This window comes from Adiantum capillus-veneris, chromosome 5 (genome assembly GCF_014529385.1).
Source record: "Adiantum capillus-veneris isolate H3 chromosome 5, ASM1452938v2, whole genome shotgun sequence".
NCBI classification, from domain to species: domain Eukaryota; kingdom Viridiplantae; phylum Streptophyta; class Polypodiopsida; order Polypodiales; family Pteridaceae; genus Adiantum; species Adiantum capillus-veneris.
In genome coordinates, this window is record NC_140935.1 from 165,735,002 (window position 1) to 165,807,090 (window position 72,089).

At 41.6% G+C, this 72,089-nt stretch overlaps 1 pseudogene; it reads right to left on the reverse strand.

The window, feature by feature from the left end:
* Positions 1 to 32,180: 32,180 nt before the first annotated feature.
* On the reverse strand, positions 32,181 to 33,974 carry LOC147458500 (shikimate O-hydroxycinnamoyltransferase-like; annotated as a pseudogene).
* Between the last annotated feature and the right edge of the window lie 38,115 nt (positions 33,975 to 72,089).

Below are 72,089 nucleotides of genomic sequence, written 5' to 3' on the forward strand. Positions count from 1 at the left end.
TAAATCCAACAGAGACTAAAATTAATAGTTTTATATTTAGGTCATCATAAAAAGCACATTGCTTTTCAAAAATTCCGTAAAGCTTAAAATAGCATAAAAAACAAAGTTTTCTAAAATTGAACCACGGTTTCCCTCGTCCATTGGAATAAGAAAGCAAGCTCGCTTTTCACTAAAAAGCACTAAAATTCATAAAAAGCTAAAAATAGTGTGAAAAGCACTCCAAAAGCATATTTTACAAAATTGCACCGAGGCTTCCTTTGAACACGGAGATCAAGGATCCGACCTTGCTTTTTGCAAAAAAGCACCTAAAAGCATAAAAAGCATGAAAAAGATAAAAATAGCGAATTTTTCCAAAACTGAACCAGACCTCCATCTAACCTACCGGAACATGGAAACGACCTTGCTTTTTTACTTTAGAACCTTCCAATACTGTCAATCAAGCATCTTAAATAAAAAATTTGGCATAATAGATATTGAAAACTATTTTTCTTATTTTTAGAAGAGACCCAAAAATTGGGGATCTTACAACTTTGGTGGAAGCAACACTGCAGAGATAATCCCACGAGTAGTCCATCTTGGGAGAAAATGAAGCAAGCAATCAAAGAACGCTATCTCCCTCCTACACATGTGGCTATCAAGATGAACCAATTCTTTGGTCTATGCCAGCTAGGACTATCTCTGGAGGAGCACCACACAAAATTTTGTCTCCTTACAACGCTATGCTCCCCAGATGACACTGGAGCATCAGATCACTCGCTTGTGTCAAGGCCTCAATAAACCCTTGAGTACACGTCTTGAAGCCATGAGGCCTACATTAATTTAGGATGCCCTTCTCAGGGCCAAGCCTCTTCAGCTGAAAGAACCAACTCTACAAGGAGCTATAATGGATTTAATAATGTTAGGGAAGAGCCAGGGAAACTTTCAACCAAGGATATCAACAACGTGGAGTAACTGCAATAGCGAACTTGGAGCAGACCTTCCCAAACATTAGGTGCTATGGATGCAATCAAATAGGGCATTATAGAAATAACTATCCAGAAGAGCAAAACCCTCGAACTACTGCTAGAGCCATTTCCCAAAATCAAGGAGACAATCTAAGAGGAGGTAGAAATGGAGGACGAGGTAGAGGAAGAGCAAGAGGAGCCAAAGTTTATGCAATCATGGGAGAACCAACCTTAATGAACAAGGAAGATGAAAGAGCCACTCATTTGGCTACAGTTAGCAATTCTTAGAGCTCAGCAACATTAATAAATTTTGTAAACCACTATAAATCGATAATGAAAAATTTTTAGTTACTTATATATTATAACAGCATACATTTTTGTTTTTCCACATCACTTAAAGAATCTAAAGTTAAGTTAGCATTCAATCAAGAAATTCAGGGTAGATCTAGTAAATGAGAAAGAGGTTCTCGATAGGAAGGCAGAATTTGAATCTTAGGAATGAGATAGTTATCTAAAAACCAACTCACATTCCTTGTGCACAAGATAGCCTTCCTTAAAAATCCACCTAGATATTGAAGTATTAATGTACGAGACTTATAGGAAGCCAAAAGAGCTCTTGGTATGATACCTCTTAAAACCCTTTACATGATGTTGGTCAACCAGGTTAAAGTACAGAGGGGATACGTCTGGTGCAATAGTGGAAGCTTGTGCCGAACACAGATTGCTTAGAATGGCAAGAACATGCCGAGCGCGTTCAAATTGGCAAGGCTGGAATACACAATACTTGTTGAATGATGATTGCTATGGATGGTCAGTTAGATCGAGTGTGTTCATGTTGACAAGGTGGATATATGGATCTTTTATAAAATGGATTTAACCTGGTTTTTGAGATGATACAATTGGTTTGTGAAGGTTTTTAAGATGGATTCAAAAGGTTTGTGAAGGTTTTTAAGATGGATTCAAAGTTGAGAGTTTCTTGGGAAAATTGGTTTGTGAAGGTTTTTAAGATGGATTCAAAGCTGAGAGTTTCTTGGGAAAATTTGAGTAGCAAGTAATTTTGAAAACTCTAACCAAATTGTATCCTTGAAACTAGAAAGACTCTTAGAGTAATAAGGAACACTTGGTAAAGTGGAAAGATTATCCATCGGAGATGCCACTTGGAAAAACAAAACCTTTTTTCTCAAAGACTTTCCCAATTTTGATTGAGATGAGCGCATCCCAAATTCTTAAGTTGGGGTGATTGTAAGATCTCCACCTTTTTAGTTGTAGAGGAATGAACTCAAAGCTTTAGGAGAAAGCATTGGACAGACAAACAGGTAAACACTATCTCAAAAGAAATTAAAAATTCTATTTTTGGAATCTTAAGCACAACAAACCCAGGGCTAGAATTTTTTTAAATTAAGTTCAGACAAAAACTCACCCCGCTAGTCCCTCTGGAAGATTCAATGTCAATTAATTTGCTAAGAAAAATTGGATGGTTGCAGTAATCATTTAAGTATAGACTTTTACTACGATCTCCCATATATTTTACATATATTTATCAATTAAGCAAAAAATAGGTCAAAATTTAGCAGATTTGATTTTTAAAGTTGGCAGGTGATGGGAGGGATCATCATTGACATGTCAGGGATAGGAATAGCAATAGGGGGTGCTAGGAGAGTTGTAGGGCTGCCTTGGGATGCAAGCTACTGCCATTTCCAACTTATGAGTGCTAGAAACCTATAAATAGCACCCCTTTGCTTCACAATTTCTCTCTGACTCGGAATCCTGGCCATTTCTCTCTCACATAGAAAGAAACTCTACTAAAAAATCACTAGAGAGTAAAAACTCTAGCTGATTACCAACAATAATTAACTTTATCCCTTTTCAATTATCTCTATTTTTCTTAATTAATCTAATTAAGTAAGAAAATTAAACCTCTTTACATTATAAATTAGTCTCTTAACTCTTTATATTCTGTTGATTACTTAGATTAAGCTTAGAGATATTAATTAAATTAATTATTAAGCCACATTAAGATTGAAATTAATCTTTTTAGTCTTAAATAAAGAGAAAATATACTAATTAAGCTTAGATTAGTATAAGATAATTATTAGAGCTTGATTATATTGTTACAAAGCTAGAAAAAGTATATCATATTTTTTTATTAGTCTTTGTAACTAATTAGGTAGAAATTATCTATTTTTAACTAAAAACAAATGGAAAACCTACTTAATAAACTCAAATAGTCCTAATTAAATTATCAGAGTTAGGAACACGGGGTCATTGCCTCATAAACATAAAATTAGTCTATGTATTTAATTAAGCTAAAATAGATTGATTTTAGCTAAAAAATAATAAGGTAATTTAGCTAATCAAGTTATCTAGTTATTTTCTATTTATCAAAGTTAGTATACATCCTAATTAAGCCATGATAATTAGCTTAAGGTCATAAAGTCAATCTAGATATTTATCCAAGTCAAAATAGACTACTTTTAGCTAAAATTAAAGAGGAAAATTAGCTAATCAAGGTAGATAATTATGTGCTATTTACCAGAGTTAGTATAAATTTAAATAAGCCATGATAGTTATCTTAAGCTCATGAAGTTAATCTAGATATTTAATTGAGCCAAAATAGATTGATTTTAGCTAAAAATAAAAGGGAGAAATTAGCTAATCAAGTTAAATATTTATGTGCTATTTATGAGAGTTAGTATACATCCTAAGCAAGTCTTGATAATTAGCTTAAGGTCAGAAAGTTAATCTAAATCTTTGATTAAGCAAAAAAAATTAATTTCAGCTAAAAATAAAAGAGGGAAATTAGCTAATCAAGTTAGATATTTATGAGAGTTATTATACATCATAAGTAAGCCGTGATTATTAGCTTATGGTCAGAAATTTAATCTAGATGTGTAATTAAGCCAAAATAGACCAATTTTAGATAAAAATAAAAGAGGAAAAATAGATAACTAATTTGGATATATAAAAGGTAATTACCGAAGTTAGAAAATATTATTATCTACTTTTCATAATTATAATATAATTAGTTAATTAGTTTAAGTAATCACATTAGATCAAAAACCCTATTTTAAGGTAAAACTTAATTAGACTAAATAGAAATTACTGTTAAAAGTCTCTAAGAAAATTACTAGAAGTATAAACCATTGATATGAAGCTGAGGTAATTCAATATTTAAAAGATAATGAATATCATAAGTATGAAGTAAAAAAAAAGCATTTTTCAAGCTTAATAAAGATAAGGAAATTAGAAAAAAGATGTAGAAATTTATAAGAAAATTAAGAGAGCTTAGAGAACCCTTAAAGAAGCTATGATAAAGTTATCTTGTCCATATAAGAAATTAAGAAATTACAAGGTCAAGAAATTACCCTCTAGGACTACAAATTTAACCTTAATTGAGTTAAAAAGAGAAATTAGATTGAATACAAAGGTTAAATCAAGTTTTTGGATGCTTTACCTAAAAAACAAACGTCCTTTTTTATAGAGATAAGAAGTCATGGCACTAAAAAGGACCCGAGACAATCCTCAATCTGATGATGAGGGTAGTATTCTCAAGAGAGAGCTAGAGTGTCGCACGATGACAAGGCCGTCGGGCCTAGTAGTAGGCCTGCAAATGAGAGCATTCAAGTCCCACCACTACAACAAATGCACAATCAATCCCAGGTGGATCTTTGTTATAATTAAGTTTAAATAATTCATATTTTTCTTTAAATATTAACATTGCATACGTAAAGAGGGAGTAAGGCATTAGGAAAAGTAAAAATGGTTAAAAATGGAAGACATCTTTCAAGAAACTAGCATATACATTTTTTTGTAAAGTAGGAAATATTTTTTTGCGTTAAGGATGGTTGAACTAGGAAAGATATGATTGATCATCCTTAAGACAACTTGTCTCAAGACACCTCCGACTCCTTGGTATAGTTTGATGAATAATGATGGTTTTTCATCCACGGATAAGTCGGTTATCTACATCCTTGTCATGTCTTGATGTTTCTACATAAGTTAGGATATCATTTTTATCCTAGGGGAGCCGTGCGATTGTATGGGGGCAACTGGTTTAGTGTATGGGCACCATGAACCTTGGGTGGGGTTTTATCCACCCTGGATTGTGAATAAAGAATGTGTGCCGTTTTTCACCCTTAGGTGGTCTTGAGATAAGAAGAGTACTGGTCATGGTTATTATGGTCAATATTTTTGATTGACAGTACCCTCTCTTAAGTTTAAAGATGTCTGTTTTCTAAAAGAATTCTTTCCAATGTTGTCTTTAATACTTGATTGAAGGAATCACTGTGACAAAAGGTTAAAAGAAACCATTATTTTAAATGTTAAAAAAATGTGATAATAATTAGAAAACAAAAGAATCATGTGTGAATGTGAGGTGGTAAGTGGAGATTGACTAATGTTGCCAATCATGGGCAGGTGGACCTGATTAGTCAGGTAACTATCCATCCTTGCGCACTAAAAACGTTTAGAAAACTTCTTCACTTGGAAGAGGAGTCCATTAGAGTGTCTATGCCCTCACATCTATTAGGGGGAAAAAAGCGTTGGTTGAGGATACCTTAGCCAAATTTTTGGAAGTTATAGGGCCGAAAGAGGTTTGGATTTTTAAGATGTTGTCCCATTTTCGCTGTGAGACAAGACTAGGTCTTCTTCTAGGGCTATAGACCCAAGCCATTGTCAATCGTAAAGGTCTATTCCTTGGATTTTTCTTGTTTAGAGACTTTGATTTTTATTAGGCCTAGAGACCTGTCAAGGATCCCATCCGGATCTTGGTATTGGTGGGTTGGGGGATCTTACACAGTTTCAGTAAGTTGTGGATCCCTAAAGGCCTTGAGTGCCCGGACATTGCATATTTTTACCCTAGGTATATAAGGCAGTCAGGGATTTCATTAATGTGATCACAAATATGTGAGCACCTTAATAACATTGAGTGATCATATTTCAAAATATGTGATCACGTTATATATTCATGTGACCTAACTTTAACCTATAGAAATCATCCAATTTGGTAAGCCCGCTCAGAATTTTTCATTTCCTGGTAGGCTCGGTCTAGGATTCACATACCTTCCTGGTAAGCCTATAAAGAAAAACGCATATTCCAGTGGGATTTTGGTAGGTTGCCACATCACCACTTACCGGATTTTTTGTTATCACATTAAATGTGATTATATGAATGTGATAATAAACATTATGATCACAAGAAACTTCACGTGATCACGTAAATATTAAATCCCGGAAGGCAGTGTGTAAATGAAATTAGGGTTCTCGGCCTCATTTGTTGAGACCACTCTTTAGGGAGAGCTCATGAGGTGTGTGGCTATGGAGTCCTTGAGCATATCACATGAATATTAAATCCCCGAAGGTAGTGTGTAAATAAAATAAGGGTTCTTAGCCTCATTTGTTGAGACCACTCTTTAGGGAGAGCTCATGAGGTGTGTGGCTATGGAGTCCTTGAGCTTCTCCTTGCTCATGTGACTTGACTAACACTAATCAAGTCTCAATTATCTTTCACTATGTCTCTCTCATAATTCTTGTGATTGTTAATGATGCTTTGATTAGCTAAATTGTAGCTAATTAATAGTTAATCCCACTCTTATCTTGTGTAATTGTCGTTATTCTTTGTGTGTGCATGTAGGTTTGATTGGAGTGTGGATGCTCAATAGATCTATGTGTCTGCACTTGTAACATTTAATGCACTAGTAACTTGTGTGTAGTGGAAATTGATAACATAGTGAGCATTTCATTAAGAACAAGTTCCTAATGAGCATAGAGAGAGTACTTAATTTGAGAAATGAACATAGAAATTTACACCTAGCTAGTTTGGCATAAACAATACTTGAAAAGAGAGAGAAATAAACAATTAACAACAATTGAGGACCAGATTTATATGGAGCCGGTCCCCCCTCCATAAAGGCTTTGTATTTCATTGATCTTTTGTAGATTGTTCCCCTTTGGATCCCTATTGAGACCGGTCTAGCAGCTTTACCAATATTCTAGCTTTTACTTCCCCTCGTACCTCCCCATATTAAAGGATCAGTTTAACATGAGAAAATCATTTGGGAGAATTATATATTAGTTTTTATGACATTACCTCTCTCTTGAAATCATAGTTGTCCTCGAATATGAGATAGAGAAGATAAAGCCTAATCCTCAGTCTGTTTGCTAGCAGGTAGAGGATTCCTATTTTACCCTACGATGCCATTCTAGAATGAATGACTAGTCCATTTGGTGCTTGAGAGCCTTAGCTTCTGCAAGCATGTCTGCACATTAGTTCATATCAATCTTCCATAGTAGATTGACAAACTCTACTTGGTGTTTGGAAGACATCCTCTCCACAAACATGATCCTAAGCATGCATTTCCTTTTGATTATTTATATCTTCTTTTGCTAAAACATTAGATTCATTTTGAGATCTTTAACAAAATTCATGTACACGGAAATAGAGCTCTTTATTGACTTATTGAAAGCTTTCTTATGTACAATGGGTATGGTTCTACCCCCCTCCTTAGCATCTATGTACATATCTTTTTCCCTGAACCAAAAGTAGATTTTCCTTTCAGGGAATTTAACATTTGCAGCCATGCGATCAAACCATGATGCCCCTAGGATTACATCCTCATGCTTGAAGGGAGAGATGAAGAAATCCTCCTTGTCCACATAGCTTTGGACATTGAGCCTCAATTTCCCAATTAAAGGAGTGACTGAGGCTTCTTTTCCCTTGAAAGCACCATCGGCAGATAGGACATCTCCCATCTCATAGGCTTGGATGCCTAGCTTGGTGGCCAACTCTGTGGATATGAGATTGTGAGTAGAACCAGGGTCAAAGAGAATGAAAGCATCATGTTCTCTTACCTTTCCCCAAGCATGACATAGAGGATATCCTTTGTGATGAGCATCCTCTTCTTGAATTTCAACCAAGGTAGGTTCAAGACTCAGAAGAGAGTTTATTTTTGACTTTATAAACTCCCTTCTCCTTAGCTTTGTTGTAGTTGGCGTTGCATTTGGGAGACTTTTGTACATTGTCCTTCCCCTTAGGCTCATTATGGTCCTTGTTTTCCATGGGCTTAAGATTTCTCTTAGCCCCTTGTTGGAAGTTGATTCTTGGCACCATGGTATGGTGTATGACCACAGATACGGTGTGTGGCCTTTCGGAGTTAACATACTCTGCCATAAACCAGCACAAAATTGTTGTTTTTGCTCTCAAAAATCCATCCTTTTGTAGACAGTGGCTTTGAGATGTAAATCCCAAAACTTGTCTACATATTTGTGGATAGATTCATAGGGAGAGAGCTTCAAGCTTCACCATTCGATGAGTACTTTGTCTTTGGCATCGGTAGCCAAAAACTGCTTCATAATGGAAGCTCTTAAAGCTTTCCATGTTTGTGGAGCTTCACCATTTTCTCGTAGGCTTGACCACCATTTCTTGACGGACTTTTAAAAATGCATAGCTACATGACGCAGCTTAGAGGACTCCGTGAAGCCCTCATCTCCAAACGCCGCATTGAATTGTTGGATAAAGGCCAAGACTTTGTCCCCTAGCAACAAAGGTGCCATCGTAGGTAAGGAAAGAGATATCATTTCTTCCCTCTTTAAACTTTTTGAGCTTGGACAACCTCTTCCAGGAAACATAGATGTCTCAACGGCATTTCTGGGCACAGATCTCAACATTTCTCATCACACACATTTTTTGAATGACCTTTACATGCTAGCCACCAAGTTTCATCACATTTGGACCAAAATTGACCTCATATGCATGAAAAACCGCAAAGTTAGGGCATAGAGTCAATAATGGGCCATAGACCTACCAAAACTTGTCCAAATCACATGAAACTTGCACAACACATTCACAAGCACATAGCCAACCAATCTGTGTGGTCACCTGCAAAAATTGATGAAGTAGACATCCTACGCGTAGGATGTCTATTTGACATTTTTGGCCTACAGAGGGTGTTTGTCCATTCCAGATCTAATCACATCATCTTCAAGAGCTCATATACCAAGTTTGAAGCCATTCTAATCATTTTTGACCCCCAACACCTTCAAGATACACTTTGTGAGCCCAAAAACACTACACAGGCTCTTACCAGCATCAATTCTTGTCCAAATCAAAATCCAAGAGCATGGCCATGTTCCACATGCCAAGGACTACCCACAAAACAAATCCCAAGCCATTTTGATGAAATAGACATCCTACGCGTAGGATGTCTCCAGCATATTTTTGACCCTCTGTGCAAAGAATGACATCATGGGAGCCAATACCATGGTGCAATGAGCCCATATGTCAATTTTCAACTCATTTGGACATAACTTGCTACCTATGGTGGACTTTCTACCCAATTTGTGACCTAAAGCCTGAATCAGCCCAAAAATCCACTTTTTGATGCCCAAATCCAAATCCAAGCACATAGCCATGTTGTATAGGCCAAGGACCACCAGCATGTCAAGTATCACGCAAATCTGATGAAAAAGACATCCTACGTGTAGGATGTCTAAATGAAATTTTTTGGCCAGAATTGCACTGAGAGCACATGCACAGTTTCACAAGTTCCTTTTAAGCTTTATTTTCAAATTTTCAAGTCATTTGGATGGTTAAGACTCGGTTTCTCAGGTGATATGGAAAAAATACTAACTTCGGACTACTAAGTGCAACAGGATCTATGGCAGCCGCAAAGTCACCGGCAAAGAAGAAAAGGATGACCATAAAAGATTACCTAGAAGAGGTGGAGCCCTTCGTCATACCAGAAGGAACTCTCAAGCCAACAAGCACATGGATCCAAGAAGATCTTCTAGAGTCCAATGATCTAAAGATTTACCAAGGCGTGTTCAAAGACACCCAAGGAAATGCGATAGAGCTACCAATGCCACCGCGGGAACTCAATGAGTTCCCGCTTCTGATGAACTCAATGAGTTCATCAGAAGCAAGATGGCAAAGTATCTGGAGAAGATTGATCTCCACAATTACTTTGAAGCAGTGCCGACAGGTATTGACATAAAAAGAGTCTGGGAATTTGTGGCAACAATAAAAGAAGATGGATTGGCCAGAGTAACAGATCTGCAGGGCAAGCCAGGCACACTGAAATTCTAATCACAAAAAGAGTGGTGGCAGCTGCACTAGACCTCTCCAACAAGGGGGATAGTGTAACCAAAAGAAGAGACGAAGTAAAGGTGTACACTGAAAAGAAATCCAACTATACCTTTGAAGATATTGCCAACCCTAAAGTGGCAATCATGAGTGAGCTATACAATCAATATTTCCATATGTGTACAAAGCGGCCACAAAAGTACAGGATGCTGCTTGTAGCAATTGCCACAACATTCACCTGGGCAATGCAGAAAAGCAAGACGAAGATCATCAATTATGTAGCTTATGTACATGATAATCTGGTGAAGATGGGCAACAAGAACACCACATACATTGTGCCGGGTGAGCTAATCACAAAGGTGATTTATGGAGCATTGCACGCCAAGGGGAGATGGCCTGACCCTCCATCACAGAACGACAGGCTGAGGCTCAAGGAAGACGGGCAGCCAAAAGCACCAAGGGTGGCAACCCGTTTGAAACGCCAGTTACAAACCGTGCAAGAAGAGCAGCCAGAGCTGAAGAAAGGAAAGAAAGAATCTGCCCAAGTGCCAGAAAAAGAGACGAAATCACAGAAAGCAGCACGTCTAGAGCGACTGATGGAAAGCTTCAGGGCAGAAAGAGCCCTCAAAGGAGATTTAGACGAGCTATGGAAGCCATATCTAGAAGCAATGTCGGGATCATCCCGAGGGGTGCACAGAGACAGATTCGATGATTACATTAAGAATTTTGAGATTCTTGATGCCACAACAGAGAATATCCCACATGTGCCCTTTACAGAAGAGGAAGTGGAGCAAGTCTGACAGAAACTGCTAAAAGAACAGGAGGGCCAAGAGAGAGAAAGGAAGACCAAGGCGGATAGAGATTTCAAGAAAAAGCCGACAACTCCACCGGCCAGCCCTGAGTCCAGCCCACCACCTTCACCACCTCGTCGTAGCCCTCCACAAGAAGACAAAGAGAAGCAAGACAAACCAGAAGAGTCCAAGCAAGGGCAAAGCCAGGAGCAGGAACCAAAGGAAAAGGCTAAGCCTAAAAGTGGGCAACCAAAGCCAAATGAATCATACAACACATTTCTAGACCTGCTAGCTGTCGGATACACAAAAGAAGAGGCTGCCACAGTCGCATTCGACTTGGCAAGCACGGGGCCCAAAGAGCAAATGCAAAGCATACGGTTAGTAGAGCTAAAGGAGATGGCCATTGATACAGTGGACCTGCACCCGTCCACCAATGATTGGGATGTGGTGATGACAAAGCTAACCGAGATAAGAGCACAGTCAATGGCCTGAGAAAGTGAAATGGCAACTCTAAAATCCACTGAAGTGCAGATAAATCTGGAAGTTGACACTTTACAAAAGCAAAGCCAAAGGCAAATAGAGAGAGAAGCAGAGCTGCAAGCCAGTCTGGCAAAGGCATTGCAAAGATGCCAGGAAATGGAAAGAGAAAATCAGGCAGCAACCCAAAGACTGCAAGGAGCTGAAGAGGAGTATAGACAACTCAGCAAGTCATTGACAGATGCAGAGAGGAAAAGGGATAACCTAACCCTACAACTTGTTGAGGAGTCCAAGGAATTTGAGGCCATGAGAAATGCCAAAGAAAAGGCAGAAATAGACTAGGAGGCTAGCCAGGATGAGGTCCTTGAGCTCAAGGACCAGCTTAAGGTTAAAGATCAAAGCATCCAGCGGCTACGAGCATCTCCTACCAGAGTCAAAGCTACTAGCTCGACTCACACCACTACAGAAAGCTAGATCTATGAAGAACAGATGAAAGAGCTTCAGAAAGAGTTGACTTTAGAGAAAAAGCAAAGGTTGATGATGGCGGAAGGGTCGATGGTTATGCAAACACGCATGGAAGAAGAGCAGAAAGCAATGCAAGATGAGCTAGAAATTATCAAGAGAAAGCTCGAGGAGGCGGAGAAGATAAACGCCGAGTTGAAAGACCTCCTCGTGAACATGGGAGAAGAAGCTGAAGCAGGGAAATAGACACTCCTAAAGCAGATAGAAGAGCTGAGAGGACAGCAGGCAGAAGAGCAGGTAGACACAGGGCGGACAGCCATGGAAGGTATAGACCTAGAGAATGTGGCAGATCCTATGGACACACCCATGCAAGAGGAAATCCTAGTAGGACCCTCTCAAGAGCCACAAGATCTGACACAAGAAGAGGAAGAGAAGTTGCGCAAGGCCATAGAGGCAGAAATCAGAGAAACGGCCAAGGAAGCCTTGGAATGGGAGCAGAGGGTTTTTAAATCCATGACCATTCAGAAGATCGACGCCAGCAACCTCCAGCGTGAATGGATGCAGCCCTCTCTCCCATATCCTTTGCTAAAATATGAAGCCGCCACCATCAACAAGAGGATTAGAGAAGAGCCAACAGTGCCACTCTACACAGCAGATATCTCCCAGCCTCAAGGGGCCAAGTTAATAGTCGACTCCCAGCCCAGGTGGAGAAAAGCATGGCACCCAAACACATCAGAGATAATCTAAGCTTCTGTCCTCTACCAAGGATACGGACGTGGAAGGCCCAAGAGATACTACAAAGAAGCCAACCCACTTGGCTGAACTATCCGAAGATGCCAGGCTTGAAGGTAGGTGAGAGAATAAGTGTTCAATACATGGTGAAAACCCTAACGTGCGCCATCAAATTGTTCACTGGCTCGCCTGACCTTTCTTGCATAATGATGAGGAAGATCTGCAAAACCCTTTTGGCAGTCTTTGAGACGTTCAAACCGGGCCAAGTGACAGACAGTATCTTCTTCTTTCAAGATACTTATAGATGTGCATATGATCTATCTGGTCAGCCTTCCAAGGAGGTGATACATGCATTGTATCAAAGGATAATGTTTTTGCCATCTTATCACCTCCAAGCCTTTGAAGAAGCGTTCTACACCGGCTTCTTCACCATCAACACTGATATATTCGGCCCACCACTTCTGGATTTACATGCAAGATATGAGTCGCTGCTCAAGATGCGCAAAACCATAAGATGAAGAAGCAGCTCAACAGCCATGTCGGGGACGACATGAGCAAGGAGGGGGGGAGTGTTAGAAGCTGGACACACCCTACGGAAATTGACTACTCGGAAGATTATCATTTTTTGTAATTATTCATTTATTGAGAAAACTCGACATTTCACCTTGTAAATATTGGGGCTTACAGAAGTTTCCAGATTGTATCCCAGTTTTGACATGTAGATTGAGTAGATGGTTGATTTGGAACTTTAGGGTTTGAGAATTGTAAGGTATTTATACCACTTTTTGACCTTAATGAAAAACCTTTTGTGATTTTTAAAAAGTTTTGAAGTCTGTGAGTGAGCGTACTGTGTACGAGAGAGAGTGTGAGCTTCATCTTGACGCTACATGTGCACCGGTAGTCAGAATCGAGTGCGGAGAATTGTAGTGTGTTGCCCCCAATGAGAGCTACGCGCCGATACCTACATTGCACGCGTACGATTCGGTTTTGCGAGCTCCATCTACGAGCTTCATCTGGTGATTCGGTGAGCATACGTTGTCCGATTTTGCATTGCAGCATATCCACGCGTTCACATTGAGTAGAGCTACACATTAGGCACTTTAGATTTTGGAAATGAAGACCTGCAAATTTTGGCTAGACATCCTACGTGATTTTGCACTGGGTGTTTTGGGTTGGGGTTTTGGTTCATAGACCTTAGGGAGAGCAACCTATTGGTGTTAGTAGAGTCTCCTTCAAGTTCGTGGTGTTTCGAGATTGTTTGATGGGTGTTCGACTCTAGAAAGCGTTGTAGGAAGTTTCCTCTTATGCACTCTTGAAGGCTGTGACTTAGACATTGGGTAGATACCTCTATAGGAATTAGTTAGGAGTCGGTCGAGTGTAAGTTGACACCTTATGCTTGCTTCCACGCGCCTGCGAGTTGAGCTTCGTCCTTAACTGACAAATCTTGTTAGGTGAGTTCTCGCTGTTCTGACGTCCGTCGCGGCGTATCCGTCCAACAAAGACTTTCCTCCAAAATTGGCTCCAAGTCTGACAACGTTCCTTGATTGACACTCCCTTCTATCAAAATTTGACTTGATTGGTCAACAGAATTCTATTTTAATATGACTTGCCAAATCGCAAATATATCAAGAAAATTACGCTTGGAAAACCTTGGCTTGTTACCTTTTATGGTGCATCCAATCTTCCAATCAATAGCAGTATGCTAGCATTTACTTATGGATCTTACTTTTCAAGTCACTTTTTTTAAAAATCCATGGAAGTAGCTAAGTTCGCAGAGATAGTCCAAAAAAGTAGGATAAGGATCATCACCATTGGAAAACAAAGGAACTTTGAGGAGTGGAACGGGATCAGGGGCAATGGTGGACTTACATAAGTGAAAGTGTGGGCTCTTCCTTGACATATGGTGGCTCCCCCTTCAGCTGATGCATCTATGAAGTGGTTATGGCTCATCACGAGCGTGGCAAGAGTCTGCAATTTTTTGGATTTATCAATATAATCTACTCACCATTGTGAATTACGCAAAAAAAAGCGTCTACTTATATGAGTATTTATCATCATGATAAATAGTGTTTTTTTTTTGCCAAACTCACAACTGTGAGTGGTGTATATTATATGAGAATAATAACAAAAAAATTACATCAAGTCCATGCTCAACTCGAACCATGGATCCCATAAAACACAAATATTGCCTCAACAATCCATGGGTTTTCTTCAAGGAAGCCTCTAACAACAAAACTAATTGAAGGGTCCTAAAGCTCATGAACTACATTCATACAAAGCCGACCATGGCTGCCACCATGTCAAAAACCCCTGCCACAAGCTTCAGATGTGTCCATGGAGGACACACAAAATTAAAAAAAACACCAACCTTTGAACCATAACAACATATGCAGCACCATCCCTCAATATACCCATACAAAAAAGCAAATCATGATAGTAGAAAATACATCGGCGTAGCAGGGTAGAGTCTGGTATCTCATCACCTCGAAGATGAAGCCATAAACCGACCATCAGTAAGAGACCACATCAATGGGCTATAACAGTGAGCCAAGCACCACCGCAAGAAGGGTGCTAGAACCAAGGGCTTCCACGAGGTGAGCCGCCTTTGCCACCAATGTACCACATCGCCCTTGGAGCCAAAACCACCACCAAGTGTAGAACCATGAAGAACCAAGTAGCACACAACCGCTCACACCATTCCCAGGTCGAATCCAAAGAGGAAGCACCCAATATACCCAGAAATTGGCAAGGGCGAGCATGTTCACTCCACAACGGAGAAAGGTTGCCGCCCAAAACCTTGTGTCCAAAAAACAGTCCACTCTTGATAAGAAAGAGAGGCAAAAATGGAGTCCAGGCCAACCGCCCCCCCTAGGGCCACCCATGTCCACCGATGCCATGCCATGCATCCACAAGCACCCGTATCGTGTACATGACCGCCATCACCTCTGCACGAGGAGAGCCACAACCTCGGGACGCCTGATCATTAGGGCCCCTTCCTTGTTGAAAGACCTCAATAGCTACTATAGAACAACCCCACACCAGAGTCCTCCCTCCCCTGCTCTCGACCCGTAGAGCTAGGTCATGCTTTTTAAAGAGTCATGATAAATAGTTTTTCTAATACAAAATTTTGCATATCTATATAGATTTATTGTAAACTTATACCTTGGCTCATCACATTCAACAAAACAAGGCACTAGAGTTTAAGTGGAATTTTTACTTGAGAGTAGACCTCAGCAACTATCTTATAAACAATAGATGTAGTAATAAAAAATTCAAGAGTAGCCAAGGATAATGCCACTTGTACTCCACGAAAGTCCCTGGATTGTGCTTTGTGATAGTAGTTTGTGTGGCTTCTTTGTACCCATCCTTGTAGCATTCTCCCATTTTGCAATGTCCATGTAAACATCTTTTTGTTTTTTGGTAGTGCTTTGTGTGTCTTCATTTTATCCATTGTCCAAATTCTCAATGTCTATGTAAATATCTTGTTTTTCTTTGAGAAAGTGCAAGTAGACATTTTGTAATCGCGAGTCATTCTTATATATATATATATATATATATTAATAAGGTTGAAATAGCATCCACGTGCCTATAAATGCTTGCAATCACAAGATGTTGCTTCTCTTTTCATGTTCTTTGCTTGCATGGCACTGTCAATTGTTGGGGGTACCATCATAGCATAGCTCCAATGACCAACAATAATTGTTAATCCGAAAAGATGAGCTACCCGGCTAGGGCATGGAAACACTCAATTAGTGAGCTAATCATGGCAACACGAATGGTAACTCTATGAAGTGGTGTTCTCGGCCTATGGAGGAGTTAAGCCACAATGTCTGGCAATCTCTGCATCAGCTTTTCTTCACCTCAAATTAACCCAATCACACACACTAACAATTGCAATTATGCAGACATCACTAATCCTATCATGCAACACACTAATCACAAGCACTGTCATAAAAACTAATGTCTAATTCTCCCACGAGGGGAGTAAAAGCTAGAATATTGGTAAGGCTGCCATACCGGTCTTAGTAGGGATCCGAAGGGGAACAGTTTGCAAAAGAGCAATGTGCAAAAATGGAGCTTAAAATACCTTAGGTTTAGCTTCATGAAGGCTTCCATAGGCTAAGGTTCCAAAAATTTAATTAAAAACTCCAAATGGTGGAAAGACTGAAAAGTCTTCCCACAACCCTATTTCCAGTTTCTGAAACCTTAGAAATTGTACAAAGCCTGATCAAATTAACTAGGTTGTTAATAAAACACTGTAGAATGATCCAACTATGGCAAATATTGGTATTTTTGGAGCCATAACCAGTGCTTTACTATGGTTAGAACATTTCAGAACAGAATTCTGATAAAATCTGGAAAAGTTACGAGCTCTAAAAGGTTACACTGTGAATTTAATTAGCTAAGTAAAATTGAAAGGTTTCAATAATTATTACTACTAAAGATTTTTTATCCTAAAGTTCTAGAAATTGCAGATATTTCCAAGTTTAATCATTAAAAGCCAAGAAAAATAGAAAAAATTGATTTTGGAAATCTAGGGGGCTGTGTGGGGCTGTGGTGAACCTGCCCAAGCTAATTTTAGTAGCAGGTGGCACTAGAGGGAAGTTGGGGGCTTGCTTGAGGTGCTAGGACCTGCTAGAAACAGCCCAGGGGCCGTGAAAAACTATAAATAGACCCCCTTCTTCATAAAGAAATTACACTCGGAGTCCTAGAAAATTTTCTCTCATCTAGAGGGATATCTACTCAGAAATCACTAGAGAAGCAAATCTCTAGTTGGTTGATCAACGATAATTAGCACTAAACCTTTTTAGTTAGCAGAATGCTAATCTATTTACATTTTCTTAATTAAGAAGATTAAACTTACTTATACTCTAAAATTCTCTCCTAATTCTTAATTCTCTGTTGATTATTGAGATTAGGCTTAGGGATACTAATCTAGTTAGTTATTATATTATATTAGGACTAAAATTACTCATTTTAACCATAAGTTAATGATAATTATGCTTATTAAACTTAGATTAAGGTAAAATAATTATCAAAGTTGTGTTAGACTGTTAAGATGCTAGGAAAATTATCTTTTAATTTTGTAATAATTTTTGTAACTATTTAAGCAGAATTACATTGTTTTAAAGAGAAAAATAAAGGGAAAAATGATCAAATTAATCTAAAAAGTTTTCAGATAATTATCAAAGCTAAAACACATTTTTAAAAACCCATGATTATCTTAACTACAAATAATTAGTTTAAATGATTATCTCAACAGAAAAACACTATTTTTAAGCAAAAATAAAAGGAGGAAAATAGCAAATTAATCTAAAAAGCTTTAAGATAATTATCAGACGTAAAGACATCTTAAGAAACCCGTGATAATTATTCTAACCACACATAATTAGTGTGGTAACTAATTATCTCAATAGAAAAACATTGTTTTTAAGAGAAAATAAAAGGAGAAAAATAGATATTTAATGTAAAAAGCTTCAAAATAATTATCAAAGGTAAAACACATCTTTAAAATTTTGTGATAATTATCTTAACTAGAAATAATTAGTTTAACTAATTATCTCAGCAGAAAAACACTGTTTCAAACGGAAAATAAAAGGAGGAAAATAGTAAATTAATCTAAAAAGCTTTGAGATAATTATCAAAGGTCAAAAACATGTTTAAAAAATTGTGATAATTATCTTAACTATAGATAATTAGTTTAACTAATTATCTCAGTAGAAAAACACTATTTTAAAGGAAAAATTAAAGGGGGATTAAACTAAAAAGCTTTGAGATAATTATCAAAGGTAAATTACATCTTACAAAACCCGTGATAATTATCTTAACCACAGATAATTAGTTTAACTAATTATCTCAGTAGAAAAACACTGTTTTGAAGGGGAAATTAAAGGTGGAAAATAGCAAATTAAACTAAAAAGCTTTGAGATAATTATCAGAGATTAAAAAAACCCGTGATAATTATCTTAACCACCAATAATTAGTTTAGATAATTATCTTAACTAATATTATAGATTTTGTGTATAAATTGGGAAAAGTAAAGCAGTAAGATAATTACCAGAGATCAAAAAAAATGTGAAGGTTGGAAACATTACATTAGCCCAAATAATTAGTATAACAAATTACCGTCGCCCAATATTGTCTAAATTAGACCATAAATCTAGAAAGAAAATTTATAAGTCAATTATATGAGTTAACCAAAAAATTATTGGAGATATAACATATCACTCCATCTAGGGTCAATATCCCACTAGCAGATAAGTAACTCATAATTTACTAAGACCAAAATAGGGTATTTTGGAACATAAATTAAAAGAGAAATTTAGAAAAATAGCTCCAATAATTATGCGATAATTATGGAAGAATACTAATAGTACCAGGAAGCTACAAGAGAAATATCTCATCCAAATATTTAACAAGGATACCTATTTACTCCAGAAATCCTTATTTTTGGATAAAAGGAATAAAAGAGATTATTCATTTAATTCTCTAATCGATTAAATCCTTTTATAAAGGTTGCCAATATGGCTCCAAAAAAACCCAGAGGAAATCCTCTTTCCGAGAGGATACAATCAACAAAAGAAATAGAGCAACTCATGACCATGAGGCTGGGCCTAGTCATAGGCCTACAGAGGAAAGTCTGCAGGCGCCAGCATTGCATACATAAGAATTAGGAAGGATTAACTGGCCGTAAATAGAAGGTGACTTCTAAGAAACCGACGAGCAATGATTGTAAATAGGAACGAGTATGGGGCAGTTAGCTAATGGTTGAGTGTGAAGTGGTTGTGTAGAGTTAGATTTAATGTGAAATGTATAGGCTTTTGCAATAGATTACATCTATAATGTATTGTTTTGAATAAAATTTTGTGAAATTGACACTTTATGTTTATTAGAAGTATTTTGGTTGTGTATCTTTAGTGCAGCTCTTAGAGTACTTGAGAGAGAGAGAGAGAGAGAGAGAGAGAGAGAGAGAGAGAGAGAGAGAGAGAGAGAGAGAGAGAGAGAGTTGGAAAGACATAACAACCCTTTAAATTAAATAAGGTCTCTTTTTTTAGGTAATAGTATTTGTTAAAAGAAGAAGGATTTCCGTTAAAAACATTGTATCCATTTGGAGTAATCGATCTAAATTTCTTAATATAAAGTGTTTCTAAGTGATTTGCTTTGTCCTATATTGTTGTTGAATCTATAATTTTGATTGTGAACTTTTTGTTGAATGGCTTGTATCTGTTAATATCAGTTATCATCAATTTAGTGGGTTGTTTTTTATGTTGTAAAATCCTTCTGTTTAGATTATTTACTTGTCCAATATATATTATTTATTTATTATACATTGCAATTTATAAATAAAAATCTTACTTTTATTTTCTGGAGTTATTGATTTTCGGGGAGACTTTGTTTTCGTGAAAAAAATAACAATTAGACTCTATTAAAATGATTTTGTATAAACTTCTATGAGTTCTAGGTATAAATATATAAGGTACTTAAAATGTATTTTAATATTTTAAAATGTAGATTGTTATTTTAAAGTAAACAATGGATTCACATTTGGGTGGAGAGAGAGAGAGAGAGAGTCCATAAGACTGCTTTCCGCACAACCTTTGGACTATATGAATTCTTGGTAATGCCTTTCGGCTTGACCAATGCTCCTGCGACATTCAATCGCATGATGGACCGCATTTTCAGCCCGTATCGAGCTTTTACGGGAGTATTCTTTGACGAAATACTCATCTTCTCTAAGTCAGAAGAGGAACATCGAAAGCACTTGGACTTAGTGTTTCAAGAATTGCGAAAGCAGGAGTTGCATGTGAATGCAAAGAAGAGCGAGTTCTCTCTCTGAGATACACTATCTCGGCCATATAGTCTCTCACAATCAAGTGAGTATGGATCCTGCCAAGATCCGAGTGGTAGAAGATTGGCCTATTCCCACTACGGTACATGATGTACGTAGCTTCCTGGGATTATGTTCATATTATCGAAGGTTTGTCCGAGGATTTGCTCATGTAGCAGGACCACTTCATGATTTGACAAAGAAGAAGATTCCTTTCAGATGGGGATCGAGACAACAAGGAGCTTTTGATCGGCTCAAGTACTTGCTAAGCCATGGACCTATTATGATAGTGCCTGACTTAAGGAAACCATTTGAGGTTCACTGCGATGCTTCAGGCGATTGCATCAAAGCAGTGTTAAACCAAGAAGCCCTTGCAGTGGCATATGAAAGCAGACGGCTTAAGGATGCACAGTTGCATGCATCAATCTACGAAAAAGAACTCTCGGCTATGATTCACGCCTTATCCAACTGGAAGCACTATCTTCTAGGAGCGGATTTTGTGATCAAGACTGATCACCAGAGTTTGCGGTATTTTCTTACGCAAAGGAAACTATCTGAGAAGCAGATGAGGTGGGCAAACTTTTTGTCTATGTTTCACTTCCAGATCCTTCACACGGCTGGGAGTAAGAATGTAGTCGCAGACGCACTATCTAGGCGGCCAAGGGTGAACGCTATCACTTCGGTGTATCACCAAGAATTAGAAGCACTACCCGCTTTGTATCCGAATGATCCAGACTTCTCGACCATTTGGGGAAAGCTACATCGTGGAGAGAATGAGTTTCCCTATTCCCTTCGGGACGGTTATCTCTACCACCATCAAGCCATATGTGTGGCGGAACCATTAAGAAAGAAGATCATGGAAGAAGCACACGCTTCGCCTTATGCGGGTCATCGGGGTATTCTCCCTACAACCTTAACAATGGAAAGATATTTCTTTTGGCCTAGCCTTAAAGCAGACATTGATAAGTATGTCAGGGAATGCTTGGTTAGCCAAAAAGTGAAGTATGATCGGCATAAGACCCTTGGGTTGCTACAACCTTTGCCTATGCCTAATGAACCTTGGGAAAGTATTGCCATGGACTTTATCATGGACCTCCCTAGAACTGGAACTGGAAATGACGCGATCTGGACCATTGTGGACAGGTTTAGCAAGCAAGCACACTTTATACCAGTCAAGAAAACGATCAAAGCAGATCATATGGCTAGGGTTTTTCTAGCACAGATCTTTAAGCATCATGGAATGCCTAAGTCTATTGTGAGCGATCGAGATCCTCGCATGACAAGAAATTCTTGGCGTGCCTTGATGCATAATCTTGGTACAAAGCTGAATTTTTCATCTGCCTACCATCCTCAAACGGACGGGCAAAGTGAGATAGCCAATTCCACAATATTGGATATGCTAAAAGCTTATGTGTCAGACCGGCAATCTGACTGGGAGAAATATTTGCCTCTTGTCGAGTATGCGTATAACAATACCATACACTCATCGACGGGGAAAGCACCTTTTGAGATTCTCTGTGGTAAGCCTTTGCTTCCACCCATCCTTTTAACTAAGGATAAGATCTTTGCAGCAGATGAATTTGTCCGCCATTTGGACACCGCCTACGGGCAAGTTAGGAGAGCTATTCTACGCTCTCAAGAAAAGCATAAGAAAGCTGCAGACAAGCACAGAAGGAATCTCGACTTAACAGTCGGACAGTTAGTCTTACTCAAATTTGAGAAGGCAAGACTTAAGAAACAAGGGTCTCATAAGGGGAAAGAGGTAAAACTTTCTACCCGTTATTATGGGCCGTTTAAGATCACTGAGCGAGTGAATGATGTCCCTTTCCGATTAGAGCTACCGCCTAATTGGAAGATCCATAATGCTTTACATGTCAGTTTACTCCGGCCGTATGTGGGACCGCCTCCAAGCCAGCCTAGTGCTGAGGAACCTCTTGAGGTTGAGGAAACAGAAGAAATACTCCAACCGGAGCAGATAGTAAGTCATCAAGAGCGGTCTCTCAAATCCGGAAAGATAACACGGAAGTATTTGGTTCAATTTAAGAACTATTCGAATCTAGATGCTCAGTGGATGACGCAGGAGGAATTAGCAGCTTATCCCGAGATACTGGAGGTATATGTCCAAGCACTACAATTGAGGTCAACTGTTTAGGAGCCAAAGGGATGTTGCTAATTGGACTATTTTCTTATTTTTAATGATTAAATCTCTTTTTTTAGGATATTTTATTATGTGCACTAAGAACTATTAAGAAGATTGTAGCTACAGGAACTGCCATCAGGAACGGACACTCTGATGTGTCATTTGATGGGTGACGGTAAACATCGCGAAGGAGTTTCCGTAAGTTCGATGGAAAGGGCCGGATTACGAGTGCCTCTGATGAGTCACATGATGGGTGATGGGTGCATCAATAAGGGGGCATCCCGTAGGCTAAGGAGGAAATCCGAACTGAGTAAGAAAATACGCGTAGGAACACAAGCACAAGAATAAAGATGGGTTCAATGACGCTTTTTACGAAAAGCAGGAACAGTCGCGGGAGGACAGATGTTTTCCCGCAAGGAGTCTGTGTCTGCATTGCATCTGTGTCGTGTCCTGCACCCGGGGACGCCTGCAATGTGTCCGTGTAGCATTGTTTTCACTAACTGAGTGAGTTTTTAAAGTTTGAACAGGTTCACACTTTATTTTATAAAGTCACCGGTCACTTTTAAGTGACAGGCCCCTTTATTAATAAAATAAAGCAGGCAAGGCTCTTATAGAAAAAGCCAGCGCTAAAACCAACGTAGGGGGGGCTGAATTGCGATCTCTTTCTCTCCTCTCTCTAGAAAACGCGATTTTCTCTCTCCTCTCTCTAGAAAACACGAATTTCTCTCTCCTCTTTCTAGGAGCGCCAAGCTCTGCTTTTGGACCCCTATTCCTGCCGGGTGTCAGACCCTACAAAGGGTAGCCAACGTTTCAGTTTGCAAGAGCGGGAAGCAGCAGGAAGTGCAAGCGCTGGGATTCTGGAGCAGAGACTGGCGATGGAATTTGCAAGTGCTCGCGTGACGACCGAGTACGGAGGTTGATTCTCCGAGCAAGGAGCAACAGGTATAAGGTGTTGATACGCATTGAGAATTGTTGCTTTGTGTGGTTTGTTATGCAGGAATCTCCCATCTCACGGGAAGGCCGTTCACGGGAAGTACGGCTTCACGCCTAAGTCCCTTACGGGCAAGTACGGCTTCGCGCCTAATTCCCTCACGGGAAGGAACGGCCTTGTGCCCAAGCCCTTTACGGGAAAGCACGACCTTCGGGTCTAAGACTACAGAACGGAGGGGTTTCCTCGAGTTCTCGTGCTTGTATAAGAATTCTCCCTGAATAAAAGAATACTCTTAACAGGGGACCCAGAAATGTGATTGCGAGGTGAACAAAACGCTTCTGTCCATTGATTTTCAGCGTGCTCGTACGCTCCTAGCAGGGTCCGAAATGGTGTGGGCTGAAAACAGAGAAAGTAGCAGTGGAAGTATTGCTGATATCTGATCATCTAAAGAGGAACAAGATCGGCAAGGTGAGCTGGTGTGGAAGGCAAGATTTAGGACTGAAAAGCTGAGCGTTGCCTTCTTGTTGCGAAAACGATACAGTTGTCCAAAAACGCAGCTCCCTAAGTCCATGTAGATACTCTTGTGTAAGCAAGTGATTTGACATGTCGAGGTCAAGTGGTAAGTGTGTCCACCCAAGATGGTGGTGTTTTCTCCATGAGCATGTCCATATCTCGTGTGCACTCCTTTGATGAGTGCATAGGTGTGTCCATAGCAAACCACAAGTCATCCCTTCCTCTAGAGTGTGTAACTGGTGAATGATGGTGGGAATGAATGGATCTTCCCAATGACGAAGATACTGTGTACTGCAACAGTCACTAAGAGACCAAACAGACCATTACGATGGATCTCCCTAATGAAGAAGATACTGTGTATTGCAATAGTCACTAAGAGGCCGAACGGACCACTACGAGATGATGTCCTAGCTAGAAGAAGTAGCTTCATCCTATGTGAAAAACAAAAGCAAAAAGGCTGCTGTCCACCCAAAAACGCGATTGCGAGGTGATAAGAACACCTCTCTCCATTGATTTTTAGCATGCTAGTACGCTCCCAACAGGGTCCCGAACGGTGTAGAGGGCATAGTAACACGGAATGGCCGTTTTCAAATCTCCGTTTCCTGTAAACAGAGAAAGTAGCAGTGGAAGTATGGCTGAAATCTAATGTTCTAAAGAGGAATAGGATCGGCAAGGCGAACTAGTGTGGAAGGCAAGATTTAGGGTTGAAAAGTTGAGCGCTGCCTTCTTGTTGTGAAAATGGTACAGTTGTCCAAAAACACAGCTTTCTAAGTCCATGTAGATGCTCTTGTGTAAGCAAGTGATCTGACGTGTTGAGGCCAAGTGGTAAGTGTTTGTCCACCCAAGATGGTGGTGTTTTCTTTGGGAATGTCGGAATCCCATATGCCATGAGCATTGCCATATCTCGTGTGCATTGCCATGAGCATTGCCATATCTCGTGTGCATTCCTTTGATGAGTGCATAGGTGTGTCCATAGCAAACCACAAGTCACCACTTCCTCTAAAGTGTGCAACCGATGAATGATGGTTGGAATGAATGGATCTCCCAAGGACTCTACGCCCATAGATGATCAAGCCAATGTCAAACATATTGTGTATTGCAGTAGTCACTTAGAACACGACCACCACGAGATGGTGTCCTGGAAGGAAGTAACTTCATTCTTTGTGTGAGAAACTCTGAAGGTAGGAATCCAAATGATCAAGAATGTAGAAGAGTAATTGCACTACCATCTAAGCCAAGCTCTGGATGACTCCAAATGTAGTCGTGGGATGCTTCATGTCCTGTATCTGGCGGGTAAACTCTCCAGGAGATTCCAAGCCATGAACTTGTCTAGGAAGAGATCGAAGATCCTCCCCCTAATTCCATGTAGATAATCCTATGTAAACAGGTGATCTGATGTGTCGAGGTCAAGAGGTAAGTGTCTATCCACCCAATATGGAGGTGTTTTCTCTGGGAATGTTGGAATCCCATATGCCATGAGCATGGCTATATCTTATGTGAACTCCTTTGATGAGTGCATAGGTGTGTCCATAGCAAACCACAAGTCACCACCTCCTTTGGAGTGCGCAACTACCGAATTATGGCTAGAATGAATTTATCTCCCCAATGACAAAGATATTGTGTACTACAACAGTCATCACTGAAAGACCAAATGGACCACTGCGAGATGATTTCTTGGCTGGAGGTAACTTCATCCTATGTAATAAACACAAGCGAAAAGGATGTTGTCCACCTAAAAACGCGATTGCAAGGTGATAAAAATGCTTCTGTCCATTGATTTTCAGTGTGCTCGTATGCTCCCGGTAGGGTCCAGAATGGTGTAGAGGGTGTGCGGATACTGGGGAATCAATGTCAAAGCCCCTAGTGAGCTGAAAACAGAGAAAGTAGCAGTGGAAGTATAGCTGAAATCTGATGATCTAAAGAGGAGCAAGATCGGCAACATGAGCTACCTTCTTGTTGCAAAAACGATATAGTTGTCCAAAATCGCAGCTCCCTAAGTCCATGTAGATATAGTTCATGGATTTATTCAAATAACATGGTGCATGAGTTTTGTGTAGACCCAATACAAAGAATGCACAAAGTAAAGGGTAAGTGTTTGTCCACCCAAGATGGAGGTGTTTTCTCTGGGAATGTCGGAATCCCATATGCCATGAGCATGGCTATATCTTATATGAACTCCTTTGGTGAGTGCATAGGTGTGTCCATAGCAAACCATAAGTTGCCATCTCCTATGGAGTGTGCAACCACCGAATGATGGTTGGAATAAATGGATCTCCCAAGGACTCTACGCCCATAGATGATCAAGCCGATGTCGAAGATACCGTGTACAACAGTCACTAAGAGACCGTACGGACTACTACGAGATGGTGTCTTGGCAAGAGGTAACTTCATCCTCTGGAAAAAACACAAGCCAAGAGGTTGTTATTTACCCAAAAACGCAACTGCGAGGTGATGAAAACACTGCTGTCCAGCGATTTTCAGCATGCTCGTACGCCCGCAACAGATTCCAAAATAGTGTACAGGGTGTAGGGAGGATGGGGAATCAATGTCAGAGCCCTTGGTGGGCTGAGAACAGGGAAAATAGCAGTAGAAGTATGGCTGAAATCTGATGAGATCAGCTCTTGAGTGCCCATGTCTGCATTTCTAAGAGTTTCCACAATTGTCTCAAATGCGCAAATGCAGCAAATCCACCATTTGGCCATGTATTTCTAACAGCTTCGTGAAGGGAAAGCTGAGTACCAAAATTGTGGCTCTTCTGTTTCTTCCTTTACCAACTCTTGCACGTAGGCAAGTGAGCACCTTAATGGCTTTTGTTGTACCTTCACAAGCCAATCACTACTAAGGCGCAGCACTTCGCACACCGCAACTCTGAAAACATCAACAGCACGGCAGTCACATGGATTTTCATATGAAATCATCTCAATTTTGACTACCCCTGCAGCCCTGGAAGGCATACAAGCAGCTCAACTACAATGAAGCTAGCCATGCCCATGAATGCTTCTACAAACTAGTTATTTTAAAGGACTCATCACTTGAATCTTTATTGGTTCTGGCCAGTATGACCACACCACCACCAGTAAAGGCCGACATTGCACCAAAAAAGCCATAAAGGTTGCTCTGTCTTAGAAAGCTTGTAAAAATTCACCCATGGTATTAGAGCACCCAAGCATAGAAAAGTTAAGTCTTTGGACTCTAAAACAACAAGCAAACCATAAATAGATCCTTCCACCACAGTGCCTTGTGTGTGCAGAGCGGCAGTTTTGAACGAGCTTTGCTCAACCCTATATTGTCCATTACATGTATGCATGCTCCTATTGTCAAGGGGGGACCCATCGGCCATCTATGGCTGCATCAGTAGCATACTCCACTGTTCTATGTGGCATGACCTACGTGAACCCACATCCGGCTTCAAAAAACCAGCAAGCAACTCTAATTCGCCTGGCTTAGCGCTGCTTTGGCTGATCATGCTTAGTGTCCCTTTTGCTTCCACTTCCTCATACATCCTGGTCTCTTTTTATTGCATTGTCATTGTACCTGCAATCCAATCATGGGGCCCTTTCCCCAAGTCCCATTGGGCACCATATTTGTCATACATATCAATAATGCATTGGAAAACACAACATTATTCTCCAACAGTCCCCCGACTAGCATCTCATCTTGAATTCACTCACCCATGTCAAGGTCTTGTATAAGGCCTTCCTTTTGAGCCCGCTTAAAACATCCAAGAGATTTCTTGCCATAGCCATGTTAGGAATATCCTTCCACGAACGTGTTCCAAGAGATGACATTTTGGACAAAAAGTTAATCTCAATAACTTATTGTGCTTTGAATAGGGAACCACATTTGGCATTTGCATCCGGTTCATTGAGCTTCCTTGCCACACCATACTCTGTAGTATAAGGAAACATGCCTTCAAGATGAAAGCATAGGTGATTGCATCTGCCACCTCCTTTGGCATCCATATAGACCAAGGCATTGCCAAGCACAACATGTTTTGCCAACAACCCCTGACTAGCAATCTCATCATGAATTTTCTCACCCATGTGAAGGTCTATGTAAGGCCACAAACCTTTCAAGGTGCAAGCATAGGTGATTGCATTTGGAGAAAGTTCTTCCCTTCGCATCCGGTTAAAACATCCTGAAGCTTCTTTGCAACAACTATGTTGTACACAATCTGCAATGAACCTATTCTAAGAGACGCAATTTTGGACAGAAAGCTCATCAACACAACTTTCCGTACTTTGATAGTGGAACCACACTTGGCATTTTTTTTTGGTTCAGAGAACCTTCCTTGCCACACCATGTTGAGCAACACAAGGGCACATGCCTTGAAGTTGCAAACATAGGTGATTGTATCTGTAGAGAGGCCCTTCCTTCGCATCCGATGAAAACACCACAAAGCTTTCTTGCCACAACCATGTTGGGCATATCCTCGGTTCCTAAACACAATATTTTGTACAAAGACCTTATCAAGTTGTTTCACAAGGGCACCACATTTGGCACATGTCTTTCCAACACCCCTTGGTTAGAAATCTCATCATGAGTTCTCTCACCCATGTGAAGATCTTGTGTAGGGCCACATGCCTTCAAGGTGCAATCATAGGTGACTTTTATTTCTCCCACTTTCTCTGCACCTGACATTCAATTTCTTCTACTTTATTCAAAGTGCTCTTCTCGCAATTTGTTATGCTCGTATGCTTGTGTGGAGGATTTGAGATGATGTATGTGTGGAGGATCTGAGACAATGTATGATGCCCCCATATCGGCCATGCCTTCTCTTTTTCCAAGCTCATGTTTGCCTTTGCTTATTAATTACCAATTGTGCGGTCACAATGTTATGAATCCTTTTGGATTCCACAGCAACGGCATGCCCATCAAGGCTTGTGCAGACAAGCTGAAGCGTGAGATTGAGAAATTTGGTAATCCTCCTCAGTTTCCCGTCGATCAAGAAACTATAAATTTAGCAGATCAATAGCCAAATGTAGCATGGCCCCCATGTACAGAAGTAGCAAAGGAAGCCTTGCACATAGAAGCTGAGGCGGTGAATACTCATGTTGGTAATTATTTTCCCAGGTCAAGTAAGAGAAAGAGTACAAAAGCCAAAAATCTAAAGCAGAGGCAAAATATGGTGGTGAGGCCTATCAATGGAGGATTATGTCATCTCTCGGCATCCCGGAAGATGAGATTCCAAGGTTCACTCACCCAGCATATTGGCTAACTTACTTTCCTGACAATGCCATTGGAGATCTCAAGTTTCTAGGTGCCGATGTTGATTGGCATCGATCATTCATCACCATAGACATGAATCCTTACTACGACTCTTTTGTCAATGGCAGTTCAGAGCTCTGAAGAAGCACGAAAAATTGGTCAAGGAATTGTGGCACACCATATACTCCCTCATGATGGGCAGCCTTGTACGGATCACGATAACCCCAAGGATTAATGGCGTAATTAATTAACCCAGAGTCTTGTCCCTTGTTAGTATATTAATGGGAGGCTACATTTAGTCGGATATGTTAAATGCTCCGTTGTAGAAAGACGTTAGTGACGGAACACAGCATTTGTACATCTAATCAACTAATCATATGTAAGCCAGCTATACTAATTAACTCACACTCAATTGCGGTGGTTTCCAAAAATCTGACAACTCCACACTCGTCAAGGTCCCGTGTCTTGTCCAACACACCATCTCCTTCTCTTGCATTGGAGGCACATTTTGCAGAGCAGCTTAAGAAACCAACTCGTGGAAATAACTCTTCATCACATGAGCTGATGAGTTTGGACTGGATGTTCAAGGCCTTGGATGTAGTTGTTAGGTGCAGCGGAATGAATGTTTGCACTTTGCTCAAGATGAGTGCTCCGAACTGTGCTCAAGGTTCCTTTTGTTCTTATGGAAGGTAGAGACTTCCGTTCTTAATGAGAGAATGCCATGATCACAAACAAAGTGAATGGGCACTGTGCGTGCAATTGTATGAGAGTGAGAGATAGAGAGAGAAGAGAATACGACACCAGAGATGTTGTAAAACCCTCCTCTGAAGGCCCCACTCTCGTCGGCGAGAGTAGTCTTCTTATGATTGCACAATCTGGTACAAATGAATGCAAGTGACTGATGCAAGTCTAGTCTATGTCGACGAGGACGACGGGGATGACAAAGTCGACCTAAGGGCTGAAATCTGCAATCTTTCTACTGCTGTCCAAAAACGCTATGGGCTGAAATCTGCAGACTGAGTCAAAAACGTTGATTCGGGGCTCTTTTCTGTGGATCTTTGACGCTAAAAATCTGCAGGTTTAGGGCTAAAAATTGAGGTTCTTCATGGCTGAAAAATGATGGTCTTAACGGGGCTGAATCTGCTACTTCTTTGGGCTTGAATCTGCAACTATTTCATGGCTGAAAACGCTGCATAAACTGTCCAAGGCTGAAACTGCAAATCTGCTAATGCTAAATCCAAAAACGCTAGAGACTGAGCTTGACAAAAAACGCTAGGCTGATGTTCTACTGCTGAGGGAATCTCATGCACAAACGCTATCTGCTGGTTTTGTGGCGATGATGCTAGATCTTGAAAATGCTAGGCAAAGCTGATGCAAAAACGCCAGCTTGTATAGTTTCCAAAAACGTTAGGTGAGGGGTCTTGCTTGGAGGGGGAAACCGCCAAGGTTCTGCTGAGAAGTTGCCTGCTAAGCTTGGCTCCTGTTGCCTCTTCTACCATTGAGTGCTAACTTGGGTTTGCTTATATACAAACTTAGCAAAATTGCCCTACCTACTTTTGTTGGAAAGTCACTTAAATTAATAAGTGAAAAATGTCAAAAATAGGGAAAATAGGCTAAAATCACTGGAAAATTCCCCTTACTGATTCTGATGGATTCTGATGGGAATGCTTATGATCATGCTATGTGCAACCAGAGGATATGCATCTATACTAAGCGACTGGGCATGCACGGTCTACGAATAGACTCACAAAAGTGCCAGATCACTTCTAATCTAGACTGACTGGACTGACTGAACCCTGATCATGCTGTAGCTTGTCCACGGACACATAGGGTTGGATGTGTCACGTGACAGTAGTGATCTTTACCCATAAGTCCGTTCAATAGATTTTCATCTCTACACACACATCAAACCCCATCACTCCATCACCACTGCATTGTGCCAACAAAGGGACACAACAACACATGGAAGACATTGCCAAAAGTCTTTATCTCGCATTGGAGGCACATCTTGAAGAGCAACTTAAGAAACTGATTCATGGAAATCACTCTTCATCACATGATTTGATGAGCTTGGACTGGATGTGCAAGGCCTTGGAGGTAGTGATCTTCACCCATGAGTCTGTTTGACAAGTTATCTTGCCTACACACACATCAAACCCCATCACTCTATTGCCACTGCATTGCGCCAACAAAGGGACACAGCAACAAATGGAAGAAATTATCAAAATCCTGGATGCTTGCTACCTTATCAAAGAATCCTTGTCAGAGACAAAGGCTTAAGTGAAGGCATCCCATCATGACCTCAAACACATCCAATGCCTGAAGTTGGGGAGGCAAGGGGATATAAAGCAGGCTCTTTGCTTCCACTTTATTTTATCTGCATAGGCTGATAAGGAAAAGGACCAATCCTAATCGATCCCTTGAGAATGACGGAAGAGAAGTAATGCCTTCTTTAGGATGAAGCCATAGCAGAGCAAAGAACGTCCCCAGCATTGGGAGCGGAACCATCCACTTCAGCAGCAGCACAGCCGATAGTAATGCATGTGAAACGTAAGCGAAAACTCATCGCGCTGAAATAAAACCGTTCTTATCTACCATTTCCAAGATTACTATGCCAGAAGACCGCACTAAGACACATTGAAATTTGAAATGATGCCTTCCAAGTTGTTCAATCAACCGATTCTCTGTAATGCGTTTCGGACCCATGTAATTATGGGGCACAAGAAGAGTAGCCTTGAAAAAGTCAAAATCACCAAAATACCTTGTCAGCCAACCAAGATCTAGCCAAAATGTTTGTAGCCATATGGGCAGCTTTATTAACTAATGGAAGGATCTTTTTCTCATAAAAGAAAAGGCTCCACCTGTATCTGTGCCTTATGCTCAGTTAGAGCACCTAAATCTGAAGAAAATGATGTATTCAATAGTATACAGTGTGCTAAATAAAATTTCTCTAATGTCCTTGCTCCCACATAGTCACCCACTGCTGAAGATGACTCTCCGTAGTTAAAAAATGATTGCTGCCGAAGCAATGAATGAGCTGCAAGTTGTCGCCTGCTGTTGTACACACGTGCAGACCTGAAAATGACAAGCTACTACATGTGCAGGTCAAAAACTGACCTGCTACTGTTGTCCTTACCGCCGGTTTCCTACAAATGATGCATAAGAAACTAACGACCTGACTTGAAATGCATTGCCTCGATGTGCATGGAGTTGCTCACGAACAGTTTGCTGCTGTCACAACCAGTTTGAGTGCCCTGTGCAGAGTGGTCATTCCATCGCAAGCCATTAAAGAGAGAGAGAGAGAATTGTACTTGCATCATCCAGTACATCTAGTGCCTTCCTTATCCTGCGACTACACCCACACTCTCTTCCCTCAAATTCACCACCGTTGCTTGGACATTCACCACATCCAATGCATTGCTAAAATACGCAGGTGTCAATGCGGGCCTCAATCGCTGCCTCAAGTCTGCCTTTAGATAGAGACAAACCTGTTAATGCGCCAACACAACTTGGTTAGCGAATGTGCAAGAAGGAGATCACAATTGTATATATATAGCCCTTGAAAGCACAATCAAAGCTTTTCATTACCGTCTGCTCTGACAGCACTTCATATGCTTCCGCCAATCTCTTCCATACTGACGCAAGTACGGCTTGGTAGGAGCTTATTGAAGGATTTCCTGATTCTTGGATTGCTTTCCGCTTGAGCTGCTGAACTATAGAACTATCAAAATGCAAAACTCTGCAATGACTCTTCATCGGAGGACGCTTTATATTAGGGATTTCCATAGCAGCTCTTGGTTCAAGAGCCGGAACCGTCGAAAACAGCATGACTGGCAGTTGCACCAATGGCGATTCCACAGCCAGCCATCTCTGAATGTGGTAACCTGACAAAATTGGTGAAGAAATAAGGCAACTCGATCGGATGAGCTTCATCTATACATAAACACAAACTACAAGGTAGCATTGCCCATCTTACATGTACAATGTATGTAACAGAGAAGAATAACATTATTCTGCATCGTGTATGTAAAAATACAACAGGCTAAGATTGCCCATGGTACATGCAGAGATGAATTGAGTTTACCTGGATAGAAAGAAAGGCCTCTTCAAATGGGTTGAAAGGAGTCAGTGCAGTCAAGTCACTGTAGAGGTCATGGATGGAAAACTTCTCTTCGTGCAGCTCGGAAAAATCATAATCTGCAAAAGCTTCTCTGAACTCGACTCCGGCATCATTGCAATCACTAACAATGTTGCTGCGTTTGTCACCACCGCCGTCATTCTCATGGCAAAACCGTCCAACAACAGGATAGAAGTCCACGAGGACCTTGGCCAATCCATATTTCAAGGTTTGGATGTCGCAACAAGAATGCCCTTCTTCTTTTAGATAATCAGCAGTGGCTAGAAGAGGATAGAAGAGGACACTTCTGACATAGTTGAAATTCAAAAAGAAGGTGTCTAAAGGAGAAAGGTAGAAATTGGATCTGTGAGTAGGACGCAATGGCTTTACGATAGAGGTATCTGTAACTTGTACATGGAGATGCTCATCTGATGATCCACCTACGAAGTTAGAAAGCGTTATCAGCAAAAGAAACTGACGTCGCGTGCAGAGAAAGAGTGAGAAAGTGGGGGAGAGAAAAGTCACGATCTAAAGTCGCGATCATTTGTGTCTTTTCGCTATCGTGGCAAAGCTCTCCTTTGAGCTTTCAAAAACTAGTATTTGGGCTAACTGCCCTAAAGAAATGATGGGCTACGATTGATTGACCTAGGAAAGAAATATTTGATCATCCTTAAGATAGCTTGTCTCAAGACACGTTTGATTCCTTGGAATATTTTACTCCAGGTAATGAGTATTGATGGCGACTCCGCCATGGATGAGTCGGTTTCCTCAGTGTGCGTGGAGTCTTTACCCCGTGCTTGTTTGTGCTTGTGGATATTACTTAGGATATCGAGTTTATCCTAGAGGAACCGCCCGGTTGTATGGGCAACCGGTTGGCGTATGGGCGCCTGGACTTTGGGTGATGACTTTTTCCACCCCGATTTTTTATAAATAAGGAATGGGTGTCATTTTTTCACCCTGTATAGGTGGTCTTGAGACAAGCCAGTACTGGTCAGAGGTACTCCAGAATGACAATACCTTGTCTTAAGTCTAAAGATGTCTGTTTTCTAAAAGAATGTTTTCAATACTGTTTTCAAGGGTTGTTTTAATGAAATTCAGTTATGAAAGTTTAAAAAAAATCATTGTTTTAATTTTGACAAGAATGTGGTAGTAATTAAATAACAAAGCAACATGTGTGAGTGCGGGGTGGTAAGTGGGGATGGACTAAGGTTGTCAATCATGGACGAGTGGAGCTGATTAGTCAGGTAACTATCCATTCCTGTGCACTAGAAGCGTCTAGAAGCTTTTCCACTTGGAAGAGGAGCCCACCAACGGTTGTGCCCTCACATATATTAGGGGGGAAAAAGCATTGGCTAAGAAAACCTTAATCCGAATGATGGAAGTTATAGGGCCGGATTTTTATATCCAACAAGTTGTCCCGTTTCCACTGCAAGACAGGACTAGGTCTCCTTTTAGGGCTATAAACCTAAACGATCATTAATGGTAAGGGTGAATTCCCTAGATTCTTCTTGTTTAGGGATTCAAATTTTATTAGACCTAGAGACCTGTCAAGGATCCCATCCCGCTTTTTGGTGTCGGCGGGTTTGGGGACCTCACACCTATCAAGGAGGGGGCAAGCCCTAAGAGTAGGGGAGGAGAGAGAAACACACACACATGCACATACACTCCAAATATCCCTCTTTACACAAAGATAATACTAGACACATGGCATGCTCCTAGGCCCATTGCCCCCTATTCCCCCTCAAATCCTATTGGATGGCTGTAGAGGTGGACCAATGAGAATTAGGCTAGAGTAAAATTAATCTAGTTAATTCGTAAATGCTTGATAAAAGAACCAATAGAAATTAGGCTCCCTAGAAGACTATTGGACAGTCTACCAAGGGGTCCAATGAGCATCAAGCAGCCCAATGACTTGCCTAATTCCTATTAGCCAGAAGACTAAAAGGTCCAATGAGAGTTTAATAAATTATTTTAATTACCTAAAGCTCTCACAAAAGGGGAAAGGGGGACACATGTCACTAGGCTATCAATTATGCTTCTAATTTGTGATTGGTTAAGCTTTGCAGGGGCCAATGGGAATCCAGGAAAAGTAATTGGCAAGAGGGGTCAACCAAGAAGAGAGAGAGGGCTGCATTTTTGTTTAACACAATGCTACATACACACACACACACACACACACACACACACACACACACACACACACACACACACACACACACACACACAACTCACGTGTACAGGAAGAACTTGAAGGTGCTGCGGGAAGCGTGTGCGAGTACAAGTGCGAGAGCAGAGAGAGAGAGAGACCTGCTTTGGGTAGAGTGCACAACAATGTTATCCTATTGCAGCTCCTTATTCTCTTGTATTAAAGAATAAGTATATAATGGTTAAGTTAGTAGATGGGTTAGTAGTAAGTGGGATGTCCAGCCAGTTGGCCTCAATCCAAACAAACTCCCACTTGAAGGCCAACACAGCCCAAGTGACATGATATATACAATTGTGAAGCAATCTAGTGGCTTCAACCTATACCCATCAACTCACTGCAGTGTGTAAACCGCTCCAAAGCTAAGCCTTTCATCAAAGCATCTGCTGGGTTATCTTCAGTGTGTACCTTGACCAAATCAATGAGCTTTTTGGCCAAGAAATCTCTCATAAGATGATACCTGACTTCAATGTGTTTCGATTTGGAGTGAAACACGGGATTCCTTGCCAATGCAAGAGCACTTTGACTATCAGAATATGTCACTAGAGTCTCATCAATGCCAAGATTTTTGACTAAGCGAGATAACCATACAGCCTCTTTACTTGCATCCGACAATGCAACGTACTCCACTTCCGTAGTGGAAGACAACATACAATCTTGAAGACATGACCTCCAAGATACTGCTGCTCCAACAAATATGAAGACATAGCTAGATGTCGATCTCCTATTGTCAATATAACCCGCATAGTCTGCATCCGCATAACCCACGATGGATGCATCATTGTTCCCGAAGCGTAAACACCTACCGACCGTACCTTTGAGGTACCTAAGAATGTGCTTCACTGCTTCCCAATGCTTGTTGCCAGGATTTGTTATATATTGGCTCACCACTCCCACTGCAAAAGCAATGTCTGGTCTTGTGGCCACCATAGCATACATGAGATTGCCCACCATGAGATCCCCGTGAAGAAATGTTGTCTTCACATCCATTAGGACAAGTTCCATGTCCTCAATCGCTACAAGACCAAGTACGGTTCTAAGCGTTGTCATCTTGACCACAGGGGAGTAGATTTCATCAAAATCGACTCCCTTTTGCTCTTTGAACCCTTTGGCTACAAGTCTAGCCTTGTACTTTAGATTTGGATCACCTAAGGTAAATTTTTTCTTGTAGACCCATTTGCAAGGTAAAGTTTTTGCATCATTTGGCAGTTCTACCAAGTCCCAAGTGTCATTAGCTAGAATCGAGCTATACTCAAATTCCATAGCCTGCTCCCATTAACCATCATCCGTCATCATGGCTTCTTGGTAGCAACTTGGCTCACCGCAATCGGTCAACATGATGTAATCAAGACCTGGCTCAAAACGTGCAGGTGGACAAGAGACTCTAGTAGACTATCCCACTCCTAGAACATTGCTATCTACTCCCTCTGGAGCATTGCTAGTGGAAGGTACATCACTAGCCCATTGAGTTGATTTCTTTGTCTCTGAGGCAACATCCTCAAAAATGACTCTCCAAATCTCTATTTCCTTGATAGGTTGTTTATGCATCTTCGACTCATTGAAGATCACATTTGAACTACGGATGACTCAACGAGATTCCGGGTGCCAGATACGATATCCCATCTCTCCATCTGCACCATATCCAATGAAAACACATTTGTGTGACTTTGGCTCTAACTTCTGTCAAAGTTGTTTAGGCATGTGAGCATAAGTTTCACAACCAAAACACAAAGATGGTCATAGTGGGGCTTACGTTTAGACCATAACTCTTTTGGAATCTCATAATTCAATGGTGTACTAGGTGAATGATGTATAATGTGCACTGCGGTCAAGATGGCTTCTGTCCAAAAACCTTGTGTGAGATTTTCCCTAGAAAGCATGGCTGTGACTCTTTCCTCAATTGTACAATTCATGCGCTCAGCAACTCCATTCTGAGTTGGTGTGTATGGTGCAATAAAATGCCTTTTAATCCCCCTTCTCGCACAAAAATTGTCAAACTCCTTGGAGACATACTCTCCACCGTTGTCAATCCGCAACCTCTTGAGTTTCTTGTCAGACTGATTCTCAACAAGTGCCAAACATTTCTAGAACACAGGAAGAACTTGATCCTTATGTTTGAAGGATATGCCCACACCTTTTGAGTAGAGTCATCTATGAATGTCACAAAATAGCTGCCCCCCCCTAGAGATTTGGTTGACATAGGACCACAAACATCACTATGTACTAGATCTAGAGGTTCAGCTCGCTTTTGACCCAATGGTAAGTGAATGTACCTAGTCTATTTGGCGTAGATACAGTGCTCACAAACAAGAAATTCAACATAAGACAAGATAGGTAAGTAGAAAAAACGAGTCAGAGTTCTCATTCCTTTTTGGCTAGTATGACCTAGCCGGCAATGCCACAACTCAGTAGATGGGAGTTGGGCTATAGGTATGTAATCATGACCAATATCTGACACATGCATGGAATACAAGGTACCATGATTCTAACCTCTGAGTACAACAAGATTAACTTTGCGTACTATCCACGAACCATTGCCAAATGTGGTGTTGTAGCCCAAATCATCAAGCTGACCAACAGAAATCAAGCTTTTAGTCAACTTGGGCACATGTCTGACATTACATAAAGTAAAGTGCATGCCATTCCTTAGATGCAATTTGACATTTCCGACACCCTCAGTGTCTAGTTCATAAGCATCACCAAGTCTCACTTTGCCACAAGAGTGAGAATAAGTAGAGAACCACTCTCTATGTGGTGTCACATGGAAACTCGTACCAGAATCTACTATCCAATTTTGTGCATACTGTGCATCTTCTATAACAAGAGCCTTGACAGGTAGATTTACTATGAAGACCAATATGTCAGAGGTTAGTGGCATAACAACCACTGGAAGAGTCTCTACCATAGGAGCATTTGAAGACTCTAGCACATTGATCTCCTCTAGCTTTGATTTGCCCTTGTTTAAATCATCAGACTTAGAAGTGTCACCAAATTTATCCTTCTTGCTTTGCTGTCATTTCCTGCAATCCTTCTTCACATGCCCCTTTTTATGGCAGTGGTAGCACTTGAAATTACGCATAGAACCCCGAGACTTACTGTGTGAGCTCTCACGTTCCTTGCTTTTGGCACGACTTTGAGTGCGACCCCTCTGTCTATCACTAGCAACATACGCATCACCGTCCTTCTTGCCTTTGAGAGATTTCAAACAGACTCCCAAGGACTTCATTGTACACTAGACTGGTACCAGGTGCTGAGTTGCTAATTGCAGTACAAAACGTATCCCAAGATGATGGTAAACTGCATAGCAAGAAGATACATTTGATTTCCTCATTGAAGACCAAACCTTGAGTGGTCAACTGAGTGAAAATGATATTGAACTCATTAATGTGCATAGAAATAGTGCCCTCTTCCTTCATACGAAGGTCAAATAGCTTCTTCATCAAGAAAACCTTATTAGTGGCACTTTTGTTCTCATAACTGGAACACAACTTATCCCATACATCTCTAGAAATCCTTTCTCCAACTATAGTAAAGTACACAGATTCGGCCAAATGCAAACAGAGGGTAGATTTGGCCTTAGCATCAAGTTTCTCCCACTCAACATCTGTATACTCACCCTCTGGGTGCTCCATGATAGGATCCATGTGGCCTTTTTGTATAAGAACATCTTGAATATGCTCTTTCCAAATAGCAAAATTTGTCCCATCAAATTTTTGGATATTGCAAATATCCTTTTCACCACTAGACAACATGGGTGCAAGCTAAAGATAATATGGCGATAAACATTGGTAATTCTGGGAAAAATTTGGCAGAGTTTCCTCAGAAAAATTGACAGAATCTCAATCTAAAACTGTCACAAGAGATCAGTAACGCATCAAAAGTAATGCTCTCAAAGCATAAGACAGACACATCAACCACTAAATGTGCATAAAAAGTCAAAAGTTGACCCAAGACTGCCAAAACGACGTCAAATGCACGTAACCCTCTCTATACATGTCCTATGGCGAGGCCATGGAAAAAGAGGTAGTCCAACAACCTGTATCACCAAAAGGATCTCAACATTCAAGAATCCCCCAGCTCAAGAAAACCTCACGCTATCGACCCTCACAAAAGGTTATGCAGACAAGAAACCAACCTAGTCTTAGAAAGGGCCTCCAAACCGAGTCTCAAAAATGGTCGGGACTGCCAAAAACAAGCCAAATCGGCTCCACAAAAGGTACATATGGCAATTTTTGCAACTCAAATGTACATCCACTATCAACAATACTGCAAGGTGCAGTATATGCGCTCAAACAGGCACCAAACAAAATGTGCAAGCAGTAAACAAATCCCAGTAGGGAGTAAAACCGCTCTCAAAAGAGCTCAAGCACTATCAAAAGTGCCAAAACAATGCATATGCGCATCAAGTACTCCCACTGAAATTTGTGCTGATGCAAAACACTGCAGCCTATAAGAAACTTGGATGTCCTTTATGTATGCAAGAACCTGTGAGGAGATGGATGCTTGAAAAACCCGAGACAATGTCGATGCTAAAAAGTGCTCCTAATCAACCCATAAACACCATCTCAATAACACATAATAGCCATAAAACGGCTATATACCATCCCAAAATAGTCTCTGAGCAACCTGCACCTGTGTCTTGTACCTGTAGCAAAAGTGGAGTTAAAAAATACAACTCCTCAAGCGTAGCTCGAATGAAGCTTTCGACTGCATGAAGAACTTTGAAATTGGGGTAAAGGGTGAAAGCATGAATAGGTGGAATGATATTTAAGCTATTAGATAGCATATCACAAAAACAATCTTGTGGAAAAAAGAATACAAACTAAATAAAATTTATAAGTGATTGCACTTCTACATTTTATTCTTTAAGAGCTATCCATTGACATATATCATGATAGAAATTTTATGTGAATTCATGTCTAATTGTAGGCCAAAGTTTTTGATAATAGGTATCCATGGACACAGCTATTTGAGCCACCATTCCATGCTTTCAACCTAAAACCTTAGGATATATGGGAGAAATGCTCTTAGAACGCTAAATTTGCCGAAGCCGAAATCGGAAACCTATTTGCACTTTTGAAAGTGCATGCGCGGACCCGAAAACGGCTAGCACAAACCGTACTCTAATACCAATTGAAGGTGCCGCGGGAAGCATGTGTGAGTGTAAGTGCGAGAGAGAGAGAGAGAGAGAGAGAGAGAGAGAGAGAGAGATAGAGAGAGAGAGAGAGAGAGAGAGAGAAAGAGAGAGGCCTGCTTTGGGTGGAGCGCACAACAACGTTATCCTATTGCAGCTCCTTATTCTGTTGTATTAAAGAATAAGTATATAATGGTTAAGTTAGTAGATGGGTTAGTAGTAAGTGGGATGTCCGGCCAGTTGGCCTGAATCCCAACAGAACTCCACCTCCTTTGCCAAGCATTGAGAAGTAAAGGCCTACACTAACAACTCTTGGCTATGGAATGAAAATCCAACCAAGAGCCAAGCTTCAATGGCATGCTCATCTCCTCTACCATGCTAATTACTAAGCTATGCTATGCTATTAGAGATTATGTGAGGATAATACTTCTTTCTCATAAGATACATCTTCTTCCTCTCAATCATCCTCATTCCCTACTGGCTCTCATCATTTTTGAAGGTGTGTGAGGTCTTGGGACTGAGGCTAGGGACACTAGGTGTGTTTTTCAAGCATAATTTGGTGCATGAAGCTTCCATCTTCATTGCACCAACGAAGCTTGTCAAGGAACACAAGAATTGTATTGTACAAAAGTCTCCTTTGATGGGAGAAGCTACAATACAAAGCCTTTATGGAGGGGGGACCGGCTCCATGTAAATCCGGTCCTCAACTATTGTCACTAGTTCTTTTTCTCTCTCTTTTCAAGTATTGTCTATGCCAAACTAGCTAGGTGTAAATTGTTCTATTGCTTTCTCAAATTAAGTACTCTCTCTATACTCATTAGGAACTTGTTCTTAATGAAATGCTCACTATGTTATCAATTTTTTCTACAGACAAGTTACTAGTGCATTAAATGTTATATTGGTATCAGAGTTATTGGTTTCTCTTTTCTTGCTCAATAAGAGAGGTCCTCAAGCTTGCTACAAATGGTTGGTGTTATTAATTGCAAAAGAGTAAGTAGAATAGGGATTTTTCATCCTTGAAGCACGCCTACTTTATGCAGTTAACGGGGATACCGTCGAGAGCTATGGTCTTAATAATTGAGTCCTACAAGGCTTGCCTATGGCTTAACCATTATTGAGCTTTATGAGCTTGACAGGAACCGATGCTGTCTTGGCTCTGTTGAACCCTCTATTCTAATTAATAATATTTGAGCCACGGGTATAGATGCTTAAGTGCTTATCTTTGAAGGTAAAGAGGAGTAGCAACAACTAGGGCTTGAAGTGCCAAAGTACAAGTAAACATTTACACCTAAAATTTGCTAGTATGGTTGACAAGGGAAAAGAGATTGAAATGAATGTTGATATCTTTGATTTTGTTAATGAAAGAGAAACTAATGATGCCCCTATACTTGTAAACTATCTTGTTTCTAGGCTTCAACAAGCCCTAGGAAATCCATCCCTCCAGGGTGAAGTGCTACAGCAATTGCACACCCATGGTATTCTCCAAACTCCCCACCAAGAAGAGAGAGTACCTAGGAAAGCTCCTAGTGAGATTTCCAAAAGAGGTCTTTCTGATAAGGGAAGAAGAGGAGGATCCGTACGAAGGGCTCAAAAACTTACTGCTCGATGAGGCATCTCCCTCCCAAAGGAGAACCCGAGTTGCAAGGGTAGAGTCCCGCACCAAAAGAACAAGAAAGAAGTAAGTCTCCTGCCACCTCGATGGAGATGGCTCCACAAAGACGGCAAGCAAAACACTCTCCAACACCCCCTAAACTAAGAAGACCGTTGCATAATTCTCTACATGATAATTCAAAGAGGGAAGAGAGAAAACAAGAGAAGAAAAGGCAAGAAAGAGGTCACCATCTTCTTCATCCTCTTCCTCTTTTGAAGAAAGTAATGGTGCAGACAAGGAGGAACAAGGGAAGAAAAAGGCAAGAAAGAGGTCACCCTCTTCTCCATCCTGCTCATACTCTTCCTCTTCTGAAGAAAGTGATGGGGCATCTCTTGAACCACCCAAAACAAGAGGCCATAGGAAATCCCTACGCGTAGGGTGTCTCCTGATGATTTTTTCATGGAATCTGTCACTAGTGCCTGCCCTTACTCCCCCCGAGTCCCGTTTAAGCCTAATTTCAACAAAAAAGTCAAATGGATAGAAAGTAACTCCCTGTGTGGATTTCACAGCCTCCAAGCCGTTTTCTGACTTTTTGAGTGCTTTTTGATGACGATGAAATTTCTTGATGTTGGTTTCCATAGCTTCCCGATCCCTTGGGGATCCTTGCCGTATAGTTTTTGTCGACTTTGGCTTCACCGGAGCTCCATTTGGCAATTTGTCGCTCTAGAAGCACCCGTGGTTGTGTTTACATGTCTTCGATGACTTGTGGTGGTCTACCACCATAGGACTTGGTTGTTGATGGTCTAGAAAAGCCGCTCGTGGAGTTTAGTGGCAAATGGACATGCAGTTTGGCCGCAAGAGCTATTTGACGCTTTGTGTGTCTGATGCCGTTTCTGAAGTTTAGTGCCGCTTCGGGTCACCTTTTGGTCATGTGGGCTACATAGACTTGTCGAGCATGTCAAGATGCTCCTACCCATGAATTTTGGTAGGGTTTGGGCGTCTTTTTGCCGATTTTCCATTTGGTGGCCTCTTGCGGGATTCTAGGAATTATGGTTTTTCCTTATGGTTTTCTACTGCCTTTGGACATCCAAGACTGGTCTCCTATGCTAGGGTAAGCTGCCGATGAAGTTTCATTGCTTTTGGGTTAGCCGTTAGGTTGCCGCTTCTACTTGTAGGTCTCTACTGCCCGCTTTGTGTGTGAACCCTCGCTAGTTTTCGCGACAATACGACAAACATGCGCGGAAAGCTCAAGGTGGCGAGCCTACCTCTCATGTCTGAAGCCTGTCGGGTAGTCGTGTGCGTCGTAGAAGCTACTGGAAGTTCCGCTCGCTCTAGGTGGCAGAAGCTCTCTCAAATGTCAATAGTGAAAATGAAGTGAAAATTTCTTATAATGGGGGTCCCCGAACCACTTTTCATGAAATTTGACATGTGCTCCCGACTTCTTGCGAGATGTGGTTTAGGCTCAAAAATTTCTTGATTTGGACTCAATTTGCACTGTTTACCAGAAATTTGGCATTTCGGTCAAAATCTGGCCAAAACACGCTTTCCGCTCCAGTCTCATAATTGCACCCTCACTGTACCATAGGTTGTCCTATAGTCACTGATCATCCCAACAACCCTTAAAATAGTCGAAAATCATGCCCTTTTTTGCTCTTTCTGCTATTGTTCCGCATTTGAGAATTCCTCCCCCCCTCCTAGCCGGAGTCCTCCCAGACGACAAGGTATCGCCTCGGAGTATGTGCCGTGCATAAGTTGAAAAATTTGTGCTAATGCTTGGCCGATTAATGTGGCCCTAATTTATGCATACTCGATCAATGCATGGAAAAATTAATGTTGTGCAAGAGAAGGGTATAAGCAAGATGCTTATTGGCATTCGTCGTCGAGGTTTCCTCTTTTCTTTGCAAGTAACAACTGTAATGCTACTGCTCTCTGTTTAATTGTCTTTCTTGCAAAAGGCAGTCACTTTGCCACTACTATTGATATAGCCATAGTTGTTTCTGTGGAGAGGATTGGCTTGGCCGGAATGTCCGTGGACCGTATTTCTATTGCTTTCCATTGGTAGGTTGTTTTTGCCGGTTTTTGTAGGTGTTTTGCTACTTCCTTTGTTGCCACTGTTTTGTTGTTGCTGATTGGCATCCACATAAGTCGGTTGTCCTTTTGCAAATGCACTTGTCTACCTTCCGATGTTGCTTGTACTGAAGGGAGTTCCTTTTGCTTTTGTTTCGGTATCCAAATGCGAGTAACATTTGGGTTATTGCTTAGAATTTTCTATGGGATCCATATCTGTTTTATGCCCTTGGTTTTTGGTTGAACTATCTCCTTTGGTTGAATTCTTTCTTTGCATTGTTTGTGGTCTGCCATGTCATTTCTATCCTTTTGCATCCATACTTGTTTCCCTTGTTTTGGTAACCTAGATCTTTGTACTGCGGTTGGTGACTTTGTATGTATGTAGTTAGCATGGTTGGCTTTTACCTGTTTGTTAGCCTTGGGTATCATGTTGTTCTTTGGTGGCACTCTTGCTTTTGGCTCTTTTTCTAGTGATTGCATTGCTGGCAGCTGATTATTGCGGTATTGCTGAGCAAAGGCTATTACCTGTTGTTCTTGTGCATGCTGAGTTTTGACTGCATTTGCGTTCCAATCTATCTGCACATTGTACTATTTTTGCCAAGGTTGTCCCAACAACATTGGGTGTTGTGTGCCTTCATCTTGGACTACATAAAATTTGTGTGGGTAAATATATTGATGTATTTGTACATGCAATATAGTCCAGCCCAATGTTTTCAACGAGTGTGATGTACTAATTTCCAGCACTTGAGGAGTAGGATGAAGTTGACCTGTGGACTTGAGCTGTTGGTATAATCTGTAAGAGATCAAATTTTCTTGAGCCCCAGAATCAAGCAATGCCATCGATTCAACTTGATTGCTGCCCACTTTGACTGCAATTATTGGCTCCACTGTGTCTGCATCCAGCATCGTTAGTCGAATGGCATTGATTCGCAATGGTGCTCCACCTTGTTTCTTGTACTCTCTGTTTCTCCTTCATACGTTGTTTTCCTTGATGGATTTGTTGAAGCATATCCTGTGTTAGTGGTAAATGATATTTCTTCAATTGACATCCACTAATCCAATTTGGCATTTCTTCACGTGCTAATGTAGAAAGCTTGACAGCTCCGCTTTGTGATAGATCACTAATCACAAAGGGTCCCATCCTTCGCTTTTTAAGTTTCTTGGCATGTTGCTTCAAAGTATAAACAAATACATAATCACCTGTTTTGAACTCTTTCGTGCGCACATGCTTGTCAAAAAACTCTTTTTGTCTTCTCTTTTTAGCATAGATCGAAGCTACAGCTCTCAAGCGGAGTTCATCTAGCTTTTCAAGATCATCTATTCTTGAAGAGAGCTCATGCCCTGTCCATTCTAAGCATTTCGCTACTCGTAGAGTTGGAATTAAAAACTCTATGGGTAATATAGCATTTAGGCCAAACACCATGGTGTACGGTGTTGTTCCTATCGATGTTTTGTAAGCTACCTTGTATGCCCATAGTGTTGAGTGTAGCTGTTGATCCCAATCTGTTCTTGACTCTGACACAATTTTAGTGAGAACCATGCATAGTGTTTTATTTGTGGCCTCAACTTGTCCATTTGCCTGTGGATGGTATGGAGCAGATTTCCTATGTATGACCATGAATTCCTCTAGCAGATATTGAATGACATCATTAAGAAAATGTGTTCCATGATCACTGACAATTTCTATTGGTAAACCATATCGTACAAAAACATTCTCATACAAAAATTGTGCATTGGTCCGTGCATCTGCTTTTTGCATTGCCTTGGCTTCCGTCCATTTTGTGAGATAGTCCGTAGCCACAATGATATATTGGGTATGGGTGTGATATGTAGGGGATGAAACAGGTCCCACAAAATCAACGCCCCATTTTGCAAATGCCCTTGCTCCCATCATTGGCCGTAGTGGCATCTCATCTCTCTTTATCAGCACCTTGGTGCGCTGACATGCGTCACAACGCTTTACAAACTCTTCAGCATCCATGTGCAATGTAGGCCACCATATTCCTGCGGTTAAGACAATTTTTGACGTCTTATCGCTCGAAAAATGGCCTCCACTTATTCCGCTATGTGCATGTTCTAGAATCAACAGGTATTCACTTTCACTTGCACAGATTCTAAGTTGATTGTCCTTTCCTCGCTTATAGGGTTGGTTCACAATTAACTGAAAGTCGCGAGCCTTCAGCTCTATAGCCCTTTTCCGTGCTCTTGTTATGTTTTCAGGAAACGTCCTGGTGGTTAAGAAATCAATGATATATTGACTCCATGCAGGTGCAATGTTTACCTGAAACAATGTCGCATGATCCACTGGTCATTTGGCACTACATATAGTACAATTGTTAACATAAGAATATGTGTCCGCATACATAGTTGGCCAATAAACCCCTAACTGTTTCAGTCTCTGGTGTGTTTTCATTGTTGAACAATGGAATGCACAATCCTGGATATGTGTTTCTTCAAGGTAACACTCTAATTCTTTCGGATTTATACATAATCGTAGAATTTGGTCCGATCCTAGATGATACAGCCGTCCTGCAATCAATTGGAAGTTTTTTATTTGTTGAATTGTTTGTTGTTTGGATATGTCTTTCGTGTCATTAAACCTACCTCCAAAGGAAAGAATGGTAACAATTTCATGAGACCATTTGGGTATCATTTCAATATTGAAAAGATAAGCATTTGGTATGTCATCATCTACTCCTTCAGGAGCTTCCCCGTTGTGTATTCTTGAAAGATGATCCGCTCCTAGATGGGTTTTGCCCTTTTTGACCACCACTGTGAAATCAAACTCTAGCAATATAATAAACCAGTGTACAATTCTCCCTGTATTACATGGTTTATTTACCAGATACAAAAGAGCTTGATGATATGTGAAGAACACAAATTTGTTTGCGAGCAAATAATGCTGAAATTTCTTTACAGCATAAAATATTCCTAACCCTTCTCGTTCGGTGGTTGTGTAGTTCTTTTCCGCACTGTTTAACTGTCGGCTTGCATAACAAACTGGAAAATCCATTGTTCCGTCTCCAGGTTGAGCCAGAATACTCCCGATTGCATATGCAGAAGCATCAATGTGAACATGGAATATCTTTTCCCAATTTGGTGCTTTAAGTACATGTGATGATATAAGGTTTCCCTTTAGCTTTTGGAATGAAGTTTCACACTCCTCAGTCCAGTCGAAGTTGACTAGAAAACGATACAGAGGTTGTGCAATGACTGCATACATATATATGAATCTTCAATAATATCCGCAGTGTCCCATGAAGGATTGCACTTGTTTCGCATTAGTAGGCCTGGGTAGGTCTACTATGACTTTGACTTTGTTTGGGTCAGTGGTTATGCCATTTCTTGAGACAATGTGTCCTAAGATGCGGCCTTGCTTAACCATAAAAATACACTTTTCCGGGTTAAGACAGATTTGATATGTCCTGCATTTTTCAAATACCTTTTGCAAATGGTCAATATGTTCCTCTCATAGAAGAGAGTGTACACAAAGATCATCGATGTATATTTCTAAGAATATTCTCAGGTATTCTTTGAACGCGTGCATCATTAACCTTTGGAAGGTAGCTGGGGCATTAGTTAAGCCAAACGGCATAACTCGATACGCATAAATCCCCCATTCTATGGAAAACACTGTTTTGTGTTGATCCTCCCTTGCAATTGCCAGTTGGTTGTATCCTGAAAACTCGTCCAGAAAGGAATAAGCCCGTTTCCCGGCCACCAGCTCAAGTACATGCTCTGTGATTGGCAAGGGGTAATTATCCCTTATGGTGACTGCATTTACCTTTTTGAGGTTTACACACACTCGCAATTTTCCATTCTTTTTGGGGACTACCACAATGGGTGACACCCAATCTGTATGTTCGATTTCATAGATGAAATCAGCTTTCATCAGCTTGTCAATCTCCTCTTTGATTCGTTTAGCAAATATGTCATTGTATGTATAAGGACGTTGTTTGCTAGGTTTTGCATCCGATTTCAAAGAAATTGTATGTTGGCATATCGCTGGATCAACTCCTTTGAGGTCTTTATAGGACCATGCAAACACATCTTTATACTTCTTGAGAAGTGGTGTTAGCCGTTCTTCTTCTTCAGGCTCTAAATTGGTTGCTATATAGACCGGCTGAGGCTTTTCACCTCGTTCTGCGATGTCTATCTTTTTTGCATTTTCTAGCCCATCGTAAGATTCTTGGTTGGTTCTTTCCCTGACTAGTGGTGTCATGATGATTTTTCTGTCCTGGATGGTAAATTTCCGATAGTGTGATGGTATATTCATGTTTCCCTTTTCTGACTCCCCTTTACCTTCACTATCTTCTTCAGTAGTCCATATCTCACGTAAAGGCCGTTTCAGTTCTTGGTATTTCTGTTTACGCTCCAGTTTGGTCCACTCTTGGTCTTTTGTTGTTTCTTTTTTTGATTTTTGAGATTTTTGTGATTTTGTTTCTATTTTAGCTTTTTGTACTTGTTTTTTTTCCTCTTTCATTCTTTCCCTTCGAACTTTTGAGAATCTTCTTGATATTTGATCTTTTACACAATTCTTTGCTTTTACAAGCATCAAATAGTGAGTTTTACTTTTTATCCTGGGCATCAGGTTCTCGCTCGCTTTGTTTCTTGCTCATTTTCTCCTATAGCGTTCTTGGCGTCTAGGGTGCTGATTAACAAAATCATAAAACTTGATATTCTCTGTTTTCCCCCTAGGCTCACTTGAGTTGTCGAACACTCATTATCTGCATCATTATTTACTTCCAGATGTTCAGAGGAGTTATAAAACTCTTCTTGTTCTGGTGGTTCTACTGTCTCATCTCCTCCTGGTATAATGCTTACCATGTAGTAGGGTAGCACATCATAGCCATCCTTATCACAAAATTTTGTTGTTGGACTATCTGTAATGGTACAGACATCCAATGTTGTTAGTATGTGTTCCCATTCTAGAGGTTCCAAGGCATCTTCATGGAAAGGTTCCGGAATATACTCCATGACCTCAATTTCTCTTTCTAAGACGCATTCCTCTCTTCTTAAGCTTCCAGAATGTGAAGCTCCGCACATACATAGCTCTTTTTGTTGCCCTAACCATGCTGGGAGTTCCAATCCTACTAATGTAGCTGAATCAAATTCTTCCACTGGTGTCTGGTTCACATCCTTGTAACTATGGTCTTTCAGGTGTATTCTAGTTGTTGTCTCACCATGTCTGAGGTATATGTGATCGTAACCCCAATCTTGGACCATCTTCAATTGTCGCATGAATGGTCTTCCCAAGATGATCTCATAATTGTTCTTTTTGTCGAAATCGACTATTGCAAATGTATGCTCATACTCGATTCCGCACGAAGTGACAATCACTTTTTCTAAGAGTCCTAGAGGCTTCTCCATGAACCCACCTGCCAATTGCAATTTCATTCTGGTAGCTCTTAAAGCTGGTTTTCCCCATTTTTTCCAGATTTCCTTGGTGGCGATAGCAACTCCCGCTCCACTGTCAAGAATAGATTTGGAAAGTACTCCTTGGAATTCTATTGGTAGCGTGGTGTTTCCATCTTCTCCCTCGCAATACTCTCCAACCTTGTTTAATGGTACTAGCCTAGTGTTTAGTTGAGGCCTGTCTAATTCTCTGATCCCTTCCTGAAGCTTCGAGGTCGGGTCTTTCACTCCAAATTTTTCTAGGCATTTGCCTACTGTGGTCCACATGTTTGGTCGTAACCTTAAGAGTTCGGCTAATATGATTGTGCATGCCACCGGGGTGGACAACAACTCAATTAATCCTTGTGAGTCCATCACTTTGTTAGAAGAAAGTCTTTGAGATGGGTTTGCTCTCACTTCAGACTTGGATTCATACTCTCCTAGATAAGAGGGTAAAGTTTTCAGCGAGTCTGGTTGGCTGTGTCCCGAACTAATTGATCCCTGTTCTCCCCCTTGTGAATGTATATCAAAGTTCATTTGTGACCTTGCTTCAAATTCTTCAATAGGAGGTAAGGTCACATTCTTCTCTTTTCTCGTGCTATTCATGTGGTTACTCACCCTGTTAGCCTCGTTGGCCTCATAGATTTGCTTCCACAGATCATCTAGACCGTTACAATCCTAATGGTCTCCACCACACTTGTAGCAGGGTCCCTTGGGTTGTTGAGGTGCTCCTTGAGCTCCCCTTTGTTGGTATGCATGTCTCTGTCCGCCCATGCCTCCGTTGGCTATGAACAACAATGTTCGTTAATCTAAGCTATATCTTCCTTCTCCTGCTGCCTGTGCAGTTGTTGGTGGTCCTGTACTTCTTATCATGCTCCATGGTTCTGGTGTCGAGGGTTCTTCCGGTGGATAATAGACAAAGTTTGCCGCATATCCATTGGGATCTTCATAATATGCATGTATAGGCACCAAAGCCTTCTCCTCTAATTCGGTTACGGTTGGTGTGTATCTTATACCGCGACTGGTCATAATCTTGGTAGGGGTGGTTGTTGCCCCAACACTGGTTGTGGTCTTTCTATACCTACAGGTCGTGGTAGGTTGTCTGCTTGATACCTAGGCATTGGTGGAACTTGAGGAGAAGCTACCTGAGCTTGGGGAGAGTAAGGTCTCTCTCTCACATATCCCTTGTTTGTCCATGTCTCTCTCTGTCCCATGGTTTGTCCATTTTTTTTCAATAGCACACCACTTGGGCTATTTAGCCTGGGGTTTGACGTACAAGTTAATTTTTTTTAGCACTTCCTCTGCAAGCTGCTCTTGGTTTACAGCTACTTCTCCTTTCGGTGCTGTCTTAGAAGACTTGATTCCACTTTTTTGTGAAGATGAATCGTCGTCAAGGTCCTTGAACTCCCCTCTTTGTAGACCGCACAATTACCACAAGGTAAAGAGCCTCCTTGGTCAACTCATTCGGGGATGGTTACGGAGCGAGCTTTGGAGCGAGATTTTTTTTTTTTCATCCCACCACCACTACCTCCCATTGCCGCCCCTTAGCACCCATTGCCACCACCAACTTAGCGCACCGCTGGTGCTAACCTACTACCACCATATGTGCCACCCCTAATCCTACAACGCCGCCCGTCCCTCCAGTGGAGTAGCCAAGAAACTTCTCCTCCTTCTGTGTGTGTGTGTGTGTGTGTGTGTGTGTGTGTGTGTGTGTGTCAGCCCCTACCCTCCCCCCCCCCCCTCTCTCTCTCTTTCTCCCCTCACCCCTTCTCTCTCTATCAGCCCCTCTCCTTCCCCACCCCTCTCTCTCTCTCTCTCACACACACACACAGTTGGCCCTTCCTTTCTCTCTCTCCCCCCTCCCCCTCTCTCCCTCTCATGATCCCTCTAACCCATCCCCTCTTCTCTCTCTCTCTCTCTCTCTCTCTCTCTCTCTCTCTCTCTCTCTCTCTCTCTCATCCGCCCCTCCCCTCTCGCTTCTATCTCTCCATCCCTCATCTTTATCTCCCCATAACCTCCCCTCTCTCTCTCTCTCTCTCTCTCTCTCTCTCTCTCTCTCTCTCTCTCTCTCTCTCTCTCTCTCTCTCTCGTGTGTGTGTGCGTGTGTGCGTGCATGCTAATAGAAAGAGGAAAATGGTATAACCTTTCTATCGCCCAAGTGTGGTAGATTGGTTATCCCATTTCCCTCTTGAATAACAGGTCTTAGTTTAACTCTCGTATCTTTGAGGTCTCTTGGGATAGTTTCCTATGATGTTAAAATCCTCTTCTTCTCAGGTGTGTGTGTGGGTGTGTGTTAATAAATAAAGGAAAATGGTATAACCTTTCTATCGGCCAAGTGTGGTAGATTGGTTATGCCATTTCCCTCTTGAATAACAAGTCTTGAATTCAACTCTCGTCGTTGAGGTCAGAGAGAGAGAGAGAGAGAGAGAGAGAGAGAGAGAGAGAGAGAGAGAGAGAGAGTGTGCACATGCATTATCGACGGTCAAAATCCGACGAGGGGCGAGCGAACGCCTGACCCAGGCTAGGTTGCACACATGCAACGTATACAGCCGGGGGCAAGCAGGTCAACATGACAAATTATTGCTTTTCAAAAGACGTAGAGCTTGTCTACCATCGAGAGTTCCTCCCGCCACTCCAACGGCGAAGAACGCAAGTGAAAGTTGTTGCACTACCTTCTCACGTTCCGATTCACACGATGGCAAGCGGTGGAGAAAACAATGAGTGTACACAGGGGTGTGGTGGGCTTGTGGTGGGGCTGTTGCGCTTTCCTATCAAAAATACCATCGCTTAGGGTGCATGTGCGCACCCTCTGTGTGTGTGTGTGTGTGTGTGTGTGTGTGTGTGAGAGAGAGAGAGAGAGAGAGAGAGAGAGAGAGAGAGTTGGGGGGGGGGGGGGGATACCTTCTTATTCTTTTTTTTAAAAGAGGGAAAGAGTGGGGGGGTAGGGGGTGCTTTAAGCAAAAAAAGGTTTTAAAAAAAGCCAAGCCCAAGCAATCGCGACATGGCTATTGCTTGGGCTTGGCTTTTTTTTTCCCCTTTTTTGCCTAAAGCGCTCTCTCTCCCCGCCCCCCCGCCCCCCCACTCTTTCCCTCTTTTAAGAAAGAAAAAAATAGAAGGAATTCCCCCCCCCCCTCCCCTCTCTCCCTCTCACAATTTCTACCTCCCCCGCCCCCCACATCTCTCTCTCTCTCTCTCTCTCTCTCTCTCTCTCTCTCTCTCTCTCTCTCTCTCTCGCCACACCTCGCTCTCTCTCAACCCTAGCCTTTGCTGGGACTCCTCTAAATCTGTCAGCCTCGATCTCTATTGATGTGATGATGTGCCCGTCTATCCAATAACACATCGTAATCCATGGGATAGATGAGTGTTCATGTAGCCCCCCCCCCCCGCCCTGTGTGTGTGTGTGTGTGTGTGTGTGTGTGTGTGTGTGTGTGCCACATATCGATCTCTCTCAACCCTAACCTCTAATGGTACTCTCTAAATCTTCTAGCCGCAATCTCTAACTGATGTGATGATGTACGCATCTTTTGAATAACACATCATAATCCATGGGATAGATGAGTGTTCATGTAGGCAGGTCTGATCACAAAACCATCCTCTGTAAGCTCAAGGAGATGCTCTCTGTAGAAAGACATCTTCGTGCCAAGCACATGCATAGGCTATATCCATGTCCTCCTAGTGTTTAACTGAATCAAGTCGTGTCTAATGAGCTACGTGATCTCGCTTTGTGTGAGAGACAAGGAGGGTGAGTCTAGTGTATAATTGGAAAGGGGGTAATCTATCCATGTGTGTGTGTGTGTGTGTGAGAGAGAGAGAGAGAGAGAGAGAGAGAGAGGGGGGGGGGGGGGGGGGGGAGGGTGTGACAGGGAGAGAGAGGGGGGGAATACAGGGGGGGAGAGGGGTGACAGGGGGTGGACACACACACACACACAAAGGGTGAGGGGAGGTGGCGAGGGAGGGAGGGAGGGAGGGAGAGAGAGAGAGAGAGAGAGAGAGAGAGAGAGAGAGAGAGAGAGAGAGAGAGAGAGAGAGAGAGAGAGAGAGAGAGAGAGAGAGAGGGGGGGGGGGGGGGGGGGGGGGGGGGGGGCATGAGTATAGAGTGATAGGAAAAGAGAGAGGAAGAAGGGAGTGGAGGACCTTGTGGAAGGGAAGTGGGTTGTTGGAGCACAAGATGGAGGAAGGGAAGGCAATTATAGGAGTATATGAAGAGAGGAGGTGGAGGATGTTGGAGGAGGAGGTTGAGGAGGAGCAAGGGAGGAGGAGGCAGCACATGGGCGGCGAGAGGAGGAAGGGGAGGTAGGGACGGCGGTCCTATAAAAAAAAAAAAAAGCTCGCTCCATTGAGTTGCTTGAAGTTCAACGTCGTGCTCCTCTTTATATGTAAGTCCTTCTGGAGATCTGCATTCCTTAGTCCTTGGATGAATATAAGCATAAGTCTGGACTGAGTTGGCAGTTCTTCCACAGGGCAGAACTTAACATATCTTTTTAGTCTTAGGGTTGTCTTTCGTACAGATTCCCCATCTTTCTGTTTGAATTTATGGATTTGTGAGACGGCATTATGAGCTATCCCCCTTTGTGAGAATTCCTCGATAAACTCATCAAACACTTCCTCCATAGACTCAAAGTCTCTATGCTCTACAGAGTCAAACCAAGTAGCAGCGTCATCCTTTAGGGTTAGTCCAAACCCTACAAATTGGGTAGGGAAGTCTAACACCTCTTCAGCTCTAATTACATGCACAAAGGCTGCTACATGATCTCTTGGATCTCTGTTTCCTATGTATTTCTTGTTTACCCATTTTTGCACTTGAGAAGGTCTAATTCTACCATGATCTACAAACCTCATCATTGGATCTCCACATCCTAATCGATATACCTCCTCTGGTCTTCTGTAGTAGGCTGGTTCCTCTCCCAGTGGTGCTCCTAAGCCATAATTTCTAACAGTTCTTTCCAGAGATGGTTCATCTCTTCGAACTCATTCTATGGGTGGTCTTCCAGGCTCTGTTGACTCTTGAGTCTTTGGCTTACTCTCTCCTTGATACCTTGAATAGAGTGGTGGTTCTTGCAAATCCCTTAGCCCTCGTGCGGCTTAATAACCATCTTGGTTTCGGTCTTGTTCCAATGTTGCACTCTGTCGAAGCCATGCCTGCAATGATGGTTGAGTTGTTGGTTGGTTTTGATTGTTGAACGTTTGCGGTTGGGTAGAATGTGAGGTAGCATCATACTCCTCTGAAAAGGGATTTGTCGACTTGCTAGGGGTGTAGGTGGCTCTTGGCACTTCGTCTGGGGCATATGTTGATGCTCCTGGGACTGTTGCCTTTTCTACCTCCTCTGGGAGAATACAATAGTATTCTCGCCCGTATCTTAACAAAAACTATATCCTTCCCCATAGCAGTTTCATAAGAGAATAAGTAAGAACCTTGTCTTTGCTCACTTCGTTTAAGTATGGTTCTTTGCAGCGAAAGTAAGCGACTATTCCCTCACTCTCATGCTTGTAGATTGCCACGTTCTAATTATAAGTTGAAACCCTGGTTGTTTTCTTATCATATATGAAAATTTCTCTAGGTCGATCAATGTTTGGTGGCGGTTCTTGAGCTTCTGAAACCATTTTCCCTTTCACCACATTATCTCCATATCTGTTGTAATCTTCAGGGTTACTAACTATCAGATAGTGGTCATGGACTCGAATTATCTCCAATCTCTGAGCCGGCCTTTCTTCAATACAAATGCACTTACGTCCTCGATAATCAGAATAGACTAGGGTTCCCCTCGAGTTTGTTTCTTCTAAGAAGATCACAGTGAGCTTGGAATCATTCAAAGGATTTAGGGAGGTGCTTCCTCCTGGCATTGGTATGTCATAGGTGAAACCTCCTAGCTGTTGACTACCCATCATGAAGAAATATTTGTCTAACGAAGTGTCACTATCACTACCTTCCTCAATAATCGGTGCTAGTGGATCCAGCCTTGCCTGAGTTACACTCTCCTCGGTGGACACTAAGCTACCTTGGTCACCTGCCACCTTCTGGTCTCTAAAAATGTATCTTCTTGATCTTAAATTCATCAAACTTATCAATGCAATTTATCACAAATCCAACCACTCACCTGGCAAAGGATCAGTCTCGGCACAACTTCTTGCTTTGCTGCTGAATATAACCTGTATACAAGCGTTTAATTTCGGAAAATTGAATCAAAGCATTTAACTGCTAGAGATTATCTTAGTAATGATTGGTATAACTGGAGAGTTAATCTCAACCACTACTATATTTTATACACTGCTGATGTTATGGATTAGGTCTGCTAATCTGGAACTATAATTCCCTCCGATGTTGGCCAATTTACATGAAAAAGTCTGAATTCAGTCTTTGCTCCGTCAAATGGACAAACAAGGTCCAAATTCACTTCTGAAAGAAGTTCTAGAATCCTTAAGCCAAATGGAATCTCACTCTCTAAGCCCACTCAAATTTTCTCTTTATTAGGCCCCAATAGACATTCTACGCGTAGGATGTCTCCTGCTCTGTTTTGCCTGGATTTTCGCACTATGGATTCCCCTTGATGTGCTGAGTCCACAACTGTTTTTACTTTTTTATTTGGACACCTATAAGCTATTCAATGGATCAAAAATCTGTTCTGACAGCCTGCTGCTGGTCTTGATCAGTCTAATCAACTCCAATTTGGACCAAAATTGACTAGGAGGCTTGCCTCAGGCTATACAACACCTTGCTATGCCCACAGTCAGTATATGGCTTCAATTTCTTGCTTTAGACATCCTACGCGTAGGATGTCGTTTTCATCAGAATGGCTTCAAATTCAAAACACAGGCTCCCCTTTAGTTGCTGATTACTTTGGTATGCTCAAAATTAGGTTTGGAGTGCAAAATCACACAGAAGACATCCTATGCGTAGGATGTCTTTTTGGCCCGTTTGACCCCAGACTTGACCCACAGATTCCCCTTGATGTCAGCAACCCAATAGTATGCTTAGATTTTGGTTTGGATTTCAAAAGTCCCCAATTTTAGCTGTTCTTGCCTTTTTCAGTCAAAAGTGCTAAAGTCTGCTTTGAATCCCAATTTTCTCACCCAAATGAGATGAAACCCCTCTCAGTCACTCAATATATCATGCAGATCATGCTCATGCATCCATCCTATGGTTTTGGTCTTAAAATAATGCTTTGGCACAATTTGGGTAGGATGTCTAGCAATCTCAGTCTATCTGGCCTTATCCTGTCAAGATATGGTCAAATTTCCACTTTCCAGTTGAAACTAGGGTAAACCCCACCTTTAGAACACACTGGTCAACTCAAAATTCAAAAATTCCCACCAGATTAGCCTGTAGACATCCTACGCGTAGGATGTCTCCTGGCTTAAAATTAATTTTTTTTCTGACAGAAATGCTACTGCAGCTCTATCAGAAACACTCACAATAACTTTTGGACTTCACTTCAGCTTTCAAACACACTTTTGCATCTTTTTGCGTCTTTTACAACCTTGTGATGAATTTACCAAGCAAGTATACATGCATGAAGTGCTCTAGATCCTGAATCATGATGTCCTACATACTCTACTCCTACTCATCCTGTGAAATGGTGATAATGGTGTTTTGGTTGCTTTCTGGCCTCTCTGGACTCTCAAGCTCTCCTCTCACCGCTTCTAGCACTCCAACTCCTACTCTCAAACTCAACTAATATCTAAAACTATCTCAGTCTACCTAAATCTACCTAAGTTGAAGGATCTCGGCCAGACACACGCTTCCTAGACTCCCTCTAAGACCTTGAGAGTCCTCCACCCTTTGGTCCTATCTAAATGTAAAACGAGACTCTTGGCAATCCAAAAATCCCTATCCTCAAGGACTAGTCTCAGTCACCTACCTAAGGTTTTCGTCCCCGGCAGTGGCGCCAATGTTGGACGGATACGCCACGACGGACGTTAGCACAGCGAGAACTCACCTAACAAGATTTGTCAGTTAAAGACGAAGCTCGACCCGCAAGCACGTGGGAGCAAGCATAAGGTGTCAACTTACACTCGACCGACTCCTAACTAATTCCTACAGAGGTCTCTACCCAGTGTCTAAGTCACAGCCTTCAAGAGTGCATAAGAGGAAACTTCCTACGATGCTTTCTAGAGCCGAACACCCATCAAACAATCTCGAAACACCACAGAACTTGAAGGAGGCCCTACCAACACCAATAGGTCGTTCTCCCTAAGGTCTATGAAACAAAATCCCAACCCAAAACACAGAGTGCAAAATCATGTAGGATGTCTGGCCGAAATTTGCAGGTCTTCATTTCTGAAATCTAAAGTGACTAATGTGTAGCTCTACTCAATGTGAATGCATGGATATGATGCAATGCAAAATCGGACAACGTATGCTCACCGAATCACCAAATGAAGCTCGTAAATGGAGCTCGCAAAACCAGATCGTACGCGTGCAATGTAGGTATCGTCTTGTAGCTCTCGTCGGGGGAAACACGCTGCACTTCTCCGCACTCGATTTCGACTACCGGTGCACACGTAGCATCAAGATGAAGCTCACACTCTCTCTCGTACACAGTACGCTCACTCACAGACTTCAAAACTTTTTAAAAATGACAAAAGGTTTTTCATTAAGGTCAAAAAGTGGTATAAATACCTTACAATTCTCAAACCCTAAAGTTCCAAATCAACCATCTACTCAATCTAGATGTCAAAACTGGGATACAATCTGGAAACTTCTGTAAACCCCAATATTTACAAAGTGAAATGTCGAGTTTTCTCAATAAATAAATAATTACAAAAAATGATAATCTGCCGAGTAGTCAATTTCTGTAGGGTGTGTCCAGCTTCTAACAGTCTTTCTGATACTTCGTCAGAGAGATCTTACACCTATATGGCTGAGGGATCCAAAAGTGTGAGTTTCAAAGAGGAAACCAAAATGGGAGCGGGATTATCACAAACAACACCAAATATGAAACTTTTACACCTACAATACCAAAAATGAATAGGGTGCTAAAATCTACAAAGATGGTATGGATCGTTACTGTGTGAAAATTGAAGAGAGACCTAGTGAGCTCAAGCTCATAGTGCCCGTGTATTATAGTGGTGATCAATACTTTGATGAGGAAGGAAATATATAGTTAGTTGTGTACAATTCCTTTATTATGGATAAGTGGGGATTGATAAGCACAAAGAAAAAGGTTGATCTCAAGCCGGAAAAGAGAAATTGCCAAAGCTAGACATTTCTAATGCAAATCTTAGGCAAGTGAATGTGGCTACTCGCATCAACACGGACAACACGCGTGTGGGTTTATATAAGTATGATAACGGAGAGAAAATGCTCTATTATAGATGTGATGAATCCCATGTGAGAGAGTTAATGGACCAAAAATGCTTGTACGTGTTTAGTACAAATTGGAGAGAGATATTGAGGTGATCATGCTAGATAAGTATGGTATGAAATATTGAGGTGATCATGCTAGATAAGTATGATTCGAGATACTCTATTGTAAGACTCAAAGAGATTGAGGGATTACATAGTTTGGAAGACCACTCCACCAGTACTATTTCACCCACAACATGCTTAGACCAACTATCTCTAAAACAACGAGGCCAAAATCCACGATAGCAAGTCCTATGAGAACAAGAGTGGAAGATTCATTCAGTCAACCACATCTTTATGAGCCAATACCAATGGGATCTTTGAATTCAAGGGTTCCTATGACCATGCATTAAGGTAATGATATTCCAAACATGATTTTTAGCACAAGGGTGCCTGATACTAGAACCAAAGGAAGAGACATGCAACTTGACAAAAGAGTAACTAACCGAACTCCCTCCATAGCACCTATCAATGGATATGAGGCAAGATATCTTATATAAGAGATCTTACAATAATAAGAATGGTAGCAAAAACTCAAAGAATACGACCATCTCAAGTGACAAAGTGTGTGTCCAAGAAGTACAATGGATCAGGAGATCCATACACACATGCAATTTGAAGGATTTGGGTTGACATTGGAAGGAGCAGTGTTGACTTGGTTCCAACCCACAGAAGAGCCAAGATTTCTTAAATATCAATCAACTCTTGTGAGAGTTTCCTAAGAGAGGAATCTAGCACAACACGGTTTCCCAAATCTATGCTTTTAAGCAGAAGGAGAGTGAAAAGGTGAAGGAAGCTTCACTTTGTTTCAAAAATTACATTGAGAGATGTCTAGTGTGAGAGTTACTACAAGACGATCAACTATGTATTCTCTTCATAGAGGGCATGATAAATAAAACTCTAAAAAATAACGTACATTTAAAGGCATGCACCACCTTTGAAGAAGTCACTAGAGAAGCATTGTATCTAACTGACAATTGCAAGACATATGGAGAGGTAATAGAGTATGTAGATACAAACACCAGTAGTACCTCTTCTACCGCCATCGAGTTAGATACAAAACATAGTGTTCCTCCTTCAATCACACAAAATATGAATCAAGTGGTTGAGGAAGTGATCCGTAGAATGAACCAAACATACAGACAGAATCCCAATCTGAGACCGCAATAGCCACAAGCAGTCAATGCTCTAAGAGTATTAAAGTGGTGTGCCATTGAGGAAAAAAACACCAATCATCATACTAATGAGTGTTTTTACAACCAAAATTACATGAGGGAAAGGCTGTATGGACCTCCAGTGGTGCAACAATTACCACCACCTCCGAGGTACCATATTGGGCCCAATAATGTAGCACAAAGAGGAGACAAACTGCAACCTATATTGGGACAACAAACTCCTTTGCCTCATGAAAATTGAGCTATTGCTTGATACAAATAGCCATCGACAGGACCACTCATAAGTCAACCAATGATGCCACCAACAGTTTATTACGAGGAGCTTGTAGTGTTGGGATTCAGGCCAACTGGCCAGACATCCCACTTACTACTAATCCATCTACTAACTTAACCATGTATACACTTATTCTTTAATACAACAGAATAAGGAGCTATAATAACAGGATAACATTGCTGTGCGCTCCACCCAAAGCATCTCTCTCTCTCTCTCTCTCTCTCTCTCTCTCTCTCTCTCTCTCTCTCTCTCTCTCTCTCTCTCTCTCTCTCTCTCTCTCTCTCACTTGCACTCGCACACGCTTCTCGCGGCACCTTCAAATGGTATCAGAGCTTTGGCTTCGTGATAGATGGAGTGCTACAGAGAAGTGAGCTTTCGGCTATGGTGAGCTCGCTTTCGGTGGAAGCTTGAGATCGATGAGCAATCACCAAATCTGTGTTCATGAAAGCTTGAGGGAGATTTAGAAGCTTGAGAGAAGGGTGTATTGCAAGTGTGTATGCTTTTTTACAGCCATACTTGGAGGAAGAATGCAAATTTTCATTTCCGCAGGTCATTTTTCGGGCTCCAAAACAGTGTTTTTTGCATAATTTTTGCATACGGAATGCGATTTATACAAGGTTAGGGTGTAACCTGGGGTTTTGGCACATTCTGGATGCAATGATGGTATCCATTTGGGCTGATTTTGACCTCTAAATTTTATGCAGCAGCAGCTGTTTATTGTGTGTCGAGGATTTCACACATGGTTTGCTCTCGGATGTGTGAGTGGGTGCAGCGATGGAGAATAGAGGAGAAAAGGAGACCTTGTGTTTGCAGGGGCTAAACCTCACTCTTTAGATGTGAGCCCCCTTATTCTATTATGTACATAATGAATAAGTATAGTGGGCGGGCATCTGGCCTAATCGGCCACATGAGGCTTTAACCCAACCGTTGAAGGTGCTGCAGGAAGCGTGTGTGAGTGTAAGTGCGAGAGCAGAGAGAGAGAGAGAGAGAGAGAGAGAGAGAGAGAGAGAGAGAGAGAGAGAGAGAGAGAGAGAGAGAGAGAGAGAGAGAGAGAGAGAGAGAGAGAGAGAGACCTAGTTTGGGTGGAGTGCACAATAACATTATCCTATTGTAGTTCCTTATTCTGTTGTATTAAAGAATAAGTGTATACATGGTTAAGTTAGTAGATGGGTTAGTAGTAAGTGGGATGTCCGGCCAGTTGGCATGAATCCCAACAAACTTCCACTTGAAGGCCAACGCAGCCCAAGTGACTTGGTATGTACAATCATGAAGAAATCTAGTGGCTTCAACCAGTACCCATCAACTCACTGCAATGTGTAAACCACTCCAAAGCTAAGCCTTTCGTCAAAACATCTACTGGGTTGTCGTCAGAGTGTACCTTGACCAAATCAATGAGCTTTTTGGCCAAGAAATCTCTCACAAGATGATACCTGACTTCAATGTGTTTTGATTTGGAGTGAAACACGGGATTTCTTGCCAATGCAAGAGCACTCTGACTATCACAATACATCACTGGATTCTCATCAATGCCAAGATTTTTTACCAAGCGAGATAACCATACAACCTCTTTACTTGCATCCGACAATGCAACGTACTCTGCTTTCGTAGTGAAAGACGACGTACAATCTTGAAGACATGACCTCCAAGATACTGCTGCTCCAGCAAATATGAAGACATAGCTAGATGTCGATCTTCTATTATCGACACAACCCGCATAGTTTGCATCCGCATAACCCACGATGGATGCATCACTATTCTTGAAGCGTAAACACCTACCGATCATACCTTTGAGGTACCTAAGAATGTGCTTCACTACTTCCCAATGCTTGCTGCCAAGATTTGCTATATATTGGCTCACTACTCCCACTGCAAAAACAATGTCTCGTCTTGTGGCCACCATAGCATACATGAGACTGCCCACTGCTGAAGAATATGGTACCTTAGCCATTTCAGCTCGCTCAACATCAAATTTGGGTGCATCTTCCTTGCTGAGTTTCAAGAATGCCTGCATTGGGGTACTCAATGCTTTCCCCCGCTGCATATTGAAACGCTGCAAAACTTTTTCAATGTATGTTTCCTGAGATAACTCAAGAATACGACGTTTGCGATCTCTTTTGATTCGCATGACAAGAAAGAGTGTAGCATCCCCCAAATCTTTCATTGCAAAATTATTGCTAAGTGTTTTCTTCAAGTTGGCAATTTTCGTAATGGATTTTCCAGCTATAAGCATGTCATCAACATACAAAATGAGAATGATCATCGAGCCATCATCTAGCTTTCTTGTGTACAAGCAGTGATCCTCTTCGCTCCTTTTATATCCTTGAGACTTCATACGTGCATCATATTTATGATACCACTGCCTCGAACCCTGCTTTAAACCATAAAGTGCCTTTTTGAGCTTACATACCAGCTCCTCACGAGATGCGTTCTCCTGAACAAACCCTTCAGGCTGCTGCATGTAAACATCCTCATCGAGATCCCCAGAAAGAAATGTTGTCTTCACATCCATTTGGACAAGTTCCATTTCCTCAATCGCTACAAGACCAAGTACGGTTCTAAGCATTGCCATCTTGACCACAGGCGAGAAGATTTCATCAAAATTGACTCCCTTTTGCCATTTGAACCCTTTGGCTACAAGTCTAGCCTTGTACTTTGGATTTGGATCACTTGAGGTAAATTTCTTCTTGTAAACCCATTTGCAAGGTAAAGCTTTTGCATCATTTGACAGTTCTACCAATTCCCAAGTTTCATTAGCCAGAATCAAGTTATACTCAGATTCCATAGCCTGCTCCCACTTCACCACATCATCCATCATCATGGCTTCTTGGTAGCAGCTTGGCTCACCGCAATCGGTCAACATGATGTAATCAAGACCTGGTTCAAAACGCGCAGGTGGACGAGAGACTCTAGTAGATTGTCTCACTCCTTCACCATTGTTATCCGCTCCCTCTGGAGCATTGCTAGTGAAAGGTACATCACTAGCCCGCTGAGTTGATTTCACTGTCTCTGAGGCAACATCCTCAAAAGTGACTCTCCGAATCTCTATTTCCTTGATAGGTTGTTTATGCATCTTTGACTCATTGAAGATCACATCTGAACTACGGATGACTCGACGAGATTTTGGGTGCCAGAGACGATATCCCATCTCTCTATCTGCACCATATCCAATGAAAATACATTTGTGTGACTTTGGCTCTAACTTTTGTCAAAGTTGTTTAGGCACGTGAGCATAAGCTTCACAACCAAAAACACGTAGATGGTCATAGTGGGGCTTATGTTTAGACCATAACTCTTCGGGAATCTCATATTTCAATGGCGTACTAGGCGAACGATTTATAATGTGCACTGCAGTCAAGACGGCTTCTGCTCAAAAGCCTTGTGTGAGATTTTCCCTAGAAAGCATAGTTGTGACTCTATCGTGAATCGTATGATTCATGCACTCAGCAACTCCATTTTGAGCTGGTGTGTATGGTGCAGTAAACTACCTTTAATCCCCCTTTTAGCATAGAAATTGTCAAAGTCCTTGGAGACATACTCTCCACCGTTGTCAGTCCGCAACCTCTTGAGTTTCTTGCCGGACTGATTCTCAACGAGTGCTAAAAATTTCTGGAACACAGGAAAACTTGGTCCTTATGTTTCAAAGGATATGCCCACACCTTTCGAGTAGAGTCATCTATGAATGTCACAAAATAGCCTGCGCCCCCTAGAGATTTGGTTGACATAGGACCACAAACATCACTATGCACTAAATCTAGAGGTTCAGCTCGCTTTTGACCCAATGGTAAGTGCACGGACCTAGTCTGTTTGCCATAGATACAATGCTCACAAACAAGAAAGTCAACATAAGCCAAGACAGGTAAGTAGCCAAAACGAGTCAGAGTTCTCATTCCTTTTTTGGCTAATATGACCTAGCTGGCAATGCCACAACTCAGTAGACGATATGTAATCATGACCAACATCTGACACATGCATGGAACACAAGGTACCATGATTCTGACCTCTGAGTACAACAAGATTACCTTTGTGTACTATCCATGAACCATTGCCAAATGTGGTGTTGTAGCCCAAATCATCAAGCTGACCAACAGAAATCAAGATTTTAGTCAACTTGGGCACATGTCTGACACTACATAAAGTAAAGTGCGTGCCATTCCTTAGATGCAATTTGACATTTTCGACATCCTCAATGTCTAGTTCATGTGCTAATCTCTTGAGGAGAGAGATTGTTGATGACAGTTTCATCGGTTACCACATAGTGCTCTTGGATTAGAGCGGGTGTTTTGGCATCATTTGAGAGGTTTTTCTCATTTTGTTTCATTACATTGATCATCATATTTGTTGATACTTCTCTTAGATAGCTTATGCCAGCTTATGTTGTATTTTGACAGTACTTGGTGTAAGAGTTAGCCGGGCTTTGGCTATTGTCAGTTGTTCGATTTGTGCTTGGTCTTGTCACAGGTTATTGCCATGGATTTGGCATGTACATCATTGTCAGGGTTTGTGCTTTTCCATACAACGTTTGATGGTTCAACCTTTGAGCATTGGAAAGCAGGTATGCATGATACATTGACTCAGTTGGGCCAAGTGTTGCCACTACAGGGCATGGATGCTAGGTCAGAGTCTATGTGACTGACGATGAGTAGGAGGATTTGGATGATCTTTGACGTTCGACGATCATGTGACACCTTGGTGAGTCTGTCTATCGCATTGGGTTGGATGCATGTACAACTAGAGAGTTATGGAAAAAATTGTGCAATGCTTTTGGCACAAATGAGTCTAGAGGGATGCCTATAGTCAAAGGACGATCTTGCAGACATAGCGATGTTGTGTGTTGACATTGTGGTCATACAGGGCATGTATGTAGGTGTTGTTTTTGATGGATGAGACAGCGTAGGAGACAACACAAGAGGGATGCTATCACTTTGGATGATGTGGGAGCAGATGTAGCGTATGTGGCTACACATGACGAAGATTTCACCTTTGCTTCCATGTTTACTCTTGACTTTCTTATGTTGGTTTTTGAAGACACATTACCTTCGCCTTGGATACTAGATGTGAGTGCTAGGTTTCACGTCACTCCAAGTCATGAGTGGTTTAGCACAGATGCTAGTTGTATGCTTGGACATGTGTGTCTAGCTGATGGTTCAATGCATGACATAGTTGGTGCACGAGATGTTCGACTATTGTTTTCGAGTGGTGTATCATACGTGTTGCGAGATGTACGCCATCTGCCAGGTTTGATGCAGAGCTTGATCTCTATGAGTCACTTACAAGATAGCGGATGCCAGGTAGTGCTGGATGAGCACAATTTCAGATTGCATCGTGGACAGCTAGTCATAGCTAGAGGTGCTAGTGTTGGCATGATTCATGCGATGCAAGTACGTCACATACGAGACCACACAATATTCATGAGTACGTAGCCATGCAAAGAGATGAGACATGTCTCCTTTGCGGATACGTTGCATGATGCTCCAGTTTGTGAGCATGTTGAGCCAGTTGTGCAAATAGTTGTGCAGCAGGGCATGTCATTCGTGGATACGATGACGGATATGGATGGCTTGAGTGTTGAGGATTCAACCGTGATTTAGTCGTTCATGGATATGCTTAGACCAGAGGTTGATGTGTGTGAGTTAGAGCTAGGCATTGCTCTTACCACACAGGGTTCAGGACAGACAGATGCTCTTGGTGCACATGTGATATGTGATGGACACGAGGATGGATTCTTGGGATTGGATTTCGGATGTCAGGGTGATTACCATGAGTGGATATCTGAGCCAAATTTGACTGAGATGGTCAAATTGGCAAATATTTCTAAGATTGCTTCAGCATTTGGGAGTCTCATGTACAAGATACCGATCTCGAGACCCGAGATTGCATTTGCAGTGGGAGCAGTCATTCGTGCAGTGGCTGACGTTGGCCTTGAGCATAGGGGTACTTTGCAGCATATGGTGAGATACCTGCAGGATGTGTGCGGCTTTGATGAGGAGTATGGTATCGATCGCTCTATACTTTCTCTACGATTAGAGCTAGATGCACACAGATTCAGTGAGCCAATGGGTGTTGGATGAGGTCATACTTGTGATGGCCTTGTACAGGTTTTGTACGGTTTTCTTTTCTCTCTCAAGGGGGCCACATTGGCCTTTACGTGGGAGGTTGTTGGGGTAAAGCCCCATGTGACCGGTTAGGCCAGGTGCCCGCCCACTATACTTATTCATTATGTACATAATAGAATAAGGGGCTTACATCTAGAGAATGAGTTTTAGCCCCTACAAACACAAGGTCTCCTCTTCTCCTCTCTTCTCCATCACTGCACCCACTCACACACGCTCTCGCTCGCTCACTTCATGTAGAAACCCATGTGAGCAAACCCGAGGGTGTAGCATATACTAGCGAGGAGAGTCCATTTTGGACAAGCACAGATGAAGCTACAAAACCTTCATATGTGGCTCAAACAGCTAGAAACCAATCCACAATGGATGAAAATACGCTCATGTTCATAGCAAACCAAAATTACAAGCCTAGAGGATATCCTTCTAAACAAGACAACCAATGGGAGCACCACCACCTGCCCAATTGGATAGTCTATGCTATGAATGTGGAGGTGACTATTGGACACAAGGTTATCCAAATAAGGGTCAGCAAAATAAAAATCTTTGGATTTTGTGACATTTACGGAAAGGATCACCTACTCTAGCATTGTGCTAAAAATCCATACAATAATGGAAAAGTGACTATGAATGTCATTGGGATTTTACCTCAGATCCGAGATAGAGCAACCGATAGTTTAAGCGGACCCAAGTCAGAGCCGGAAATTCTTGTCAAAGTGGTGACTAGAGCTCAAGCTCAAGAAGCAGCCAAAAACAAGCCATGGGTGGATGAGTCAAAACTTCCAAAAAAAACTGAATTTAAAAGTGAGTCAATGAGGACTGAACGGAAATCATGGAAAGCAAAAAGAGATAGAATAAAATCAAAGAGGCTGAGGGAAAAGACGGGCTTGGAGACCAGACTAAACCAAACAAAGAAATGGCTCAGAACTGAGCAAGAGAATAAGGAAAACACCAAGGGAGTGAAAGAGTCAAAGACTATGTCAGATGGTTCAACCTTGATTGAAAAGGTGAATGAAAGATTGATGACCTATCCGTATTCTGAAATAGAAACCAAACAGATGGAAATGTGCAAAAGGCTCATAGAGATGGATCAAGCTCTAATGCAACCAAAAACATTGAAACTCCCTGAGCAAGTAGTGCATGTGCCAGAAAACAAAATGCAAGCACACTCAAGGAAAACAACACAAGAAAAACAACCATAGTGAAAAAAGAAGAACCATTGGATACGAGGGTTTAATGGACCATGAGATCTATCCTAGGGATATATAGTCATTGTATGGAGATGCAAGGACGGAAGAATATATCAAAAGTAAACCAGTAACCATAAGGACTTTACCTTCCTTTGTAGGGGAACATGAGTCAAAATCCAAGATGAGAATTGTGCCATCACAATGGAATCCAATTCCACAGATGACGGACACAAAAATCTTCCACGATCTCATGTTGTCTCCTATAAGATGCACCATTACTCTTGAAAAACTTTTGAAAATTAGTCCACATCTGTGGGGACAAACGAGAAAAAACTGGAAAAAATGGGGCTAAAAATCCATCCCCAGGATAAACTTGTAGATGAAATCCTGAAAACAAATCAACCAAAGAGACCAAAAGCGGGTGGTGATGTAAGATCTTTGGCACCTTTGGAGAGGGGATTCCTATGCAAGGAAATATATATCGGGCCATTTCGGTCATACATAAAAAAATTCTATTTTTGGCATCACTAGCTCATCAGAGGTGGAAAATTTACCAAAAATAAAACTTTTTGTGTATGACCAAAATGGCCCAATATTTTTTCCTTGCATGGGAATCCCCTCTCCAAAGGTGCCAGAGACCTTACAAGTGATTACTGTGAAGGCAAAGAAGAGAACACCACCTTACCACAAGTCTTACCATACATCGAGCAAATGGTAAAACCGAGCGAGACCCACCGCAAATATTGAACACTCAAAGCAATTGAACATGCACTAGTTTTAGACAAGATATCCTCCTCTTTGTCCATGTTGTATCCCTTATAGGTTCTTGAAAGGTGCATTGTTTTAATTGGATGACTTTACTCTACCATATAAGTTGACAATAGGTCAATCTAAATGGAGCATGTAAATCTTGCTAGCCCAAGTGTAGACACACAACTATCAGTGGTGTGAGGATGATGCGATCGTCAATATCTACAAGTCACAAAGACACTTGCATGTAGCTGGACGCGAGGTTGTGGGGGGTGTAGGAGTTTCTTCTTTCTATATTAAATGGATGTTGTGTAAAAAATGAAACCAACATGACGAGTTGGTTAGCGTAGGGTTCTTGAGATGAGCAGATCTGAGCCTGAATCTGAGGATCCGAGCCCGACTCTAACGGGGTCTCTTTTGTTGCTATGTGCGCTTTTGATAGAAAATTAGGCAATGAATCAATTTGAAAAGATTCTGTAATAAAATAAAGTATGTCAAATCTAGAAAGATGCCCCCTCTCTCTCTCTCTCAAATTAGGCAATGAATGAATATGAAAAGATTTTGTAATAAAATAAAGTATGTCAAATCTAAAAAGATGCCTTTTCTCTCTCTCTATCTCTCTCTCTCTCTCTCTCTCTCTCTCTCTCTCATGCGCAATGGCAAAGCTCTTGTTGTCAATGCAGAGCACACAGAGCACTACTGCTATGTCTGGTCTCTATGAGTAGGGGCGGTGGGCTTCTGCTGCAGTGATTTGCTATGACTGAAGTATCTCAAAGATCCTCAAACCAGTCCGCGGCGCCGCGATTGTTTTCAGGAGTTTTTAGACCTCTTCTAGAGAGAGAGAGAGAGAGAGAGAGAGAGAGAGAGAGAGAGAGGGGGGGTCAGGTCAAGGGACCCCCACCGGTCCTCGGTAGCAGACCTTATGCATTGCACGGTAGTTTGGAGATGCCTCATGTGGATTACACAGGACGTCCCACATGAGACTAGTGACTGATGAAGAGCCTCTTTTGTTGTAGCTAAAGGTGTCAACGACCAGTTGAGAGAGAGAGATAGCAAGTGCATGTAGCTGGGGAGAGAGAGAGAGAGAGAGAGAGATAAGGAAGGAGATCACCACTTTTCCAGCACCCTCTCTAGCGCAATGGCGCGCAGCTAGCACAATTTAGTGGTACCTCTGCATTTTTAAAATACTTGGCAGTGCCACCAACTTTGGCCTGCCCTCCATAGGCAACAGCTTGCTCATAATTTAATTTTGACAAGCCTCTTATGAATGGAGCCTACTCTTCATCAGCTGGACGTGCTAATGGGCTTCCCCTTTGACTCTCTATAGTAGCTGCTTGTGGTGCCACCATCAACTCCTCTCTGTCAGCCCTAATTCTAATGATACCCCCTTCCATCCCTCCCTTTTGAGCTTGTTTTAGACCAATGCCTCCTCTGTCAACAGTCTCTTCTTCAATAACTTCAGGCTGTCGTCGTAATATGTGGTCGCGCAAGCTGGGAGCAATGGAATTCTGTTTGGGAATTCAATATCTGAGTTCAACATCCTCAAAACTCTTGAAAATAGTCCACGGTGCCGCGGACTGTTTTCGGGAGTTTTTGAACCTCTTTCACATGCGAGAGAGAGAAGAAGAAGAAGAAGAAGAAGAAGAGAATTTTAATGTCGTAGGAAACTATCCCAAGAGACCTTAGAGAGAGAGAGAGAGAGAGAGAGAGAGAGAGAGAGAGAGGCTCTCCGTGCTAGGCTTCCAAGTTGGCCATGGGGCACGATGCAGTCTAAAATTCCCACCCCAAGAAGTATAGTGCAAGCTCCCACGCTTGTCATGTTTGTGGAAATATTCATGGGCTTGTATGGAAGTACAATCTAATGTGCCAAGGGTAGTGCTTGCGCATCTATTTCAAGGACATTGGCTTTGTGAAGTATCACTGACACATGCTCAACTGCAACCACCTTGGAATCTCTGACAAAGGTGGTTTTCAACATGTGGAAGGAGCGTATGGACATGCAGTTTCAATTATGATTAGTAGAGTTTTATTGTTCGATATGAAACGATCTCATGGGACCAAATTGTTCTCCATGAATTCTCCTCTTCTCTTTTTGGGTTGTGTGTAGGGGTGGATGCTTGGTTGGTACTTTTTTTGAGTATTTGCAATGTGAAACTAAAGTATGGGTCTACTTGTTTTATTTGTGATCCAGAGAGAGAGAGAGAGAGAGAGAGAGAGAGAGAGAGAGAGAGAGAGGACCCACAGCTTCATAGCGCGGAGGGAGACACAATCCTCCTACTTATGCCTCCCCATTCTTCATCATCCTTCTTCTTATGGCTCCTTATTCTTTCTATCGTCTTCTTCTGCACCCTCTTCTGTGTGTGCCTTCTCTGGCACACAGGTTGAGCAATTGAACATGAGATAGCAGATCTCTCTTTTATTCTCTTCGACAAAGATGGCAATGGCAATATCACCAACAGAGAGCTTGGTATAGTGATGCACTCAATTGGACAAAACCAGGCAAAAGCAGAGCTATTAGAGATGATCAATGTTGAAGTTAATGCAAATACCAATGCAACGATCAATTTTTTTGAGTTCTTAAATTTGATGGCTCCCAAGATGAAGGATACTAACACCAAGGAGAAGTTGAAAGAAGCATTCAAGGTTTTTGATAAGTATTTGAATGGGTTTATTTTTACTAAGCTTCACCATGTGATAACAAATATGTCAAAGAAGTTGACAAATGAAGAGGTTGATGAAACAATTTGAGAGGTAGACGTCAAAAAAACCTTGCCACTGACACAAAAATACCTGTAAAGCAACCTCCAATAACACATGTATCCATAGCATCCCATAAAATAGCAAAACCCTGCAATTTGCCTCCACTTGCTGCATAGCCAAGCAAACCTGTTCCCTTCGCAAACCTATATCCAAACCCTCTGTAAACGGCTCCAAGACCACCTTTTCATACTCATGATGGTGATGGACACGTAAATTACAAAGAATTTGTGAAGATGAGCTTTAGCGTGGCACCATTCTTCTTGTTGTTATAATCTACCATCATATCAAGAAGTGGTGGTTTAATTGTTTGTACACTTCAGATATGACATTTATTCATTATTTCCTGGTTTTAATGAGAGAGAGAGAGAGAGAGAAAGTCAGTGCAAGGTTAAGAAGAGTGTGCCCATCGGTAAAGTGTCTCTAGCTTCATAAGAAGACCTAGGAGGGGTATATTGAAGCTTGCAATACAACTTGTTCTAGGGCTAACATGCGGATTTTTGCATTCCTTCTCACTCAAACTTCATTTCAGATGGCCTCTACATGGGTTTGCTTAGGATGAGTTGTCTAAGAGACTTTGATGTTTAATCAAGTCCAAAATGCTATTAGAGGTGGTAGGGCTACATAAGCTCCTTGAGCTTTGATTGGATTAGTTTGCTCGATTTTTAATTTGCTCAAAAAATCTCGTTGCTCTTTGGAATTGCTCCCTTACCACTAGAGTACAAGGGAATAAAGACGATAGCAATACTTGACACTGGAGTCGGAGTAGCCATTGCTACAAAAGGAATTTGGGAGAAATAGGGAAGACCAACTCTCAGGAAAACGTGCATGAAGTTACAACTAGCAGATGGAAATGTGGAGAGACCCTTAGGAATGCTGAAA